Source organism: Artemia franciscana, chromosome 14 (assembly GCF_032884065.1).
Source record: "Artemia franciscana chromosome 14, ASM3288406v1, whole genome shotgun sequence".
NCBI classification, from domain to species: Eukaryota; Metazoa; Arthropoda; class Branchiopoda; order Anostraca; family Artemiidae; genus Artemia; species Artemia franciscana.
Window position 1 is genome coordinate 36,686,630 of NC_088876.1, and position 72,089 is coordinate 36,758,718.

A 72,089-nucleotide genomic window follows, 5' to 3' on the forward strand; every position below is an offset into this window, starting at 1 on the left:
AAGATTTCCGGTCCCCCACCAACTCCCCCCTATGACACTGGATCCGGTCTGGATTCAAAATAAAGCATCTGAGTTACGAGATCCTTCTAAATATGAAATTTCATTAAGATCCAATCACTCCTTCGTAAGTTAAAAATACCTCATTTTTTTCTAATTTTTCAGAATTACCCCCCCCCCACCCCCAAAGAGAGTGGATCCGTTCCGGTTGTATCAATCAGGTATCTAGGATTTGTGCTTTTTTTTCCCACCAAGTTTCATCCCGACCCCTCCACTCTAAGCGTTTTCCAAGATTTTAGGCTTCCCCCTCCAACTCCCCCCAATGTTACCGGATCCGGTCGCAATTTGAAATAAGTGCTCTGAGACACGATATCTTTACAAATATCAAATTTTATTAAGATCCGATCACCCGTTCGTAAGTTAAAAATACCTTATTTTTTCTAATTTTTCCCAATTAACCGCTCCCCCCTACACCCCCACCCCAAACGGTTCAATCGGAGACACGACTATTTCTAATTTAATCTGGTCTGGTCCCTGATACGCCTGCCAAATTTCATCGTCCTAGCTTATCTTGAAGTGCCTAAACTAGCAAAACCACTACAGACAGACAGACCAAAAAAATTTGCGATCGCTATAGTCACTTGGTAAATATCAAGTGCCATAAAAACGGGTAATAAACTAAAAAAAAAAAAAAACAACAAACTAAAAAATCAACAAGCTAACAAACTAAAAAAAAAACAGCAAAACATTAATTACTAAAAAAGAAAAAAAAATCCGAAAACGTCAACTCCACATGTTTTGCTGTTGTTTTTGTTTTTAGTTCGTCGTCTTTGCTTTATTTGAATTAAATAAAAAAATTTCTCTTAAATTGTCGTTGATTAAGAAAATAAAGTTAAAAACAAACAAATAAAATCAACAGACAGCTTATTTTACTATTTTTAATTACTAATTTACAAGAATCGTTTTCAAGAACCATACGTGAAAAAGGCTCTATTCCAACAAAAGGAGCGCTCTGTAGTGACTAAAAAAAACACATTTGTGCTTGTAATTTTTGGCAATTTTTTTTTTTCTAAGAAACCTGTTTATGCCCGATTAATGCTGAAAAATATAGACAATCGAATTAGAATTTTATCGGATCAAATGACAGAAATTAGCCAATTCTGATTCAGATATAAACAACCATATTGTCAAATCTGGCCTCATAGACCACTGCTTAAACTACTCATAGATTACTGCTTAAACATTTCAACCCAGTTTATTCTTTCATATTGAAATTTGGTTATAACATTCCCTCTCCCCCCCCCATTCAAATGTTTTATAAAAGGTTTAATAGATCACCATCTTACTCTATTCACATAGTTCAATAATACTTAATATTATTTTCATAATATTTAATAATTAATTAAATAATATTTAATATTATTGCAAATTCAATAATATTTTCAGCCTCCCTGTCCCTGAAAGGATAATCAATTTGAGAATCTGTTGACAATGACTATTTGATATGTCATTGACTATTTAAACTATTTTCATTGATACATAATCAATATATTTCTTCTTCGTAGTTGCATTGTAAACTGATGTCATTGACTAACTATCTTCATTGATAAAAAAAAGAAAAAAAGGAAAAAGAAAAAAAAAGGAAAAAGAAAAGAAAAGAAAGAAAAATCAAAAAGAAAAGAAACTTCCAACAACCACTTTGAACTGTGATGTGATAAAAACCCATGATAAAAAATTCTAAATGAATTAACACATTTGTAATAGCACTGCAATACAAATTTAAAAAGAATTACTTCCTCCTTGATGGTTCTGTAGCTGTCGGAGGGGGAGGTGGACCTCTAGCTTCAAGCTCTTCGAGATAGGACATAATCATTTCAGTTCTCTCTTCAGCAACTGGCTACAGGACATGATACCTTTTGTCTTTTTTAAGAATGTCGATTATATCTCGTAGGTGTTGCTCGGACTCTTTTACCGAAGTCATTGATTTGTGATTAATTATCTTTGATTCCTAAAAAAAAACTTTCTTCAAATCTCATTTTCCTACATGTCATTACTAAGAGCCTCACACGTTTTATTTATATCGTTTTTAGGAGGAGCCCTTGTTGAATTTTGAAGAATGAAACAATGTTAAAATCTATGTTTTTCGTAAAAAAAAAAAATACAGGTTGTAAAAATTAAAGTTATTGCAGCTGTGATTACTTAGAAGATGCACTTACATTGGGGCCTCCAAATCCCAAATTTATTGGAACCCCTTTTTTGAATTATGAATCAATTTTAGCATTCCCTCCCCCCAAAAAATATCAAGTGTCCGTGCCTGAGTAAGGATGAATAATTTGAATAAGGGCAAAACCGAAATGCCTATGATTATCATGGAACAGCTAGCACATCAATCAAAACGCTTAGCTTAATTTATAACACATTACACAACTTATTAAATTATATACTTAACTAAATATTTAACTAATAACTTATACTTATTAACTTATAACACAAAGCTTAATTTAAATTTTTCAACTTTTTATAATTTTACAATTGATTTAAATTTATGAGGTAAACCAAAATTTAATAATAAAAAACGATTACATTGTTGAAGTTTAACCAGTTAAATGATTTTAACCGTATGAAACTAGGTCGTACTGAAACTAGACCCCAGCAAAAAAAAAAAAAAAAAAAAAAAAAAAAAAAAAAAAAAAAAAAAAAAAAAAAAAAAAAAAAAAAAAAAAAGAAAAAAGAGAGAGAGAAACTGATATTCCAATATCAGGACAAAAAAAAAAAAAAAAAACGATATGAAAACCATGGAAAACACACAAAGTTGAAAGCCAAAGGAATCGGCAATATCATTTTCAAGTCTATATTGGCTTGTGTTAACTTGTCGTTCACACATAAGAAGTTATTAGTACGTTGAACTAATAATAGCCACCCCCCTACCACGTTCTAGTAAAAAAAAAAATAAATAAAATAAAATAAAATAAACGTAGTTGCAACAGGGTCACAACAGAGACTTAAAGAATTATAACTATTAACAAAACAGAAACAAAAAAAGTAGCAAATTTTTCGCAAGCCATGGCTAATTGGAGAAAAAGCCAAGAAAGATAGTCTGAGTGAGAGGAATGTAAAAATGATATCATTTTCACTTGTTGATAGGTACTCTATCATACATCCATCCATGCTAGGGCGGAACTAAGGTAGATAGTGATAGAACTAAGGGATAATCAAGATATTTGGGTTGACTCATGACGGACTTGTATGCAAAACGGGGGACTGAATTTGCCTGGACTCACAGGCGAACAAGTGACAAGCCTAATAGGCTTCCCTACTTGAATTCTTAGGCAGGCTAATCAAAATTTTCTAATTCTTTTCTGTTTCCAAGACCAGAAATACTAATGCCTCAAAATTTACAACCGTAGACAATGGATTATCGTGTTCTAAATTAAATTACACAGACAAAGAACTGCTTCTACTAATATTAAACAAAAAAAAACAACATTTTTTTTAACTGAAAGTAAAGAGCGACATTAAAACTTAGTCGCTCTAAAAGTTTGACTCTTTGTCACAGCTGTACTTTTTAAAACAATAAACAACTTTACCGTAAAGAGCGAGGCGTCGAGGAAGGGACAGCTTCTTTCGTATACGAAATGATTCCTGTTCCTTTTTAAGTTTTAATGTTGCTCCTTGCTTTCAGTTAAAACATAACTTTTATTTGTTTTATAAAAAAGAGAAGGAGACTTGTCATCATTTCAAGCTGGTTTTATAAACTCCTATACATTTGTCTCCGCAAAAAAACTTACTGCTAAGACGAACCGAATAATAATTCCTGAGTCAGCACAAAAACACAATTACGGCAAATTTTTCTTACGAGACAGTTTTTTTTGACATGTCGTTTAGCTTCTGGTAACCTCCGGTACCAAAAAATTCAAGCGTGTCTGGGCCCTGCGAATGAAAAGTTTTGCTAATTTCAAATATAGACAGAAAGATAATTTTTTGTTTTTCTTAGAAAAGGAGGTAGGAGGAACTGTTTTGCATTAAAGCAGCATAAAACAAAACACACATAAGAATTAACAAAAGATTAAAAACCATTTCATTCTATTCAACTGCTTCCCATTCTTTCTGCTAAAAAAATGACCCAAAAAGTGTCAATATTGGTGATATATCGCATTTTATAACGGCATTACCAAGACGAATTTTAGTAAAGCTCGTAGATAAAAAAAAAAACCCTTAAACAGCTCTCTATGGTGCTCCAGTGAAAAAAGGGGGACAAAACTCTTCTTCCCACGCAGAAAAGTGTTTTTCCTCTTAGTTCAAGCAGGGGGGGGGGCTGTAATTCTAAATAATTTGTAATTCTCAATAACTGTACTTCTCAATAAAATAAATTTTTTTGTGCAATAACTTTATTAAAAATATTAATCGAAACAATAGTTATAATACTTGAATCAGCTTTAACTGCTCAACCAGCTTCAATCAATACAATCTCAGTACAATCTTAATATACTCAGTACAATACAATAGTCAATCATACAATCTTGATAAGCTATGCAGAGAGACCCGCAATGTTTTTGTCAAAAAATGTACATAGCCTTTCTTTCCACTCTCCGGAAGCTGAAAGGCAGCTTTCACATTTTGTTCTTTGATGGCAAGGAAGTGAAGCAGACCTTTTGCCGACGATGAACTCCTTAAAGGTTATAAAACCTTTAGAATCCTGATCATAGGCTTTAAATATTTGCATAAGGCAAGGGCTATTGCCATGTATTTTCAAGTAAGAAGCCAAATCTTGAAGTCTAATAACCCCATCCTTTTTATTTGCAATCTTGGCGAAGCTATCTAGGTCTGCCTCCAGGTCTTTTCTATCAAATCCATATTTGGATCTTAAGTTGGCCACTCCTATCAAGCCCGATTCACTTGGCAATTCCAATTTGGTTGCTTTCATCATAAGTTGACAATCTTCAAAGGAATAATCGACAATGGGTACTTCAAGGCATTTGGCCATTTCAGAGCGTACATTAGAGGCAAACATTTTCGGTTCTCTTTTCTCTTCATCTGACGGAACATATGGAGGTAAAAATTCGATTTCAGCATAAGTAACAAACTGGGTCATAGTGTACAATACAGTCTTCCATGCTTCAGGTCCATCCCAAGTCCAAGTTGGAGTGTCAAGCCTATTAGGATACCTAATGCACACAGGTTGTACAGCAACTCCAGGATAAAATGCACCAGGCTTGAAAGTGATTAGAGATTTCCCGTTTGAACAGGTTCCCTCAGGAAATATCAAAGTCTGTTACCAGGAATCCTCAGATGTTGCTCGACGCACCATCTCTTGAATCGTTTTTAATCAAGAATTGGGATCTTCTCTATCCACATATATTGGCTGAGTAAAATTGACCAATTTTCCAAAAAACGGCAATTTCTTCACTTCTTCTTTTGCAACAATGGAAGGTGACCCTAGGAAGAAAACTACAAGCGAATCATAAACCGACGAATGTGGTGCCAGTACCAGAATGGGTGCTTCTCTTGCCATCGCTTGTCTCCCTTTTACTCTTACTCTGAAACCAGAACAATAAAAGAGCCCAACCATTATTTTAGATACAATGGCTCGCAGCGTTCGTCTCCATCCTTGCATAGGCTTTGATTTTAGTTCTTCCTCAGTTGTACCCAAAAGCCCAATAGAAGCAATCGAATAAGATGTAACTAGGCAAGTGGCAACACCAATCACTCTCAGAGGAATAAGGACAATAGACGAGATACACATCTTCATTTTATCATAGATAGAAAGATTTATTCTATGTCTAAAGGGGTTTGTATCAAGTTTGACCTGACCTACATCACATTTGCTTACGTTAACAGTACTGCATGAGGCTGCGGTCTTCAAAAAAGATTTTACGCTCTTGCAAATAGAGGCTGCACTCTTGCAAACAGGACCCAGATTTTTCCAGCATTTTTTCTCTTCGGGTTCTTCTTTACGTGTGTAACTATGGTCTTCGTTCTTTTCTATTTCGACAACAGTTGGATTTGGTTCACTCTCCTGGTTGCCTTCAGAGCTCTGTGCTTCTTCACCTTCTATTGAACATTCAGCTGTTTTGCATTCCATGTATTTTTTAATAGCCCAACAAGCTGATATTCCAGCAACTGAGACTGGAATCCCAATAACAATGGTTTTAAAAATGAACATGTTTTAAGTTAGCGATACTTTATTCAAATGATTGAGATTGTTGGTTCAGTTTTCCTTATATTAAGAAAATGACGTCATGGTGTCCAATTGTTATGATGTTTATAGAAAGCATGACGTCATGTTGTCTAAACTGCATTGACGCTTTTATAATTTGGAAAAGATTCCCAATAAATATGACGTCACACATACGGTGTTGATATAGTGCGTGCAAAAGAAGAAATAAGATTTACGATGTCAAAATATACTCGGGATATATTTTATAAAAAAAGACGAGCTTTTTTATTTTTTTTTTTTTATGTGCTCTCCAACTGAAGTAAATTGGAATCAAAATTGACTCTTTAGTCAATGAGCGTTTTCATCATTAAATGCAGGTGTTCAGAAGTACAGTCAGTTACTAGTTAACAAGAATCATCTTCAAGAACCATACGTGAAAAAGGCTCTTATCCAACAGAAGGAGTGCTCTGTAGTGACTAAAAAAAAAACAAAAAAAAAACACATTTGTGCTTGTAATTTTTGGCAATTGTAACTTTTAAAATGGGTGCTGACTTATATTTCTGGCTCCTAAAAGGAATTTCGTTTTAGTGAAAATTGGCCTATTAACAACTTTTTTTTGCTTAATGTCGTTAATGTAAATCATATACACATATAATGTAACCAACAAACTATGAGCTCCGCAAGAACCAGTTACAGTGCACACACTGGACTGCCGACAGGAAATGGCATGCGGAAAACCATAATACTCCTCCCAGGAAGACAAAAAATTCAAAAGAAATGAAAATTTTCGAGTTATTTGAAAAAATTGGATGCTTTTCTTGCACAAAAACAAACAGTTTTTCTATGATAGTTTATGTAACTGAAATTGACGAGGTTGGAAGAGCCAAGAGCTCATATGGTATGAGCTATTGCAAAATTCTAAGAATCTATAGATTGACTTAATAGGAAAATCAGAGGCTTAATGTCGGACGGGATTTAAAATAAGAGCTCTGAGGTACGCGGCCCTTCTAAATATCAAAATTCATTAAGATCCGATCACCCACTCTTAAGTAAAAAATACCTCTTTTTTCTAATTTTTCCTCTCCCTTCGGCCCCCTAGATGTTCGAATCGGGGAAAACGACTTTATCAAGTCAATTTGTGCAGGTCCCTGACACGCCTACCAATTTCCATCGTCCTAGCACGTCCAGAATCATCGAACTCGCCAAAGCACTGGACCCCCCTAACCCCCCCCCCCCCAAAGACGACGAATCCAGTCCGGTTACGTCAATCACGTATCTAAGATATTTGCTTATTCTACCCACCAAGTTTCATCCCGATCTCTCCACTCTAATCGTTTTCCGAGATTTCCTGTTTACCCCTCAACCCCCCCCCCTAATATCACCAGATCTGTCGGAATTGAAAATCAGAGCTCTGAGACATCAGTTCCTTCTAAATATCGAATTTCATTAAGATCCGGTTACCTGTTCTTAAGTTAAAAATACCTCAGTTTTTCAAATTTTTCTGAATTAACTTCCCCCAGCTCCCCCAAAGAGAGCGGATTCAGTCAATCGCGGGCTATGTCAATCACGTATCTAGGACTTGTGCTTATTCTTCCCACCAAGTTTAATCCCGATCTCGCCACTCTAAGCGTTTCCCAAGATTTCCAGTTTCCCAGTCCAACTCCCCTAATATCACCAGATACGGTCGGGATTTAAAATAAGAGCTCTGAGACACGAGGTTCTTCTAAATATCAATTTTCATTAAGATCCGATCACCTATTCGTAAGTTAAAAGTACCTCATTTTTTTCAATTCATCCTCTCCCTCCAGCCACCCCCCCAGATGGTTGAATCGGTGAAATTACTGTTATCATGTCAATTTGTGCAGGTCCCTGACACGCCTACCAATTTTCATCGTCCTAACACGTCCAGAAGCACCGAACTCACCAAAGCACTGGAAATCCTCCCCCTCAACTCCCCCAGATAGAGCGGATCCGTTCAAATTATGTCAATCACCTATTTAGAGCTTGTGCTTATTCTTCCCATCAAGTTTCATCCCGACCTTTCCGCTCTAAGCGTTTTCCAAGATTTTCGGTTTCCAAGATTTCTGTTTACCCCCTCCAGCCCCCTATGTCCCCGGATCCGATTCAAATTGCAAATGGAGCATCCGAGACATACGATTTTTCTATATATCAAGTTTCATTAAGATCCGATCACCCATTCGTAAGATAAGGATACCTCAATTTTCAACTTTTCCAAGATTTCCAATTTAACCCTCGAATTCCCCCCACTGTCACCGGATAGGGTCGAGATTTAAAATAATGGCACTGAAGCATAAGATCCTTCTAAATATCAAACTCATTAAAGTCGACCACCCGTTCGTAAGTTACAAATACCTCATTTTTCTAACTTTTCCGAATACCCCCCCCCCCCCAAACTCCCCAAAAGAGCACAGATCCATTCCGGTTATGTCAGTCACGTATCTTGGACTTGTACGTATTACTCCCACCGAGTTTCATCATGATCTCTTCACTCTAAGCGTTTTCCAAGATTTCCGGTCCCCCACCAACTCCCCCCTATGACACTGGATCCGGTCTGGATTCAAAATAAAGCATCTGAGTTACGAGATCCTTCTAAATATGAAATTTCATTAAGATCCAATCACTCCTTCGTAAGTTAAAAATACCTCATTTTTTTCTAATTTTTCAGAATTACCCCCCCAACCCCCCCCCCCCAAAGAGAGCGGATCCGTTCCGGTTGTATCAATCAGGTATCTAGGATTTGTACTTATTTTTCCCACAAAGTTTCATCCCGACCACTCCACTCTAAGCGTTTTCCAAGATTTTAGGCTTCCCCCTCCAACTCCCCCCAATGTTACCGGATCCGGTCGCAATTTGAAAAAAGTGCTCTGAGACACGATATCTTTACAAATATCAAATTTCATTAAGATCCGATCACCCGTTCGTAAGTTAAAAATACCTAATTTTTTCTAATTTTTCCCAATTAACCGCTCCCCCCCCACACCCCCACCCCAAACGATTCAATCGGAGACACGACTATTTCTAATTTAATCTGGTCTGGTCCCTGATACGCCTGCCAAATTTCATCGTCCTAGCTTATCTTGAAGTGCCTAAACTAGCAAAACCAGGACAGACAGACAAACTGACCGAAAAAATTTGCGATTGCTATATGTCACTTGGTAAATATCAAGTGCCATAAAAACGGGTAATAAACTAAAAAAAAAAACAAACAACAAACTAAAAAATCAACAAGCTAACAAACTAAAAAAAAAAAAAAAAAAAAACAGCAAAACATTAATTACTAAAAAAGAAAAAAAAAATCCGAAAACGTCAACTCCACATGTTTTGTTGTTGTTTTTGTTTTTAGTTCGTCGTCTTTGCTTTATTTGAATTGAATAAAAAAAATTCTCTTAAATTGTCGTTGATTAAGAAAATAAAGTTAATAACAAACAAATAAAATCAACAGACAGCTTATTTTACTATTTTTAATTACTAATTTACAAGAATCGTTTTCAAGAACCATACGTGAAAAAGGCTCTTATCCAACAAAAGGAGCGCTCTGTAGTGACTAAAAAAAAACACATTTGTGCTTGTAATTTTTGGCAATTGTAACTTTTAAAATGGGTGCTGACTTATATTTCTTGCTCCTAAAAGGAATTTCGTTTTGGTGACAATTGGCCTATTAACAACTTTTTTTTGCTAAATGTCGTTAATGTAATCATATACACATATAAAGTAATCAAACAACTATGAAACAAAATTGAGAAAACAAACTATGAAAAAATTGGATGCTTTTCTTGCGCAAAAACAAACGGTATGATGGTTTATGTAACTGAAATTGTCTCAATAAAGGACAACAATTGAAATATTAGAATCGTTTTATCGTTTCTTAGAACACCCTTCTTTGCCATTTACGAAAATTTATGAGTAACAAGAAGAACAAGTAACAACAGTAACAACAAAACATTTTACGAAAATTTATGAGTGACTAAAATGAAACAAGAGCTTATATGGTACTTGTGACGAGGTCGGAAGAGCCAAGAGCTCATATGGTATGAGCTCTTGCAAATTTCTAAGGATCAATAGATTGACTTAATAGGAAAATCAGAGGCTTAATGCCGGACGGGATTTTAAATAAGAGCTCTGAGGTACGAGGTCCTTCGAAATATCAAAATTCATTAAGATCAGATCACCCACTCTTAAGTTAAAAATACCTCGTTTTTTCTAATTTTTCCTCTCCCTTAGGCCCCCCAGATGGTCGAATCGGTGAAAACAACTTTATCAAGTCAATTTGTGCAGGTCCCTGACACGCCTACCAATTTTCATCGTCCTAGCACGTCCAGAAGCACCGAACTCACCAAAGCAATGGAAATCCTCCTCCCCCAAATAGAGCGGATCCGTTCAAATTATGTCAATCACGTATTTAGAGCTTGTGCTTATTCTTCCCATCAAGTTTCATCCCGATCTCTCCACTCTAAGCGTTTTCCAAGATTTTCAGTTCCCATGATTTTTGTTTCCCCCCTCAAACCCCCTATGTCCCCGGATCCCATTCAAACTGAAAATGGAGCATCCGAGACATATGATTTTTCTATATATCAAGTTTCATTAAGATCCGATCAGCCATTCGTAAGATAAAGATACCTCAATTTTCACGTTTTCCAAGATTTCCAATTTCCCCCTCCAATTCCCCCCACTGTCACCGGATCAGGTCGAGATTTAAAATAAGAGCGGTGAAGTACAAGATCCTTCTAAATATCAAATTTCATTAAGGTCTGACCACCCGTTCGTAAGTTACAAATACCTCATTTTTTCTATTTTTTCCGAATACCGCCCCCCCCAAACTTCAGAATTACCCCCCCCCCCCCAAAGAGAGCGGATCCGTTCCGGTTGTATCAATTACGGATCTAGGATTTGTGCTTATTTTTCCCACCAAGTTTCATCCCGACTCCTCCACTCTGAGCGTTTTCCAAGATTTTAGGCTTCCTCCTCCAACTCCCCCCAATGTTACCGGATCCGGTCGCAATTTGAAATAAGTGCTCTGAGACACGATGTCCTTATAAATGTCAAGTTTCATTAAGATCCGATCACCCGTTCGTAAGTTAAAAATACCTTATTTTTTCTAATTTTTCCCAATTAACCGCTCCCCCCCACTCCTCCACCCCAAATGGTTCAATCGGAGAAACGAATATTTCTAATTTAATCTGGTCTGGTCCCTGATACGCCTGCCAAATTTTATTGTCCTGGCTTATCTTGAAGTGCCTAAACTAGCAAAACTGAGACAGACAGACAGACAGACCGAAAGAATTTGCGATCGCTATGTGTCACTTGGTAAATACCAAGTGCCATAAAAACGGGTAATAAAATAAAAAAAAAGCAAAACATTAATTACTAAAAAAAACTGAAAACGTCAACTCCACATGTTTTGCTGTTGTTTTTGTTTTTAGTTCGTCGTCATTGCTTTATTTGAATTAAATACAAAATTTTCTCTTAAATTGTCGTTGATTAAGAAAATAAAGTTAATAACAAACAAATAAAATCAACTGACATCTTATATATATATATTTCGAAGACAAATATGCCATATTTTAAGACATGACTTTAGGGTATTTTTTTTATTTACTCTCTACCTCTCTTTATTTACTCTCTTGGCTACTCTACCCTTTTGTGTATATTTTAAGACATGACTTTAGGGTATTTTTTGTATTTATATTCAAAAAATGGTCTGCCAAGCTAATACCTAAAACAGACATTTTGACAGTTACTCTAGAAAACAATTAACAAATCTTCAGCCTTTCTAAGTGCCTATGTATCAGAGCAACACTTGATCGCTTTCACTACTTTGGTTTCCAATATTCTACGATCATAGTTCTCAGACTCATCTTCCTATCTTTTCTCCAACCTTTTTTTTTTACTACGAAAGAATATCTTGTACCCTGGCTACTCTACCCTTTTGTGTATATCCTCATTCAATCCACGATCTTTATGAGCAATTAAATAAATAAAAAAGTTTTTTTTAAAAGGAAGTAAGGAGCTACATTAAAACTCAAAACGAACAGAAATTACTCGGTATATGAAAGGGACTGTTCCCTCTTCAATACCTGCTCTTTGCGCTAAAGTTTGACTCTTTCTCTCAAATTTACTTTTTAAAACAGTAAAAAACTTTAGCGTAAAGAGCGAGGCATTGAGGAGGGAACAGCCCCTTTCATATACGGAGAAATTTCTATTACTCCGTATATGAAATTACTTTTTAATGTAACTCCTCCGTATTACTTTTAATGTAACTCGTTACTTTTAGTGAACAAAAAATTGTTTTTTTTTTATTTATTTCTGAACGTTTTTGAATTAATGCATGTTTTGATTCTGGCTCTCCGCACATGAATACTTAAAACGAAATTTGCATATTATTATTTCTTTTATTTAATGGCTTTCTCTTAGTTTTGATCGGATGAATTTGATAAAAAAAAAAGGTGGGAGAGGAGGCCTAGTTGCCCTGCAATCTTTTGGCTACTTAAAAAGGCAATTAGAACTTTTAATTTTTTTACGAACGTTTTTATTATTAAACTAACGTAACTAACGAATTAACTTACGCAACGAACTTCTATATTCGTATATTTTTATAACGTATATGAGGTGTTTTCTTTACATTAAAGCTTAAATTTCGTCTTGATTCTTTAAGAATGACCCCTGAATCACAAAGGCCGTAGAATAAATAGTTGAAATTACTAAAAATACTTTAGCGTAAAGAGCAGGTATTTCGGAGGAGATGAACACCACATATGCGCAATAATTTTTTTTCGTTTTAAGTTTTAATGCTGCTCCTTACTTTCAGTTGAATTTTATTTTCATATTTATTTTTTCATTGTTTTTTTTGTTTTAAATAATACTAGAAAATACTGCGCCCCCTTCAAGGAAATTTTCTTCTCCCATGACAAGTTCCTCCATGGAAAGATTCTTCCACGTAACTACCTCCCCAACCAAGAAAAAAAAATCCCCTTGAAAACATCTGTACACTTGCAGCCCCTTCCCCGGGGACTATGAGGGAGTGAGCCGTCCCCAAAGACATAGCTATTCGGTTTTTTGATTATGCCGAACAAAATGGCTATCTCAAAACTTTGATTCGTTGACTCTGGGAAAAAACTGAGCGTGGGAGGGGGCCTAGGTGCCTTCCAATTTGTTTGGTCACTTAAAAGGGGACTGGAACTCTTAATTTCCGTTATAACTAGCCCTCACACGACATTCTAGGACCACTAGGTCGATATGATCACTCCCGAGGAAAAAGAAATAAATAAATACAAAATAAATAAACACGCATCCGTGACGTGTTTTCTGGCAAAAAATACGAAATTCCACACTTTGTAGAAAGGAGATTGAAACTTCTACAGTAGGGTTCTCTGATACGCTGAATGCGATGGTGTGATTCTTGTTCAAGATACAATGACTTTTAGGGGGCGTTTTCCCCTATTTTCCAAAATAAGGCAAATTTTCTCAGGCTCGTAACTTTTGATACGTAAGACTAAATTTGATGAAACTTAAGACTAAATTTGATCAAACACTAATTTGTGTTGATGCATGAAACACTAATTTGCGTTAACGAATCAAACACTAATTTATGTCGATACATCAAACACTAATTAGTGTGAATGTATCAAATACTAATTTGTGTTGATGCATCAAACACTAATTTGCGTTAACGAATCAAACACTAATTTATGTCGATACATCAAACACTAATTAGTGTGAATGAATCAAATACTAATTTGTGTTGATGCATCAAACACTAATTTCCTCCCAACTGTTCGCACTATACTGCCATAAATTAAGCAAGCAAGTTCATAAACTAAGCAAGTTCAAGTTCCTTTTATTGCTAATATACTTCCATTTATAAACAAAAATATCCCAAAGGGCTCAATGGCCCTTTACTTGGGGAAAAAATATAAATAAATATTAAGTATATTCACACTTATATATTTAAGATATATTTGAATTCTACTCACCAATCCCCACCAGAGTAAGACATCAAGGAACCAAAATTCACAACATCTAATTTAAAAAATACATCTTTTTAAATATTTAATAAATATAAATATCTGATCAATGTTATAATTTTTTTTTATTTATTTTTTTCAATAAAACTTTCTTTAACAGTTTCTTGAAGGAGGATAGGGTACAGGACCGTCGAGTCCCAACAGGAATGGAGTTCCAGGCATCCCCGACAGAACCTATCATACCAAAGTCCGAGTCCGGGTATGACACTTTGCAAGCGTCATAGAGATTCCCAGCTCATAAAGTTTAGCCTCATAATTTCAGCAGAATAACGGTCGGAAGTTCAATGATTAAATTAAAGTCGTGATTAAGTGAACTGATGGAACTCGAAAATCCCATGTTAAAATTGAAAATTTATATTTAAAAAGTACTCAAGTATTCATTGGCGGAAGATAACGCTTTTAATATCTGGCCGTAGCTTCTTGAAGATGCTACAAAACGTTTGCTAGGAGTCTGCTTTATTTCCTCTAATTGCTTAGAAATCTTAGAAAATGTCTAGCTCTTTTTCACAAGTGAAAAAGAGCAATATCCCTATAAAGGATATTGCTTTTAGAACAAAATCGGTACTATCATGAGGGTCATACCCTCAAAAATTCTAAATGAATAAACACAATTGTAATAGTACTGCAATACAAATTTAAAAATAATTACTTCCTCCTTGATGGTTCTGTAGCTGTCGGAGGGGGAGGTGGACCTCTAGCTTCAAGCTCTTCGAGATAGGACATAATCATTTCAGTTCTCTCTTCAGCAACTGGCTCCAGGACATGATACCTTTGTCTTTTTCAAAAATGTCGATTATATCTCGTAGGTGTTGCTCGGACTCTTTTACCGAAGTCACTGATTTGTGATTAATCATCTTTGATTCCTAAAAAAAAAACTTTCTTCAAAATCTCATTTTCCTACATCTCATTACTAAGAGCCTCACACGTTTTATTTATCTCATTTCTAGGAGGAGCCCTTGTTGAATTTTGATGAATGAAACAATGTTTAAATCTATGTTTTTCGTTAAAAAGAAAAAAAAATACAGTTTGTAAAAATTAAAGTTATTGCAGCTGTGATTACTTAGAAGATGCACTTACATTGGGGCCTCCAAATCCCAAATTTATTGGCACCCCTTTTTTGAATTATGAATCAATTTTAGCATTCCCTCCCCCCAAAAAATATCAAGTGTCCGTGCCTGAGTAAGGAAATATTGAATAATTTGATTAAGGGCAAAACCGAAATGCCTATGATTATCATGGAACAGATAGCACATCAATCAAAACACTTAGCTTAATTTATAACACATTACACAACTTATTAACTTATATACTTAACTATATATTTAACTAAAGTAAAACAGTTCAAAATAGGGATGATACCTTTTTATTGACAGTGAAATATAAAATTATTTAACTGGATATTTCGAACACATATACAGTGTTCATCATCAGCAGTAAAACTAAAAGACATGAATAAAAATAAACAGAATTTATACCTAATAAACTAATTACATATAGTTTATTGCTCTTATTTTTTTCAATGCAACAGCCGAGGCAAATCTCTTTGACCTTTTCGGTTCCGGTTCATTAGATTTAACTGACGTATTACGTGGACAGAGGTCGAACAAGTAAATGGTTTACCTATGGGGGCCCCTTTAAGTCCTTTATTAGCAAATTGTTTTGTAGAAAATATTGAAACAATAGCGTTAGATTCATATTTTTTAAAACATAAATTTTGAAGGAGATATATGGATGACATAATTTCAGTATGGAATTATGGGGTGGAGGAATTAAAAAGTTTTTTAGAACATCTTAATTTTGGGGAGGGGATTTAAAATTTACAATAGAATTAGAAGAGGATAATAAACTTCCTTTTCTGGATGTCCTTCTTTTAAAAAATGAAAATAGTCTGGATTTTAAGATTTACAGAAAACCTACTAACAATAACAGATTTTTGTCATTTTCCTCCGGTCATGCCCGCCAAGTAAAAATTGGTTTAATCATATCTTTAACTGACCGCATTTTTAGAATTTGTTCTCCAAAATTCATTGAGGAGGAATTATTATTGCTAAAAGACATTTTAATAAGTAACCATTATCCGGGTTGGTTAGTTGACCAGACTTTTTCGAAAAGAAGGAAAAAATTTCTAGAATGTTCTGACGATATTCTGGAAACAACAGAAAAGAAAGATATTTTTTGTTCTCTACCATATGTTCCAGGTTTGAGTGAAAAACTTAAAAGAATTTTACAAAATAATGGCTTAAAGGTAGCTTTAAGAGGTAGTAATACTTTGGCAAGTTTTTTAAATTCTGGAAAGGATCGGACTTCCGTAGAGCAACAAAGTGGGGTTTATAAAATTCCATGTACTTGTGGAAGCTCTTATGTGGGACGTACTAACCAGAATTTAAGAACGAGATTGCTACAACATCATAATTCCATTTCATCGTCTTTAAAGCAAAATACCAAACCTGAAGATTTCACGTCGGCCCTCGCGGAGCATATCTTTAATTTTCCAAATCATTTTATTTTGTTTGAAAATGTTTCTTTGATTTCTAGGGACCAAGGTTTAAAGCAAACTTTCAGGGAAACAATCGAAATTAAAAAAAATTCTATTCAAGAATAATTCCATAAACAGAGATACAGGTGAATTTGGATTGAACTCAATTTATGATAATTTACTGAGGTCAAATAAAGTAAATATCACTTCACCTAAGAGCTATGACCTCTGTCCACGTAATACGTCAGTTAAATCTAATGAACCGGAACCGAAAAGGTCAAGGAGATTTGCCTCGGCTGTTGCATTGAAAAAAATAAGAGCAATAAACTATATGTAATTAGTTTATTAGGTATAAATTCTGTTTATTTTTATTCATGTCTTTTAGTTTTACTGCTGATGATGAACACTGTATATGTGTTCGAAATATCCAGTTAAATAATTTTATATTTCACTGTCAATAAAAAGGTATCATCCCTATTTTGAACTGTTTTACTTTCGTCATGGAAAGGCAGTGTGGTCTTCGAAGTTATCTATATATTTAACTAATAACTTATAATTATTAACTTGTAACACAAAGCTTAATTTAAATTTTTCAACTTTTTAAAATTTTAATTTGAATTACTAAGTATAGCATTATCAGGAAGAACTAGATTAATTCTAGACAAGCTTAATTTAAAATCATCAGTGCTGTATTATCCAGAAAAACAAGAATCAGATTCAATAGGAGCCTTAAATACTCTAAATTACAATTTAGAATATTGATTACAATTGATTTAAATTTATGAGGTAAATGGTAATAACACAAACCAAATTTTAATAATAAAAAACGATTACATTGTTGAAGTTTAACCAGTTAAATGATTTTAACCATACGAAACTAGATCGTACTGAAACTAGACCCCAGCAAAAAAAAAAAAAAGAGACTGATACTCCAATGTCACGACAAAAAAAAAAAAAAAAAAAAAAAAAAAAAAAGAAAAGACATCAAAACCATGGAAAACACACAAAGTTGAAAGCCAAAAGAACCTGCAATATCATTTTCAAGTCTATATTGGCTTGTGTTAACTTGTCGTTCACACATAAGAAGTTATTAGTAAGTTGAACTAATAATAGCCACCCCCCTACCACGTTCTAGCGAAAAAAAAAAAAAAAAAAAAAAAAAAAACGTAGTTGCAACAGGGTCACAACAGAGACTTAAAGAATTATAACTATTAACAAAACAGAAACAAAAAAACGTAGCAAATTTTTCGCAAGCCATGGCTTATTGGAGAAAAAGCCAAGAAAGGTAGTCTGAGTGAGAGGAATGTAAAAATGATATCATTTTCACTTGTTGATAGGTACTCTATCATACATCCATCCATCCTAGGGCGGAACTAAGTTAGATAGTGATAGAAATAAGGGATTATCAAGATATTTGGGTTGACTCATGACGGACTTGTATGCAAAACGGGGGACTGAATTTGCCTGGACTCACAGGCGAACAAGTGACAAGCCTAATAGGCTTCCCCACTTGAATTCTTAGGCAGGCTATCATGTTTTAGGATTGAATCATGAAAGACAGGTACCCTGGAATCAGAGGCGATAACAGTAAAAAAAACTTACTTGTAAGAGCATTGTGAAGTCTTCCGTGGCTTGCGCCAATTTGTCTTTCATGTATTCATTGAATTCTTTCTCACATTTGCGTTCACTGCTGGAAAATTTCAGATATCATGGATCCTCTTTGATAAGCCTTTTGGCATCTTTCCAATCCGTATTTAAGTCTATTTCAGGAGTCTCGTCCAGCATTTCTCTAAATAATAACAGGTCAGTTAAGCCAGAAAACATTGTCAACCCTTTCGGCACGGTGGCGTAAATTCGCAAAATTTAGGGGGAGGGGGACGTGTTTTTTTCAGTATCTAGAAACTAGAAATAAATACTAGAAACAAGTGTCAAGGTCCTCTTCAATAACTTATAGCCCCCCCCCCCTTCCGAATACAAAAGTTACTAGGCCAGAAAAGAAAATGATGGCTAAGGTTTGATTTTTATCAAAATTGTTTAATTCTTTTCTGTTTCCAAGACCAGAAATACTAATGCCTCATAATCATAAAATCCGAAATTTAAACGAGAATTTCCCGAAACCATTCAGGTGATCTGGGGAAGGTAAACAGGAAGGGTGTGCGAAAGCAAAGGATGGATGGCCCCCAACCCCCCATTGCACTTCCTGGCTGAAGGGCCAAGAAACGGAGATCAGCACCGCCGGTACGGACTATAAAGTCTAATGCCGTATCCTTTACCTTTTACCTATTCAGGTGATCATGCGCTATTTCCACTCACTAGGTCGAAATTATAAAAGATTCACAAGAGTCCGAGGTTTAAAGTAGTTAATGTTTAACCCCTGTTATTATAGAGAGTTAACGCTACAAGTTGATTGTAGCATGACTCCAGTAAACGCGATAGTGATGACAACATTGTTGTTGTGCCCCTGATAGTGCTAGGGAAAGGTAAAGCCTATTACTGCAAATTTCAGTCACTAGTGTCCTCTCTAGTTTTGGAAACATTGGACGAAATGAATTCAGTAATTACTATGAAAATCAGGCCGGAGGAAAGTCAATTTTTTTGGTCGGCACGGATCATGGTGCAAGAAAAGATACCTTGAGGGGCAACCTCAAGTGGAAGCAACCCCCTCGTAACGACAATTTATAAGCAGCTAGCCACCGATAAAAAACACATCGAAATGTAAAAAAAAAATTGACGGTATAAAGCCGGTACAACCGGCGCGGTGGCAAACCACCGGTCAGTCTATATTTAGCCTCATGTATTTGCAGTGATTTGTTGATTGTTGTGTAAAAATAAGCTAACGTGCTAAGGAGCTTCGTGAAAGTCTAATAATATTGAGTTTTAACCAGAAAATATGTAAAATTCTATCTATACAATATATAAAATTAATTAAGTTCAATTTTATCTATTAAAGCTACGAGCATGAGAAAATGTTCTTGATTTTCAAAAAAGGAGCGAAAGACCCCAAAAAAGCAAAGTTACCTTAAATTAATATTGCGCCCTCGAATTTAGCATATCAGAGAACCCAACTGTAGAGTCAAGCTCCCATCTGTAAAAATCTGGAGATTTTGTATTGTTTTTTCGCGTGTCTGTTTTTTTTTTCCAAGAGGTAACCTTTAAGAACCAATGGGTCTAAAAGATTTAGAGAGGGCTCATTCAAACCGATATTAACAGTTCTTGTGTTCTTTTTAAGTGACCAAAGAAAAAAGAGGTACTAGTCCCTCTTACACGCTCTTTTACCCCCAAAGTCATCAGATAAAAATTTTGAGATAGCCATTTTGTTCAGTATAGTTGAAAGATCCAACAACCATGCCTCTGGGGGATGACATGATCCCCCAGCCTCTCGAGAATGGGCCGTAAGTTATAATTATCCCATTGTTTGCAAATTGCAAATTCTCCCATTGTTTGCGCATAGTTTTGTTATGGTGATGTATACAGAGGTTTTAAAGAAGACGGTGATATTTTCTTTAGGGGGAGGGTTTTCCATAGGGATAGTTTTTCTTGGGAAGGAGAGTTTTCGAGGCTGAACTTTCCATGAGAATTTCAAACGGAAGGAGTTTGTCATAACTCCTATAGGAAATTCTTTTACTTGTCTTAATTTCTCTTTGATGACGCGATTTTATATTTGAAGATGTTGCGGGGAAAATTTTTAATGTAGTTTGAATGTCTGGTTTTCTTTCCGTGGGGGGAAGAATTTTCAGCGAGTGAATTGTCTCCAGGGGAGCCTTTCCATGGGGGAATGGTGGTTTTCGAAAACAATTCTGCAGAGGGAAGGACTTCTGAGTTTTTTTTCAGAGAAAAGTCGGCTAGGAAAAATGTTCCTGGGAAAACTTCCCAGGGGTAATTTTTAGCGAGGATAAAATTGTCTGTAGGAATTTCCCAGGAGGGATTTTAGATGGAATGAACTATCCATGAAGAAATTTTTCGCAAGAGAGGTGGAATTTTCCATGGGGGGGTTTGATTTATCGACATCATTTCAAAAATGATCAGAACTTAAATAAGAACAAGTTTTATCAACTGAAAGTAAGGAGCAATATTAAAACTTAAAGCGAAATTAATAATTTCTTATACGAGGGGGATATAAGGTAATTTTTAACGCGGAATTTTATTTCAGATGCCAGGTGAGGCGTAAAACGCCCAGTCCCGCAGCAAGAAGAAGGTTGTATTTAGAAGGAAAGGGTAATATTTAACGCCAAATTTTATTTCAGATGCCAAGTGAGGCTCAAAACGCCCAGTCCCGCAGCAAGAAGAAGAAGGTTGTATTTAAAAGGAAAAGGTAATTTTAAACGCGAAATTTTATTTCATATGCCAGGTGAGGCTTAAAACGCCCAGTCCCGCAGCAAGAAGAAGGTTGTATTTACAAGGAAAGGGTAATTTTTAACGCCAAATTTTATTTCAGATGCCAGGTGAGGCTTAAAACGCCCAGTCCCGCAGCAAGAAGAAGAAGGTTCTATTTAAAAGGAAAAGGTAATTTTTATCGGAAAACTGATTTTTAGGTATCAAAACATTGTAAAGCACGATTAAAATATTATTTAAAGACTAGGGTTCTAATGGTTGTGTTATCCAAGGTACACTAGGAAACACCTGCATCTAAAGGATCTCAAATTATAGCCGCAGAAGTTTAAGTTTAGTGTAAAAAAAGGGGGCGAATGAGGGGTGTTAGGCACCTCATACTTATAAGAACTCTGAAAACGACGTTAAAAATAATACAAACTGGATATAAAAAGGTTATTCAAATGGAAGTACGTTAAGTACATTAAGTACATTGGAATTACAACGGAATCTACATTAAAAGTACTAAGTACTGAGCTAGTATTCAAGTAGATGCAAGTGCAGCATATATTCAGCTAGGTGAGACTGTCTACTGATTTAACTTATAGATATTATCAAATAATTACATATTTAATATTTTAAAAAATTAAACTGGAAAATCCTATTGTTTAAAACAACTATAAATTTCTCGTTTCTAATTTTAAATATGTAAAGAGGAATTTCTTCCTTTTTTAAAGAAAAAAATAATACATGCACCTTTGCTTAGAGCAATAGAGATATAGTAAAAACAAAAAGCAAATTTAAATCTTTTATTTCAAAAGATACCATTTTATCTTCTGACATAGTACAAAAGAACTATTCAATGTCGGACAGTGCATTAGAAAGCACAATAGAAAGCGGGTGAGGTAAGGCAAATAGGTAAGACATAATTATTTCTCCAATGCTATCCGGCTGATGGAAAGAAGGACACAAATATACTGCTTAAGATGTCCATAGTCATAAAAATGGTGGTTTATCTCCCCACCCCCCAAAAAACAAGAATTTTAAATATTTACACAATCAAAATGCCAAAAACATTTAATACTTTATGTCCATCATAATTTCATCCATCAACACAGGTATTTTCGAGACAAAGCCGTGTCTCGCTCTTGGGTGAGTCTGGGATACAGTAGGCTAATACAAGTAGCAGCAACCATTTTTTTTTATTATAATTTTTTTTTGCCAGGTTAATGCAAAAGAATGACATAAAAAATGAATTTTTTTTTTCTAAGAAACCTGTTTATGCCCGATTAATGCTGACAAATATAGACAATCGAATTAGAATTTTATCGGATCAAATGACAGAAATTAGCCAATTCTGATTCAGATATAAACAACCATATTGTCGAATCTGGCCTCATAGACCACTGCTTAAACTACTCATAGATTACTGCTTAAACATTTCAACCCAGTTTATTCTTTCATATTGAAATTTGGTTATAACATTCCCTCTCCCCCCCCCCCCATTCAAATGTTTTATAACAGGTTTAATAGATCACCATCTTACTCTATTCACATAGTTCAATAATACTTAATATTATTTTCATAATATTTAATAATTAATTAAAAAATATTTAATATTATTGCAAATTCAATAATATTTTCAGCCTCCCTGTCCCTGAAAGGATAATCAATTTGAGAATCTGTTGACAATGACTATTTGATATGTCATTGACTATTTAAACTATTTTCATTGATACATAATCAATATATTTCTTCTTCGTAGTTGCATTGTAAACTGATGTCATTGACTAACTATCTTCATTGATAAAAAAAAGAAAAAAAGGAAAAAGAAAAAAAAAAGGAAAAAGAAAAGAAAAGAAAGAAAAATCAAAAAGAAAAGAAACTTCCAACAACCACTTTGAACTGTGATGTGATGTGATAAAAACCCATGATAAAAATTCTAAATGAATAAACACATTTGTAATAGCACTGCAATACAAATTTAAAAAGAATTACTTCCTCCTTGATGGTTCTGTAGCTGTCGGAGGGGGAGGTGGACCTCTAGCTTCAAGCTCTTCGAGATAGGACATAATCATTTCAGTTCTCTCTTCAGCAACTGGCTACAGGACATGATACCTTTTGTCTTTTTTAAGAATGTCGATTATATCTCGTAGGTGTTGCTCGGACTCTTTTACCGAAGTCATTGATTTGTGATTAATTATCTTTGATTCCTAAAAAAAAACTTTCTTCAAATCTCATTTTCCTACATGTCATTACTAAGAGCCTCACACGTTTTATTTATATCGTTTTTAGGAGGAGCCCTTGTTCAATTTTAAAGAATGAAACAATGTTTAAATCTATGTTTTTCGTAAAAGAAAAAAAAAAAAAAAAAAACAGGTTGTAAAAATTAAAGTTATTGCAGCTGTGATTACTTAGAAGATGCACTTACATTGGGGCCTCCAAATCCCAAATTTATTGGAACCCCTTTTTTGAATTATGAATCAATTTTAGCATTCCCTCCCCCCAAAAAATATCAAGTGTCCGTGCCTGAGTAAGGATGAATAATTTGAATAAGGGCAAAACCGAAATGCCTATGATTATCATGGAACAGCTAGCACATCAATCAAAACGCTTAGCTTAATTTATAACACATTACACAACTTATTAACTTATATACTTAACTAAATATTTAACTAATAACTTATACTTATTAACTTACTAGCTGTTGGGGTGGCGCTTCGCGCCACCCCAACACCAAGTTGGTGGGGGCGCTTCGCGCCCCCCCCAAGCCCACCCGCGCGCGTAAGTCGTTACGCGCCATAATAGTTACGCGCCATTGTAGTTGTGTCCCTATGTCCCACCTGTGAATATAGATAGATATATATATATATATATATATATATATATATATATATATATATGGTTTTAACTACGTAAAACTTGCGAATATACAACATTCTTTGCTGTCCCATTGTCTTTGCATATAAATAGATTGTCAGGTTTACCGACTCTTGAACATGCAACATATAATGGTCCATGGGAAAACAATCTGTATTCAGATCTATACCTCATGATTCTAATGATTGCCCTTGAGCTTTGTTGATGGTGATTGCTAATCGACCATTCCCTGTCCCGGTGTCCCGGTCGTCATTTACATCCTCCTGTTTCCCCCGGTGTCCCCGTTGTAGTTGTGTCCCTGTGTCCCGGTCGTCATTTATATTCCCTGTGTCCCGGTCGTCATTTGTATCCCGGTGTCCCGGTCTGTATATACATTCGTTTTTTAGTTTTGTTTTTCTCCTTTATTTTTTTCCTTTTTTTTTCTTTTTTAGCTTATTTAGATTTTTAGATTTTTTAGTTTTTTTATTAGTTTTTAGTTTTTTTTCTTTTTAGTTTTTTTGTCCCGGTCGTCATTTATATCCCCCTGTTTCCCCCGGTGTCCCCGTTGTAGTTGTGTCCCTGTGTCCCGGTCGTCATTTATATTCCCTGTGTCCCGGTCGTCATTTGTATCCCGGTGTACCGGTCTGTATATACATTCGTTTTTTAGTTTTGTTTTTCTCCTTTATTTTTTTCCTTTTTTTTTCTTTTTTAGTTTATTTAGATTTTTAGATTTTTTAGTTTTTTTATTAGTTTTTAGTTTTTTTTTCTTTTTAGTTTTTTTGTAGTTTTTAACTTCTTTTTAGTTTTGTTAATTTTTTTTTTTACTTATGTCCTGGTCGTCATTTATACTCCCTGTGTCCCGGTGCTTTGTTGATTGCTAATCGAACATTCCTTTTGTCCTGGTCGCTTTCTCTTTGAGTGTCGTCATTTATTTTTTTCTTTTTTAGTTCTTTTAGTTTTTACCTTTTTTAGTTTTTTTTTAGTTTTTTAGATGAAAATTTTTTCTAGTTTTTTCCTTTTTTTCTTTTTAGTTTTTTATTGGTTTTTACCTTTATGTTAGCTTATTTTTCAGTTTTTTCCTTTTTTTTTAGTTTTTTTTTATTTTTTATTTTTTTTAGTTTTTTACCTTTTTTTAGTTTTTTTAGTTTTTTTAGTTTTTTTAGTTTTTTAGCTTTTTTACTTTTTTTATTAGTTTTTAGTTTTTTTGTAGTTTTTGCCTTTTTTTAGTTTTTTCAGTTTTTTTTTTAGTTTTTTATTGGTTTTTACCTTTATTTTAGCTTATTTTTCAGTTTTTTCCTTTTTTTTAGTTTTTTTTAGTTTTTTTAGTTTTTTACCTTTTTTTAGTTTTTTTAGTTTTTAGTTTTTTAGCTTTTTTATTTTTTTTATTAGTTTTTAGTTTTTTTTGTAGTTTTTGCCTTTTTTCAGTTTTTTTAGTTTTTTAGCTTTTTTATTAGTTTTTAGTTTTTTTTGTAGTTTTTGCCTTTTTTTAGTTTTTTTAGTTTTTTAGCTTTTTTATTTTTTTTATTAGTTTTTAGTTTTTTTTGTAGTTTTTGCCTTTTTTTAGTTTTTTCAGTTTTGACGTCACCTGATCCAGTTTTTTCAGGTGACGTCACCTGATCCACGATCCACAGATCCACAGACAACTTATTTTTATATATATAGATAGTTTTTTATTTTTTATTTATGTCCTGGTCGTCATTTATACTCCCTGTGTCCCGGTGCTTTGTTGATTGCTAATCGAACATTCCTTTTGTCCTGGTCGCTTTCTCTTTGAGTTTCGTCATTTATTTTTTTCTTTTTTAGTTCTTTTAGTTTTTACCTTTTTTAGTTTTTTTAGTTTTTTAGATGAAAATTTTTTTTAGTTTTTTCCTTTTTTTCTTTTTAGTTTTTTATTGGTTTTTACCTTTATTTTAGCTTATTTTTCAGTTTTTTTCCTTTTTTTAGTTTTTTTTTATTTTTTATTTTTTTTAGTTTTTTACCTTTTTTTAGTTTTTTTAGTTTTTTTAGTTTTTTAGCTTTTTTACTTTTTTTATTAGTTTTTAGTTTTTTTTGTAGTTTTTGCCTTTTTTTAGTTTTTTCAGTTTTTTTTTAGTTTTTTATTGGTTTTTACCTTTATTTTAGCTTATTTTTCAGTTTTTTCCTTTTTTTTAGTTTTTTTAGTTTTTTTCATTTTTTACCTTTTTTTAGTTTTTTTAGTTTTTTTAGTTTTTTAGCTTTTTTATTTTTTTTATTAGTTTTTAGTTTTTTTTTGTAGTTTTTGCCTTTTTTTAGTTTTTTTAGTTTTTTAGCTTTTTTATTAGTTTTTAGTTTTTTTTGTAGTTTTTGCCTTTTTTTAGTTTTTTTAGTTTTTTAGCTTTTTATTTTTTTTATTAGTTTTTAGTTTTTTTTGTAGTTTTTGCCTTTTTTAGTTTTTTCAGTTTTGACGTCACCTGATCCAGTTTTTTCAGGTGACGTCACCTGATCCGTCCACAGACAGACAACTTATTTTTATATAGATAGATAGATAACACAAAGCTTAATTTAAATTTTTCAACTTTTTATAATTTTACAATTGATTTAAATTTATGAGGTAAACCAAAATTTAATAATAAAAAACGATTACATTGTTGAAGTTTAACCAGTTAAATGATTTTAACCATATGAAACTAGGTCGTACTGAAACTAGACCCCAGCAAAAAAAAAAAAAAAAAAAAAAAATATAAAAAAAAAAAAAAAAAAAAAAAAAAAAAAAAAAAAAAAAAGAGAGAGAGAGAGAGAGAGACTGATATTCCAATATCAGGACAAAAAAAAAAAAAAAAAAAAAACGATATGAAAACCATGGAAAACACACAAAGTTGAAAGCCAAAGGAATCTGCAATATCATTTTCAAGTCTATATTGGCTTGTGTTAACTTGTCGTTCACACATAAGAAGTTATTAGTAAGTTGAACTAATAATAGCCACCCCCCTACCACGTTCTAGTAAAAAAAAAATAAATAAAATAAAATAAAATAAACGTAGTTGCAACAGGGTCACAACAGAGACTTAAAGAATTATAACTATTAACAAAACAGAAACAAAAAAAAGTAGCAAATTTTTCGCAAGCCATGGCTAATTGGAGAAAAAGCCAAGAAAGATAGTCTGAGTGAGAGGAATGTAAAAATGACATCATTTTCATTTGTTGATAGGTACTCTATCATACATCCATCCATCCTAGGGCAGAACTAAGGTAGATAGTGGTAGAACTAAGGGATAATCAAGATATTTGGGTTGACTCATGACGGACTTGTATGCAAAACGGGGGACTGAATTTGCCTGGACTCACAGGCGAACAAGTGACAAGCCTAATAGGCTTCCCTACTTGAATTCTTAGGCAGGCTAATCAAAATTTTCTAATTCTTTTCTGTTTCCAAGACCAGAATTTCTAATGCCTCAAAATTTACAACCGTAGACAATGGATTATCGTGTTCTAAATTAAATTACACAGACAAAGAACTGCTTCTACTAATATTAAACAAAAAAAAAACATTTTTTTTTAACTGAAAGTAAAGAGCGACATTAAAACTTAGTCGCTCTAAAAGTTTGACTCTTTGTCACAGCTGTACTTTTTAAAACAATAAACAACTTTACCGTAAAGAGCGAGGCGTCGAGGAAGGGACAGCTTCTTTCGTATACGAAATGATTCCTGTTCCTTTTTAAGTTTTAATGTTGCTCCTTGCTTTCAGTTAAAGCATAACTTTTATTTGTTTTATAAAAAAGAGAAGGAGACTTGTCATCATTTCAAGCTGGTTTTATAAACTCCTATAGATTTGTCTCCGCAAAAAAACTTACTGCTAAGATGAACCGAATAATAATTCCTGAGTCAGCACAAAAACACAATTACGGCAAATTTTTCTTACGAGACAGTTTTTTTTGACATGTCGTTTAGCTTCTGGTAACCTCCGGTACCAAAAAATTCAAGCGTGTCTGGGCCCTGCGAATGAAAAGTTTTGCTAATTTCAAATATAGACAGAAAGATAATTTTTTGTTTTTCTTAGAAAAGGAGGTAGGAGGAACTGTTTTGCATTAAAGCAGCATAAAACAAAACACACATAAGAATTAACCAAAGATTAAAAACCATTTCATTCTATAGCAGCATAAAACAAAACACACATAAGAATTAACCAAAGATTAAAAACCATTTCATTCTATTCAACTGCTTCCCATTCTTTCTGCTAAAAAAATGACCCAAAAAGTGTCAATATTGGTGATATATCGCATTTTATAACGGCATTACCAAGACGAATTTTAGTAAAGCTCGTAGATAAAAAAAAAACCCTTAAACAGCTCTCTATAAAGAGAGCTATGATGTGATGAGAGATTTAAATTGTAAAGAGAGATAGCAGGATCTGTAAAGATAGATATGACGGCATTACCAAGACGAATTTTGGAAACACTCGTAGATGAAAAAAAATCAATTAGACCCTTAAACAGCTCTCTATAAAGAGAGCTATGATGTGATGAGAGATTTAAATTGTAAAGAGAGATAGCAGGATCTGTAAAGATAGATATGACGGCATTACCAAGACGAATTTTGGAAACACTCGTAGATGAAAAAAAAATCAATTAGACCCTTAAACAGCTCTCTATAAAGAGAGCTATGATGTGATGAGAGATTTAAATTGTAAAGAGAGATAGCAGGATCTGTAAAGATAGATATGACGGCATTACCAAGACGAATTTTGGAAACACTCGTAGATGAAAAAAAAAATCAATTATAGACCCTTAAACAGCTCTCTATGGTGCTCCAGTGAAAAAAGGGGGACAAAACTCTTCTTCCCACGCAGAAAAGTGTTTTTCCTCTTAGTTCAAGCAGGGGGGGGGGGCTGTAATTCTAAATAATTTGTAATTCTCAATAACTGTACTTCTCAATAAAATAATTTTTTTGTGTGCAATAACTTTATTAAAAAATATTCATCGAAACAATAGTTATAATACTTGAATCAGCTTTAATTGCTCAACCAGCTTCAATTAATACAATCTCAGTACAATCTTGATATACTCAGTACAATACAATAGTCAATCATACAATCTTGATAAGCTATGCAGAGAGACCAGCAATGTTTTTGTCAATAAATGTACATAGCATTTCTTTCCACTCTCCGGAAGCTGAAAGGCAGCTTTCACATTTTGTTCTTTGATGGCAAAGAAGTGAAGCAGACCTTTTGCCGACGATGAACTCCTTAAAGGTTATAAAACCTTTAGAATCCTGATCATAGGCTTTAAATATTTGCATAAGGCAAGGGTTATTGCCATGTATTTTCAAGTAAGAAGCCAAATCTTGAAGTCTAATAACCCCATCCTTTTTATTTGCAATCTTGGCGAAGCTATCTAGGTCTGCCTCCAGGTCTTTTCTATCAAATCCATATTTGGATCTTAAGTTGGCCACTCCTATCAAGCCCGATTCACTTGGCAATTCCAATTTGGTTGCTTTCATCATAAGTTGACAATCTTCAAAGGAATAATCGACAATGGGTACTTCAAGGCATTTGGCCATTTCAGAGCGTACATTAGAGGCAAACATTTTCGGTTCTCTTTTCTCTTCATCTGACGGAACATATGGAGGTAAAAATTCGATTTCAGCATAAGTAACAAACTGGGTCATAGTGTAGAATACAGTCTTCCATGCTTCAGGTCCATCCCAAGTCCAAGTTGGAGTGTCAAGCCTATTAGGATACCTAATGCACACAGGTTGTACAGCAACTCCAGGATAAAATGCACCAGGCTTGAAAGTGATTAGAGATTTCCCGTTTGAACAGGTTCCCTCAGGAAATATCAAAGTCTGTTGCCAGGAATCCTCAGATGTTGCTCGACGCACCATCTCTTGAATCGTTTTTAATCGAGAATTGGGATCTTCTCTATCCACATATATTGGCTGAGTAAAATTGACCAATTTTCCAAAAAACGGCAATTTCTTCACTTCTTCTTTTGCAACAATGGAAGGTGACCCTAGGAAGAAAACTACAAGCGAATCATAAACCGACGAATGTGGTGCCAGTACCAGAATGGGTGCTTCTCTTGCCATCGCTTGTCTCCCTTTTACTCTTACTCTGAAACCAGAACAATAAAAGAGCCCAACCATTATTTTAGATACAATGGCTCGCAGCGTTCGTCTCCATCCTTGCATAGGCTTTGATTTTAGTTCTTCCTCAGTTGTACCCAAAAGCCCAATAGAAGCAATCGAATAAGATGTAACTAGGCAAGTGGCAACACCAATCACTCTCAGAGGAAGAAGGACAATAGACGAGATACACATCTTCATTTTATCATAGATAGAAAGATTTATTCTATGTCTAAAGGGGTTTGTTTGAAGTTTGACCTGACCTACATCATATTTGCTTCCGTTAACAGTACTGCATGAGGCTGCGGTCTTCAAAAAAGATTTTACGCTCTTGCAAATAGAGGCTGCACTCTTGCAAACAGGACCCAGATTTTTCCAGCATTTTTCCTCTTCGGGTTCTTCTTTACGTGTGTAACTATGGTCTTCGTTCTTTTCTATTTCGACAACAGTTGGATTTGGTTCACTCTCCTTGTTGCCTTCAGAGCTCTGTGCTTCTTCACCTTCTATTGAACATTCAGCTGTTTTGCATTCCATGTATTTTTTAATAGCCCAACAAGCTGATATTCCAGCAACTGAGACTGGAATCCCAATAACAATGGTTTTAAAAATGAACATGTTTTAAGTAAGAGATACTTTATTCAAATGATTGAGAATGTTGGTTCAGTTTTCCTTATATTAAGAAAATGACGTCATGGTGTCCAAGTGTTATGATGTTTATAGAAAGCATGACGTCATGTTGTCTAAACTGCATTGACGCTTTTATAATTTGGAAAAGATTCCCAATAAATATGACGTCACACAAACGGTGATGATTTAGTGCGTGCACTATATCAAAATATACTCGGGATATGTTTAATCAAAAAAGACGAGTTTTTTTTTTTTTTTTTTTTTATTTGCTCTCCAACTGAAGTAAACTGGAATCAAAATTGACTCTTTAGTCAATGAGCTTTCTCATCATTAAATGCAGGTGTTCAGAAGTACAGTCAGTTACTAGTTAACAAGAATCATCTTCAAGAACCATACGTGAAAAAGGCTCTTATCCAACAAAAGGAGTGCTCTATAGTGACTAAAAAAAAAAAAAAAAAAAAAAAAAAAAAAAAACACATTTGTGCTTGTAATTTTTGGCAATTGTAATTTTTAAAATGGGTGCTGACTTATATTTCTGGCTCCTAAAAAGAATTTCGTTTTGGTGAAAATTGGCCTATTAACAACTTTTTTTTCCTAAATGTCGTTAAAGCAATCATATACACATATAATGTAATCAACAAACTATGAGCTCCGCAAGAACCAGTTACAGTGCACACACTGGACTGCCGACAGGAAATGGCTTGCGGAAAATCATACTACTCCTCCCAGGAAGACAAAAAACTCAAAAGAAATGAAAAATTTCGGGTTATTTGAAAAAATTGGATGCTTTTCTTGCACAAAAACAAACGGATTTTCTATGATGGCTGATTTAATTGAAATTGTCTCAATAATACCTCTTTTTTTCTAATTTTTCCTCTCCCTTCAGCCCCCCAGATGGTCGAATCGGGGAAAAGGACTTTATCAAATCAATTTGTGCAGGTCCCTGACACGCCTACCAATTTTCATCGTCCTAGCACGTCCAGAATCATCGAACTCGCCAAAGAACTGGACCCCTCTATCGTCCCGAAAGAGGACGGATCCAGTCCGGTTACGTCAATCACGTATGTACGATATTTGCTTATTCTATCCACCAAGTTTCATCCCGATCTTTCCACTCTAATCGTTTTCCAAGATTTCCGGTTTCCTCCTCCAATCCCCCCCTATTAACAAAACAAATAAAAACAAGAGCCAAGAGCTCATGTTGTATGAACTCTAAAAAAAATTCTAAGAACCAATAGATTGACTTAAAAGGAAAATCTGAGGCTTAATGCCGGTCAGGATTTTAAATAAGAGCTTCGAGTCACGATGTCCTTTTAAATATCAAAATTAATTAAGATCCAATCACCCACTCGTAAGTTATAAATACCTCATTTTTTTCTAATTTTTCCTCTCCCTTTAGCCCCGCAGATGGTCGAACCTGGGAAAACGACTTTATCAAGTCAATTTGTGCAGGTCCCTGACACGCCTACCAATTTTCATCGTCCTAGCACGTCCAAAAGCACCAAACTCACCAAATCACTGAACGCCTCCCCCAACTCCCCAAAAGAGAGCGAATGCAGTACGGTTACGTCAATCACGTATCAAGGACATTTGCTTATTCTATCCACCAAGCTTCATCCCGATTCCTCCACTCCAAGTGTTTTCCAAGATTTCCTCCTACAACTCACCCCAAAGTCAAAAGATCTGGTCGGGATTTGAAATAAGGCCTTTGAGACATGAATTCCTTCTAAATATCAAATTTCATTAAGATCCGATCACCTATTCGTAAGATAAAAATACCCCAATTTTCACGTTTTCCAAGAATTCCGGTTTCCACCTCCAACTCCCCCAACGTCACAGGATCTGGTCGGAATTTCAAATTAGAGCTTTAAAGCACAAGATCCTTCTAATATCCAATTTCATTAAGATCTGGTCACCCTTTCGTACGGTACAAATACCTCATTTTTCCAAAGTACCCCTCCAACTACCCCAAAGAGAGCGGATCCGTTCCGGTTATGTCAATCATGTGTCTATGACTTGTGCTTATTTTTTCCGCCAAGCTTCGTCCCCATCCCTCCACTCTAAGTGTTTTCCAAGATTTTAGGTTTCTCCCTCCCAACTCCCCCCCAGTGTCACCAGATCCGGTCGAGATTTAAAATAACAGCTCTTCATCGTCCTAGCTTACCTGGAAGTGACCGACAGACCAACAGAATTTGCGATTGCTATATGTCACTTGGTTAAGACCAACTGTCATAAAAATTAACAAGCTAACAAATCAAAAAAAAAAAAAAAAAAAAAAAAAGAAAAGAAAGAAAAAAAAAACAAGAGCTAATAGCTCATATGGCACTTGTGACGAGGCGAGAAGAGCTAAGAGCCAAGAGATATAGTATGAGCTCTAACAGTAAACTAAAAGAGGTAGAGAGTAAATAAAAAAATACCCTAAAGTCATGTCTTAAAATATACACAAAAGGGTAGAGTAGCCAAGAGAGTAAGTAAAGAGAGGTAGAGAGTACATAAAAAAAAACCCAAAAGTCATGTCTTAAAATATACACAAAAGGGTAGAGTAGCCAAGAGAGTTAATAAAAAAAATACCCTAAAGTCATGTCTTAAAATATACACAAAAGGGAGAGTAAATAAAGAGAGGTAGAGAGTAAATAAAAAAAATACCCTAAAGCCATGTCTTAAAATATACACAAAAGGGTAGAGTAGCCAAGAGAGTAAGTAAAGAGAGGTAGAGAGTAAATAAAAAAAAATACCATAAAGTCATGTCTTAAAATATACACAAAAGGGTAGAATGGCCAAGAGAGTAAATAAAGAGAGATAGAGAGTAACTAAAAAACACCCTAAAGTCATGTCTTAAAATATACACAAAAGGGTAGAGTAGCCAAGAGAGTAAATAAAGAGAGGTAGGGAGTAAAGAAAAAAATACCCTAAAGTCATGTCTTAAAATATACACAAAAGGGTAAAGTAACCAAGAGAGTAAATAAAGAGAGGTAGAGAGTAAATAAAAAAATACCCTAAAGCCATGTCTTAAAACATACACAAAAGGGTAGAGAAGCCAAGAGAGTAAATAAAGAGAGGTAGAGAGTAAATAAAAAAATACCCTAAAGTCATGTCTTAAAACGTGGCATATCTGTCTTCGAAATGTATATGTAAGCTGTCTGTTGATTTTATTTGTTTATTATTAACTTTATATTCTTATCAACGACAATTTAAGAGAAATATTTTATTTAATTCAAATAAAGCAATGACAACGAACTAAAACAACAAGAGATAAGAGCTCATATGGCACTTGCGACGAGGCCAGAAGAGCTAAGAGCCAAGAGCTCATATGGTATGTGCTCTAATAAAATTCTAAGAATCAATAGATTGATTTAAAAGGAAAATCAGAGGCTTAATGCCGGTCGGGATTTAAAATAAGAGCTCTGAGTCACCATGTCCTTCTAAATATAAAAATTCATTAAGATCCGATCACCCACTTGTAATTTATAAATACCTCATTTTTTCTAATTTTTCCTCTCACTTTAGCCCCCCCCCCCTATGGTGGAATCTGGGAAGACGACTTGGAAGACGGTCCCTGACACGCCTACCAACTTTCATCGTCCTAGCACGTCCAGAAGCACCAAACTCGCCAAAGCACTGAGCCCCTCCCCCTAACTCTCCCAAAGTGATCGAATCCAGAACGGTTTCGTCAATCTCGTATCTACAACATTTGATTATTCTACCCATCATGCTTCATCCCGATTCCTCCACTCGAATATATTCGAAATATATTCGATTATTCGATATATTCGATTCCTCCAATATATTGCGAAATATATTTCACAATATATATTAAATCCAGTGATATACTTGTCGATCAGATATGTAAAATAATATTTTAGTCTATTTCTTCAAAAAATACCGCAAAAGACCCTACAATCTCAGAAAGCTTAGGCTGCAGGCAAGCACGTATGCAAAACTTTTTGGTGCGAGGAAAGGGGACAATTCTAAAAATTCAAAATAGCATAAATATAAGAAACATCTTAGAGGATTGTCCTGTGGTGGCGCAGTGGATTTGACCTTAGCTTGGTAATATGGGACCCAGAGATCGAATCACGCAGGAATGCACTGCAGAGCCAACGCAGGGACCATAGTAGTCAAGAAGCGTCGTTGATTCTTAAATAAACAATAAACATCTCAGGGGATTGTTGTTGAGATTTGCTGGGAGCCTAGTCCCAAAAGGTTTCCCTTCGTGCAATTAATTAAACACTGATTAAAAAAGAAAATTATGAGCATTAGAGTTGATAGACAAAATTCCTTTGACAGTTGGTATAAGACGATTTAGAAGTCCGTGCCTTCCTCTCTTAACGAATTGATAACCATTTGAAACACGGCTACGAATACTCACGCCATCCCAATCTATCCAAAGTCCCTCTCTTTACACCTTTCGTAGATGTTCTCATTTTCTCCTAAATCAGAAAACCCTCCCATCCTGTTCAGAGACAACCTGCTTTTCGTTTTAGTATTCAGCTGAATAAAAAAAGTTTAATGGTATTCTATTTACTTTAGCGCTATTCTCTTTATTTCGCAAAAACAAGGATACTTGATAAAATGATGAGACAAGCAACCACCGAAGAGATTTTGCATACAATAAAGCAACACTGATTTCATTCTTTGGCTCTAAGATGTTTTTTTAGTCAAGACATTTCAAATGTCTTGCGTCCATTCATGTCTTGTTTGCGTCCATTCAAATGCTGCATGACTGATTCTTGCTTTAGCTAAGCTTGCTGAACTTAGAAAGAGAATCCAAAGGGCTGGACAGACATAGCGTTTTAAGAGAATGCACGTGCGGTAGTGTTACACAGCAGAGAAGGGAACCCAAAGCTAGGAAAGAGAATCTAAAGGTCCGGACAGATGTAGCGTTTTAAGAGTGAGTACGCGCCAAACACTAGCAATGGAAATAACCAGGCTAAAGACTAAAATGGGGTCAAAATTCTAGCAAAAGGACATGATATCAAGTTATTGTCATTCGACATTACTAAAGCTTTTGACGGAGAATGTATAGTAGCCTACTGAAAAACTTCACGGTACGTTGTTAGAGGACGTCTGTTAAAGGTGATCGTGAGCTTTCTTTCTGATCTGAAGAATAACCCCTGAATCACAAAGGCCGTAGAATAAATAGTTGAAATTACTAAAAATACTTTAGCGTAAAGAGCAGGTATTTAGGAGGAGATGAACACCACATATGCGCAATAATTTTTTTTCGTTTTAAGTTTTAATGCTGCTCCTTACTTTCAGTTGAATTTTTTTTTCATATTTATTTTTTCATTGTTTTTTTGTTTTAAATAATACTAGAAAATACTGCGCCCCCTTCAAGGAAATTTTCTTCTCCCATGACAAGTTCCTCCATGGAAAGATTCTTCCACGTAACTACCTCCCCAACCAAGAAAAAAAAAATCCCCTTGAAAACATCTGTACACTTGCAGCCCCTTCCCCGGGGACTATGAGGGAGTGAGCCGTCCCCAAAGACATAGCTATTCGGTTTTTTGATTATGCCGAACAAAATGGCTATCTCAAAACTTTGATTCGTTGACTCTGGGAAAAAACTGAGCGTGGGAGGGGGCCTAGATGCCTTCCAATTTGTTTGGTCACTTAAAAGGGGACTGGAACTCTTAATTTCCGTTATAACTAGCCCTCACACGACATTCTAGGACCACTAGGTCGATATGATCACTCCCGAGGAAAAAGAAATAAATAAATACAAAATAAATAAACACGCATCCGTGACGTGTTTTCTGGCAAAAAATACGAAATTCCAAACTTTGTAGAAAGGAGCTTGAAACTTCTACAGTAAGGTTATCTGATACGCTGAATGCGATGGTGTGATTCTTGTTCAAGATACTATGACTTTAGGGGGCGTTTTCCCCTATTTTCCAAAATAAGGCAAATTTTCTCAGGCTCGTAACTTTTGATACGTAAGACTAAATTTGATGAAACTTAAGACTAAATTTGATCAAATACTAATTTGTGTTGATGCATGAAACGCTAATTTGCGTTAACGAATCGAACACTAATTTATGTTGATACATCAAACACTAATTTCCTCCCAACTGTTCGCACTATACTGCCATAAATTCTGGCAGCATCTATACTGCCTAAGCAAGTTCAAGTTCCTTTTATTGCCAATATACTTCCATTTATAAACAAAAATATCTCAAAGGGTTCAATGGCCCTTTATTTGGGGAAAAAATATAAAAAAATATTAAGTATATTCACACTTAAGATATATTTAAATTCTACTCACCAATCCCCACCAGAGTAAGACATCAAGGAACCAAAATTCACAACATCTAATTTTAAAAAAATACATCTTTTTAAATATTTAATAAATATAAATAACTGATCAATGTTATAATTTTTTTTATTTATTTTTTCAATAAAAATTTCTTTAACAGTTTCTTGAAGGAGGATAGGGTACAGGACCGTCGAGTCCCAACAGGAATGGAGTTCCAGGCATCCCCGACAGAACCTATCATACCAAAGTCCGAGTCCGGGTATGACACTCTGCAAGCGTCATAGAGATTCCCAGCTCATAAAGTTTAGCCTCATAATTTCAGCAGAATAACGGTCGGAAGTTCAATGATTAAATTAAAGTCGTGATTAAGTGAACTGATGGAACTCGAAAATCCCATGTTAAAATTGAAAATTTATATTTAAAAAGTACTCAAGTATTCATTGGCGGAAGATAACGCTTTTAATATCAGGCCGTAGCTTCTTGAAGATGCTACAAAACGTTTGCTAGGAGTCTGCTTTATTTCCTCTAATTGCTTAGAAATCTTAGAAAATGTCTAGCTCTTTTTCACAAGTGAAAAAGAGCAATATCCCTATAAAGGACATTGCTTTTAGAACAAAATCGGTACTATCATGAGGGTCATACCCTCAAAAATTCTAAATGAATAAACACAATTGTAATAGTACTGCAATACAAATTTAAAAATAATTACTTCCTCCTTGATGGTTCTGTAGCTGTCGGAGGGGGAGGTGGACCTCTAGCTTCAAGCTCTTCGAGATAGGACATAATCATTTCAGTTCTCTCTTCAGCAACTGGCTCCAGGACATGATACCTTTGTCTTTTTCAAAAATGTCGATTATATCTCGTAGGTGTTGCTCGGACTCTTTTACCGAAGTCACTGATTTGTGATTAATCATCTTTGATTCCTAAAAAAAAACTTTCTTCAAAATCTCATTTTCCTACATCTCATTACTAAGAGCCTCACACGTTTTATTTATCTCATTTCTAGGAGGAGCCCTTGTTGAATTTTGATGAATGAAACAATGTTTAAATCTATGTTTTTCGTTAAAAAGAAAAAAAAAATACAGTTTGTAAAAATTAAAGTTATTGCAGCTGTGATTACTTAGAAGATGCACTTACATTGGGGCCTCCAAATCCCAAATTTATTGGCACCCCTTTTTTGAATTATGAAACAATTTTAGCATTCCTTCCCCCCAAAAATATCAAGTGTCCGTGCCTGAGTAAGGAAATATTGAATAATTTGAATAAGGGCAAAACCGGAATGCCTATGATTATCATGGAACAGATAGCACATCAATCAAAACACTTAGCTTAATTTATAACACATTACACAACTTATTAACTTAACTATATATTTAACTAAAGTAAAACAGTTCAAAATAGGGATGATACCTTTTTATTGACAGTGAAATATAAAATTATTTAACTGGATATTTCGAACACATATACAGTGTTCATCATCAGCAGTAAAACTAAAAGACATGAATAAAAATAAACAGAATTTATACCTAATAAACTAATTACATATAGTTTATTGCTCTTATTTTTTTCAATGCAACAGCCGAGGCAAATCTCCTTGACCTTTTCGGTTCCGGTTCATTAGATTTAACTGACGTATTACGTGGACAGAGGTCGAACAAGTAAATGGTTTACCTATGGGGGCCCCTTTAAGTCCTTTATTAGCAAATTGTTTTGTAGAAAATATTGAAACAATAGCGTTAGATTCATATTTTTTAAAACATAAATTTTGAAGGAGATATATGGATGACATAATTTCAGTATGGAATTATGGGGTGGAGGAATTAAAAAGTTTTTTAGAACATCTTAATTTTGGGGAGGGGATTTAAAATTTACAATAGAATTAGAAGAGGATAATAAACTTCCTTTTCTGGATGTCCTTCTTTTAAAAAATGAAAATAGTCTGGATTTTAAGATTTACAGAAAACCTACTAACAATAACAGATTTTTGTCATTTTCCTCCGGTCATGCCCGCCAAGTAAAAATTGGTTTAATCATATCTTTAACTGACCGCATTTTTAGAATTTGTTCTCCAAAATTCATTGAGGAGGAATTATTATTGCTAAAAGACATTTTAATAAGTAACCATTATCCGGGTTGGTTAGTTGACCAGACTTTTTCGAAAAGAAGGAAAAAATTTCTAGAATGTTCTGACGATATTCTGGAAACAACAGAAAAGAAAGATATTTTTTGTTCTCTACCATATGTTCCAGGTTTGAGTGAAAAACTTAAAAGAATTTTACAAAATAATGGCTTAAAGGTAGCTTTAAGAGGTAGTAATACTTTGGCAAGTTTTTTAAATTCTGGAAAGGATCGGACTTCCGTAGAGCAACAAAGTGGGGTTTATAAAATTCCATGTACTTGTGGAAGCTCTTATGTGGGACGTACTAACCAGAATTTAAGAACGAGATTGCTACAACATCATAATTCCATTTCATCGTCTTTAAAGCAAAATACCAAACCTGAAGATTTCACGTCGGCCCTCGCGGAGCATATCTTTAATTTTCCAAATCATTTTATTTTGTTTGAAAATGTTTCTTTGATTTCTAGGGACCAAGGTTTAAAGCAAACTTTCAGGGAAACAATCGAAATTAAAAAAAATTCTATTCAAGAATAATTCCATAAACAGAGATACAGGTGAATTTGGATTGAACTCAATTTATGATAATTTACTGAGGTCAAATAAAGTAAATATCACTTCACCTAAGAGCTATGACCTCTGTCCACGTAATACGTCAGTTAAATCTAATGAACCGGAACCGAAAAGGTCAAGGAGATTTGCCTCGGCTGTTGCATTGAAAAAAATAAGAGCAATAAACTATATGTAATTAGTTTATTAGGTATAAATTCTGTTTATTTTTATTCATGTCTTTTAGTTTTACTGCTGATGATGAACACTGTATATGTGTTCGAAATATCCAGTTAAATAATTTTATATTTCACTGTCAATAAAAAGGTATCATCCCTATTTTGAACTGTTTTACTTTCGTCATGGAAAGGCAGTGTGGTCTTCGAAGTTATCTATATATTTAACTAATAACTTATAATTATTAACTTGTAACACAAAGCTTAATTTAAATTTTTCAACTTTTTAAAATTTTAATTTGAATTACTAAGTATAGCATTATCAGGAAGAACTAGATTAATTCTAGACAAGCTTAATTTAAAATCATCAGTGCTGTATTATCCAAAAAAACAAGAATCAGATTCAATAGGAGCCTTAAATACTCTAAATTACAATTTAGAGTATTGATTACAATTGATTTAAATTTATGAGGTAAATGGTAATAACACAAACCAAATTTTAATAATAAAAAACGATTACATTGTTGAAGTTTAACCAGTTAAATGATTTTAACCATACGAAACTAGATCGTACTGAAACTAGACCCCAGCAAAAAAAAAAAAAAGAGACTGATACTCCAATGTCACGACAAAAAAAAAAAAGAAAAAAAAAAAAAAGAAAAGACATCAAAACCATGGAAAACACACAAAGTTGAAAGCCAAAAGAACCTGCAATATCATTTTCAAGTCTATATTGGCTTGTGTTAACTTGTCGTTCACACATAAGAAGTTATTAGTAAGTTGAACTAATAATAGCCACCCCCCTACCACGTTCTAGCAAAAAAAAAAAAAAAAAAAAAAAAAAAAAAAAAACGTAGTTGCAACAGGGTCACAACAGAGACTTAAAGAATTATAACTATTAACAAAACAGAAACAAAAGAAGTAGCAAATTTTTCGCAAGCCATGGCTTATTGGAGAAAAAGCCAAGAAAGGTAGTCTGAGTGAGAGGAATGTAAAAATGATATCATTTTCACTTGTTGATAGGTACTCTATCATACATCCATCCATCCTAGGGCGGAACTAAGTTAGATAGTGATAGAAATAAGGGATTATCAAGATATTTGGGTTGACTCATGACGGACTTGTATGCAAAACGGGGGACTGAATTTGCCTGGACTCACAGGCGAACAAGTGACAAGCCTAATAGGCTTCCCCACTTGAATTCTTAGGCAGGCTATCATGTTTTAGGATTGAATCATGAAAGACAGGTACCCTGGAATCAGAGGCGATAACAGTAAAAAAAACTTACTTGTAAGAGCATTGTGAAGTCTTCCGTGGCTTGCTCCAATTTGTCTTTCATGTATTCATTGAATTCTTTCTCACATTTGCGTTCACTGCTGGAAAATTTCAGATATCATGGATCCTCTTTGATAAGCCTTTTGGCATCTTTCCAATCCGTATTTAAGTCTATTTCAGGAGTCTCGTCCAGCATTTCTCTAAATAATAACAGGTCAGTTAAGCCAGAAAACATTGTCAACCCTTTCGGCACGGTGGCGTAAATTCACAAAATTTAGGGGGAGGGGGACGTGTTTTTTTCAGTATCTAGAAACTAGAAATAAAGACTAGAAACAAGTGTCAAGGTCCTCTTCAATAACTTATAGCCCCCCCCCCCCTTCCGAATACAAAAGTTACTAGGCCAGAAAAGAAAATGATGGCTAAGGTTTGATTTTTATCAAAATTGTTTAATTCTTTTCTGTTTCCAAGAACAGAAATACTAGTGCCTCATAATCATAAAATCCGAAATTTAAACGAGAATTTCCCGAAACCATTCAGGTGATCTGGGGAAGGTAAACAGGAAGGGTGTGCGAAAGCAAAGGATGGATGGCCCCCAACCCCCCATTGCACTTCCTGGCTGAAGGGCCAAGAAACGGAGATCAGCACCGCCTGTATGGACTGTAAAGTCTAATGCCGTATCCTTTACCTTTTACCTATTCAGGTGATCATGCGCTATTTCCACTCACTAGGTCGAAATTATAAAAGATTCACAAGAGTCCGAGGTTTAAATTAGTTAATGTTTACCCCCTGTTATTATAGAGAGTTAACGCTACAAGTTGATTGTAGCATGACTCCAGTAAACGCGATAGTGATGACAACATTATTGTTGTGCCCCTGATAGTGCTAGGGTAAGGTAAAGCCTATTACTGCAAATTTCAGTCACTAGTGTCCTCTCTAGTTTTGGAAACATTGGACGAAATGAATTCAGTAATTACTATGAAAATCAGGCCGGAGGAAAGTCAATTTTTTTGGTCGGCACGGATCATGGTGCAAGAAAAGATACCTTGAGGGGCAACCTCAAGTGGAAGCAACCCCCTCGTAACGACAATTTATAAGCAAAAAGCCACCGATAAAAAACACATCGAAATGTAAAAAAAAAATTGACGGTATAAAGCCGGTACAACCGGCGCGGTGGCAAACCACCGGTCAGTCTATATTTAGCCTCATGTATTTGCAGTGATTTATTGATTGTTGTGTAAAAATAAGCTAACGTGCTAAGGAGCTTCGTGAAAGTCTAATAATATTGAGTTTTAACCAGAAAATATGTAAAATTCTATCTATACAATATATAAAATTAATTAAATTCAATTTTATCTATTAAAGCTACGAGCATGAGAAAATGTTCGTGATTTTCAAAAAAGGAGCGAAAGACCCCAAAAAAGCAAAGTTACCTTAAATTAATGTTGCGCCCTCGAATTTAGCATATCAGAGAACCCAACTGTAGAGTCAAGCTCCCATCTGTAAAAATCTGGAGATTTTGTATTGTTTTTTTGCGTGTCTGTTTTTTTTTTCCAAGAGGTAACCTTTAAGAACCAATGGGTCTAAAAGATTTAGAGAGGGCTCATTCAAACCGATATTAACAGTTCTTGTGTTCTTTTTAAGTGACCAAAGAAAAAAGAGGTACTAGTCCCTCTTACACGCTCTTTTACCCCCAAAGTCATCAGATAAAAATTTTGAGATAGCCATTTTGTTCAGTATAGTTGAAAGATCCAACAACCATGCCTCTGGGGGATGACATGATCCCCCAGCCTCTCGAGAATGGGCCGTAAGTTATAATTATCCCATTGTTTGCAAATTGCAAATTCTCCCATTGTTTGCGCATAGTTTTGTTATGGTGATGTATACAGAGGTTTTAAAGAAGACGGTGATATTTTCTTTAGGGGGAGGGTTTTCCATAGGGATAGTTTTTCTTGGGAAGGAGAGTTTTCGAGGCTGAACTTTCCATGAGAATTTTAAACGGAAGGTGTTTGTCATAACTCCTATAGGAAATTCTTTTACTTGTCTTAATTTCTCTTTGATGACGCGATTTTATATTTGAAGATGTTGCGGGGAAAATTTTTAATGTAGTTTGAATGTCTGGTTTTCTTTCCGTGGGGGGAAGAATTTCAGCGAGTGAATTGTCTCCAGGGGAGCCTTTCCATTGGGGAATGGTGGTTTTCGAAAAAAATTCTGCAGAGGGAAGGACTTCTGAGTTTTTTTTTCAGAGAAAAGTCGGCTAGGAAAAATGTTCCTGGGAAAACTTCCCAGGGGTAATTTTTAGCGAGGATAAAATTGTCTGTAGGAATTTCCCAGGAGGGATTTTAGATGGAATGAACTATCCATGAAGAAATTTTTCGCAAGAGAGGTGGAATTTTCCATGGGGGGGTTTGATTTATCGACATCATTTCAAAAATGATCAGAACTTAAATAAGAACAAGTTTTATCAACTGAAAGTAAGGAGCAATATTAAAACTTAAAGCGAAATTAATAATTTCTTATACGAGGGGGATATAAGGTAATTTTTAACGCGGAATTTTATTTCAGATGCCAGGTGAGGCGTAAAACGCCCAGTCCCGCAGCAAGAAGAAGGTTGTATTTAGAAGGAAAGGGTAATATTTAACGCCAAATTTTATTTCAGATGCCAAGTGAGGCTTAAAACGCCCAGTCCCGCAGCAAGAAGAAGAAGGTTGTATTTAAAAGGAAAAGGTAATTTTTAACGCGAAATTTTATTTCATATGCCAGGTGAGGCTTAAAACGCCCAGTCCCGCAGCAAGAAGAAGGTTGTATTTACAAGGAAAGGGTAATTTTTAACGCCAAATTTTATTTCAGATGCCAGGTGAGGCTTAAAACGCCCAGTCCCGCAGCAAGAAGAAGAAGGTTCTATTTAAAAGGAAAAGGTAATTTTTATCGGAAAACTGATTTTTAGGTATCAAAACATTGTAAAGCACGATTAAAATATTATTTAAAGACTAGGGTTCTAATGGTTGTGTTATCCAAGGTACACTAGGAAACACCTGCATCTAAAGGATCTCAAATTATAGCCGCAGAAGTTTAAGTTTTGTGTAAAAAAGGGGGCGAATGAGGGGTGCTAGGCAACTCATACTTATAAGAACTCTGAAAACGACGTTAAAAATAATACAAACTGGATATAAAAAGGTTATTCAAATGGAAGTACGTTAAGTACATTAAGTACATTGGAAGTACAATGGAATCTACATTAAAAGTACTAAGTACTGATCTAGTATTCAAGTAGATGCAAGTGCAGCATATATTCAGCTAGGTGAGACTGTCTACTGATTTAACTTATAGATATTCTCAAATAATTACATATTTAATATTTTAAAAAATTAAACTGGAAAATCCTATTGTTTAAAACAACTATGAATTTCTGGTTTCTAATTTTAAATATGTAAAGAGGAATTTCTTCCTTTTTTAAAGAAAAAAATAATACATGCACCTTTGCTTAGAGCAATAGAGATATAGTAAAAACAAAAAGCAAATTTAAATCTTTTATTTCAAAAGATACCATTTTATCTTCTGACATAGTACAAAAGAACTATTCAATGTCGGACAGTGCATTAGAAAGCACAATAGAAAGCGGGTGAGGTAAGGCAAATAGGTAAGACATAATTATTTCTCCAATGCTATCCGGCTGATGGAAAGAAGGACAGTAATAAATACACGTCTATTCCACAGATATACTGCTTAAGATGTCCATAGTCATAAAAATGGTGGTTTATCTCCCCACCCCCCAAAAAACAAGAATTTTAAATATTTACACAATAAAAATGCCAAAAACATTTAATACTTTATGTCCATCATAATTTCATCCATCAACACAGGCATTTTCAAGACAAAGCCGTGTCTCGCTCTTGGGTGAGTCTGGGATACAGTAGGCTAATACAAGTAGCAGCAACCATTTTTTTTTATTATAATTTTTTTTGCCAGGTTAATGCAAAAGAATGACATAAAAATGAATTTTTTTTTCTAAGAAACCTGTTTATGCCCGATTAATGCTGAAAAATATAGACAATCGAATTAGAATTTTATCGGATCAAATGACAGAAATTAGCCAATTCTGATTCAGATATAAACAACCATATTGTCGAATCTGGCCTCATAGACCACTGCTTAAACTACTCATAGATTACTGCTTAAACATTTCAACCCAGTTTATTCTTTCATATTGAAATTTGGTTATAACATTCCCTCTCCCCCCCCCCATTCAAATGTTTTATAAAAGGTTTAATAGATCACCATCTTACTCTATTCACATAGTTCAATAATACTTAATATTATTTTCATAATATTTAATAATTAATTAAATAATATTTAATATTATTGCAAATTCAATAATATTTTCAGCCTCCCTGTCCCTGAAAGGATAATCAATTTGAGAATCTGTTGACAATGACTATTTGATATGTCATTGACTATTTAAACTATTTTCATTGATACATAATCAATATATTTCTTCTTCGTAGTTGCATTGTAAACTGATGTCATTGACTAACTATCTTCATTGATAAAAAAAAGAAAAAAAGGAAAAAGAAAAAAAAAAAGGAAAAAGAAAAGAAAAGAAATAAAAATCAAAAAGAAAAGAAACTTCCAACAACCACTTTCAACTGTGATGTGATGTGATAAAAACCCATGATAAAAAATTCTAAATGAATAAACACATTTGTAATAGCACTGCAATACAAATTTAAAAAGAATTACTTCCTCCTTGATGGTTCTGTAGCTGTCGGAGGGGGAGGTGGACCTCTAGCTTCAAGCTCTTCGAGATAGGACATAATCATTTCAGTTCTCTCTTCAGCAACTGGCTACAGGACATGATACCTTTTGTCTTTTTTAAGAATGTCGATTATATCTCGTAGGTGTTGCTCGGACTCTTTTACCGAAGTCATTGATTTGTGATTAATTATCTTTGATTCCTAAAAAAAAAACTTTCTTCAAATCTCATTTTCCTACATGTCATTACTAAGAGCCTCACACGTTTTATTTATATCGTTTTTAGGAGGAGCCCTTGTTCAATTTTAAAGAATGAAACAATGTTTAAATCTATGTTTTTCGTAAAAGAAAAAAAAAAAAAAAATACAGGTTGTAAAAATTAAAGTTATTGCAGCTGTGATTACTTAGAAGATGCACTTACATTGGGGCCTCCAAATCCCAAATTTATTGGAACCCCTTTTTTGAATTATGAATCAATTTTAGCATTCCCTCCCCCCAAAAAATATCAAGTGTCCGTGCCTGAGTAAGGATGAATAATTTGAATAAGGGCAAAACCGAAATGCCTATGATTATCATGGAACAGCTAGCACATCAATCAAAACGCTTAGCTTAATTTATAACACATTACACAACTTATTAACTTGAATACTTAACTAAATATTTAACTAATAACTTATACTTATTAACTTATAACACAAAGCTTAATTTAAATTTTTCAACTTTTTATAATTTTACAATTGATTTAAATTTATGAGGTAAACCAAAATTTAATAATAAAAAACGATTACATTGTTGAAGTTTAACCAGTTAAATGATTTTAACCATATGAAACTAGGTCGTACTGAAACTAGACCCCAGCAAAAAAAAAAAAAAAAAAAAAAAAAAAAAAAAAAAAAAAAAAAAAAAAAAAAAAAAAAAAAAAAAAAAAAAAAGAGAGAGAGAGAGACTGATATTCCAATATCAGGACAAAAAAAAAAAAAAAAAAAAAAAAAACGATATGAAAACCATGGAAAACACACAAAGTTGAAAGCCAAAGGAATCTGCAATATCATTTTCAAGTCTATATTGGCTTGTGTTAACTTGTCGTTCACTCATAAGAAGTTATTAGTAAGTTGAACTAATAATAGCCACCCCCCTACCACGTTCTAGTAAAAAAAAAATAAATAAAATAAAATAAAATAAACGTAGTTGCAACAGGGTCACAACAGAGACTTAAAGAATTATAACTATTAACAAAACAGAAACAAAAAAAAGTAGCAAATTTTTCGCAAGCCATGGCTCATTGGAGAAAAAGCCAAGAAAGATAGTCTGAGTGAGAGGAATGTAAAAATGATATCATTTTCATTTGTTGATAGGTACTCTATCATACATCCATCCATCCTAGGGCAGAACTAAGGTAGATAGTGGTAGAACTAAGGGATAATCAAGATATTTGGGTTGACTCATGACGGACTTGTATGCAAAACGGGGGACTGAATTTGCCTGGACTCACAGGCGAACAAGTGACAAGCCTAATAGGCTTCCCTACTTGAATTCTTAGGCAGGCTAATCAAAATTTTCTAATTCTTTTCTGTTTCCAAGACCAGAAATACTAATGCCTCAAAATTTACAACCGTAGACAATGGATTATCGTGTTCTAAATTAAATTACACAGACAAAGAACTGCTTCTACTAATATTAAACAAAAAAAAAAACATTTTTTTTAACTGAAAGTAAAGAGCGATATTAAAACTTAGTCGCTCTAAAAGTTTGACTCTTTGTCACAGCTGTACTTTTTAAAACAATAAACATCTTTACCGTAAAGAGCGAGGCATCGAGGAAGGGACAGCTTCTTTCGTATACGAAATGATTCCTGTTCCTTTTTAAGTTTTAATGTTGCTCCTTGCTTTCAGTTAAAGCATAACTTTTATTTGTTTTATAAAAAAGAGAAGGAGACTTGTCATCATTTCAAGCTGGTTTTATAAACTCCTATAGATTTGTCTCCGCAAAAAAACTTACTGCTAAGATGAACCGAATAATAATTCCTGAGTCAGCACAAAAACACAATTACGGCAAATTTTTCTTACGAGACAGTTTTTTTTGACATGTCGTTTAGCTTCTGGTAACCTCCGGTACCAAAAAATTCAAGCGTGTCTGGGCCCTGCGAATGAAAAGTTTTGCTAATTTCAAATATAGACAGAAAGATAATTTTTTGTTTTTCATAGAAAAGGAGGTAGGAGGAACTGTTTTGCATTAAAGCAGCATAAAACAAAACAAACATAAGAATTAACCAAAGATTATAAACCATTTCATTCTATTCAACTGCTTCCCATTCTTTCTGCTAAAAAAATGACCCAAAAAGTGTCAATATTGGTGATATATCGCATTTTATAACGGCATTACCAAGACGAATTTTTTAAAGCTCGTAGATAAAAAAAAACCCCTTAAACAGCTCTCTATAAAGAGAGCTATGATGTGATGAGAGATTTAAATTGTAAAGAGAGATAGCAGGATCTGTAAAGATAGATATGACGGCATTACCAAGACGAATTTTGGAAACACTCGTAGATGAAAAAAAAAATCAATTAACCCCTTAAACAGCTCTCTATGATGCTCCAGTGAAAAAAGGGGGGCAAAACTCTGCTTCCCACGCAGAAAAGTGTTTTTCCTCTTAGTTCAAGCAGGGGGGCTGTAATTCTAAATAATTTGTAATTCTCAATAACTGTACTTCTCAATACAATATTTTTTTTTGTGCAATAACTTTATTAAAAATATTAATCGAAACAATAGTTATAATACTTGAATCAGCTTTAACTGCTCAACCAGCTTCAATCAATACAATCTCAGTACAATCTTGATATACTCAGTACAATACAATAGTCAATCATACAATCTTGATAAGCTATGCAGAGAGACCAGCAATGTTTTTGTCAGTAAATGTACATAGCATTTCTTTCCACTCTCCGGAAGCTGAAAGGCAGCTTTCACATTTTGTTCTTTGATGGCAAAGAAGTGAAGCAGACCTTTTGCCGACGACAAACTCCTTAAAGGTTATAAAACCTTTATAATCCTGATCATAGGCTCTAAATATTTGCATAAGGCAAGGGTTATTGCCATGTATTTTCAAGTAAGAAGCCAAATCTTGAAGTCTAATAACCCCATCCTTTTTATTTGCAATCTTGGCGAAGCTATCTAGGTCTGCCTCCAGGTCTTTTCTATCAAATCCATATTTGGATCTTAAGTTGGCCACTCCTATCAAGCCCGATTCACTTGGCAATTCCAATTTGGTTGCTTTCATCATAAGTTGACAATCTTCAAAGGAATAATCGACAATGGGTACTTCAAGGCATTTGGCCATTTCAGAGCGTACATTAGAGGCAAATATTTTCGGTTCTCTTTTCTCTTCATCTGACGGAACATATGGAGGTAAAAATTCGATTTCAGCATAAGTAACAAACTGGGTCATAGTGTACAATACAGTCTTCCATGCTTCAGGTCCATCCCAAGTCCAAGTTGGAGTGTCAAGCCTATTAGGATACCTAATGCACACAGGTTGTACAGCAACTCCAGGATAAAATGCACCAGGCTTGAAAGTGATTAGAGATTTCCCGTTTGAACATGTTCCCTCAGGAAATATCAAAGTCTGTTGCCAGGAATCCTCAGATGTTGCTCGACGCACCATCTCTTGAATCGTTTTTAATCGAGAATTGGGATCTTCTCTATCCACATATATTGGCTGAGTAAAATTGACCAATTTTCCAAAAAACGGCAATTTCTTCACTTCTTCTTTTGCAACAATGGAAGGTGACCCTAGGAAGAAAACTACAAGCGAATCATAAACCGACGAATGTGGTGCCAGTACCAGAATGGGTGCTTCTCTTGCCATCGCTTGTCTCCCTTTTACTCTGACTCTGAAACCAGAACAATAAAAGAGCCCAACCATTATTTTAGATACAATGGCTCGCAGCGTTCGTCTCCATCCTTGCATAGGCTTTGATTTTAGTTCTTCCTCAGTTGTACCCAAAAGCCCAATAGAAGCAATCGAATAAGATGTAACTAGGCAAGTGGCAACACCAATCACTCTCAGAGGAAGAAGGACAATAGACGAGATACACATCTTCATTTTATCATAGATAGAAAGATTTATTCTATGTCTAAAGGGGTTAGTTTCAAGTTTGACCTTACCTACATCACATTTGCTTACGTTAACAGTACTGCATGAGGCTGCGGTCTTCAAAAAAGATTTTACGCTCTTGCAAATAGAGGCTGCACTCTTGCAAACAGGACCCAGATTTTTCCAGCATTTTTTCTCTTCGGGTTCTTCTTTACGTATGTAACTATGGTCTTCGTTCTTTTCTATTTCGACAACAGTTGGATTTGGTTCACTCTCCTTGTTGCCTTCAGAGCTCTGTTCTTCTTCACCTTCTATTGAACATTCAGCTGTTTTGCATTCCATGTATTTTTTAATAGCCCAACAAGCTGATATTCCAGCAACTGAGACTGGAATCCCAATAACAATGGTTTTAAAAATGAACATGTTTTAAGTAAGAGATACTTTATGCAAATGATTGAGATTGTTGGTTCAGTTTTCCTTATATTAAGAAAATGACGTCATGGTTGCCAAGTGTTATGATGTTTATAGAGAACATGACGTCATGTTCTCTAAACTGCATTGATGCTTTTATAATTTGGAAAAGATTCCCAATAAATATGACGTCACACAAACAGTGTTGATATAGTGCGTGCAAAAGAAGATATAAGATTTACGATGTCAAAATATACTCGGGATATATTTAATCAAAAAAGACGAGCTTTTTTATTTTATTTTTTTTATGTGCTCTCCAACTGAAGTAAATTGGAATCAAAATTGACTCTTTAGTCAATGAGCGTTTTCATCATTGAATGCAGGTGTTCAGAAGTACAGTCAGTTACTAGTTAACAAGAATCATCTTCAAGAATCATACGTGAAAAAGGCTCTTATCCAACAAAAGGAGTGCTCTGTAGTGACTAAAAAAAAACAAAAAAAAAAAAACACATTTGTGCTTGTAATTTTTGGCAATTGTAACTTTTAAAATGGGTGCTGACTTATATTTCTGGATCCTAAAAGGAATTTCGTTTTAGTGAAAATTGGCCTATTAAAAACTTTTTTTTTTGCTAAATGTCGTTAATGTAATCATATACACAAATAATGTAATCAACAAACTATGAGCTCCGCAAGAACCAGTTACAGTGCACACACTGGACTGCCGACAGGAAATGGCATGCGGAAAACCATAATACTCCTCCCAGGAAGACAAAAAATTCAAAAGAAATGAAAATTTTCGAGTTATTTGAAAAAATTGGATGCTTTTCTTGCACAAAAACAAACGGTTTTTCTATGATAGTTTACGTAACTGAAATTGACGAGGTTGGAAGAGCCAAGAGCTCATATGGTATGAGCTCTTGCAAAATTCTAAGAATCAATAGATTGACTTAATAGGAAAATCAGAGGCTTAATGTCGGACGGGATTTAAAATAAGAGCTCTGAGGTAAGCGGTCCTTCTAAATATCAAAATTCATTAAGATCCGATCACCCACTCTTAAGTAAAAAATACCTCTTTTTTCTAATTTTTCCTCTCCCTTCGGCCCCCCAGATGTTCGAATCGGGGAAAACGACTTTATCAAGTCAATTTGTGCAGGTCCCTGACACGCCTACCAATTTCCATCGTCCTAGCACGTCCAGAATCATCGAACTCGCCAAAGCACTGGACCCCCTTAACCCCCCCCCCCCCAAAGAGGACGAATCCAGTCCGGTTACGTCAATCACGTATCTAAAGATATTTGCTTATTCTACCCACCAAGTTTCATCCCGATCTCTCCACTCTAATCGTTTTCCAAGATTTCCTGTTTACCCCTCAACCTCCCCCCCCTAATGTCACCAGATCTGTCGGAATTGAAAATCAGAGCTCTGAGACATCAGTTCCTTCTAAATATCGAATTTCATTAAAATCCGGTTACCTGTTCTTAAGTTAAAAATACCTCAGTTTTTCAAATTTTTCTGAATTAACATCCCCCAGCTCCCCCAAAGAGAGCGGATTCAGTCAATCGCGGGCTATGTCAATCACGTATCTAGGACTTGTGCTTATTCTTCCCACCAAGTTTAATCCCGATCTCGCCACTCTAAGCGTTTCCCAAGATTTCCAGTTTCCCAGTCCAACTCTCCCAATATCACCAGATACGGTCGGGATTTAAAATAAGAGCTTTGAGACACGAGGTCCTTCTAAATATCAATTTTCATTAAGATCCGATCACCTATTCGTAAGTTAAAAGTACCTCATTTTTTTCAATTCATCCTCTCCCTCCAGCCCCCCCCCCCCCCCCAGATGGTTGAATCGGTGAAATTACTGTTATCAAGTCAATTTGGGCAGGTCCCTGACACGCCTACCAATTTTCATCGTCCTAGCACGTCCAGAAGCACCGAACTCACCAAAGCACTGGAAATCCTCCCCCCAACTCCCCCAGATAGAGCGGATCCGTTCAAATTATGTCAATCACCTATTTAGAGCTTGTGCTTATTCTTCCCATCAAGTTTCATCCCGACCTTTCCGCTCTAAGCGTTTTCCAAGATTTTCGGTTTCCAAGATTTCTGTTTACCCCCTCCAGCCCTCTATGTCCCCGGATCCGATTCAAATTGAAAATGGAGCATCCGAGACATATGACTTTTCTATATATCAAGTTTCATTAAGATCCGATCACCCATTCGTAAGATAAAGATACCTCAATTTTCAAGTTTTCCAAGATTTCCAATTTAACCCTCGAATTCCCCCCACTGTCACCGGATAGGGTCGAGATTTAAAATAAGAGCGCTGAAGTACAAGATCCTTCTAAATATCAAATTTCATTAAAGTCGACCACCCGTTCGTAAGTTACAAATACCTCATTTTTCTAACTTTTCCGAATACCTCCCCCCCCAAACTCCCCAAAAGAGCACAGATCCATTCCGGTTATGTCAGTCACGTATCTTGGACTTGTACGTATTACTCCCACCGAGTTTCATCATGATCTCTTCACTCTAAGCGTTTTCCAAGATTTCCGGTCCCCCACCAACTCCCCCCTATGACACTGGATCCGGTCTGGATTCAAAATAAAGCATCTGAGTTACGAGATCCTTCTAAATATGAAATTTCATTAAGATCCAATCACTCCTTCGTAAGTTAAAAATACCTCATTTTTTTCTAGTTTTTCAGAATTACCCCCCCCCCCCCCCCAAAGAGAGCGGATCCGTTCCGGTTGTATCAATCAGGTATCTAGGATTTGTGCTTATTTTTCCCACCAAGTTTCATCCCGACTCCTCCACTCTAAGCGTTTTCCAAGATTTTAGGCTTCCTCCTCCAACTCCCCCCAATGTTACCGGATCCAGTCGCAATTTGAAAAAAGTGCTCTGACACACGATGCCCTTATAAATGTCAAATTTCATTAAGATCCAATCACCCGTTCGTAAGTTAAAAATACCTTATTTTTTCTAATTTTTCCCAATTAACCGCTCCCCCCCCACTCCTCCACCCCAAATGGTTCAATCGGAGAAACGACTATTTCTAATTTAATTTGGTCTGGTCCCTGATACGCCTGCCAAATTTCATTGTCCTAGCTTATCTGGAAGTGCCTAAACTAGCAAAACCAAGACAGACAGACAGACCGAAAGAATTTGCGATCGCTATATGTCACTTAGTAAATATCAAGTGCCATAAAAACGGGTAATAAACTAAAAAAAAAAGAAAAAAAAAGCATTAATTACTAAAAAAAAACCGAAAACGTCAACTCCACATGTTTTGCTGTTGTTTTTGTTTTTAGTTCGTCGTCATTGCTTTATTTGAATTAAATACAAAAATTTCTCTTAAATTGTCGTTGATTAAGAAAATAAAGTTAATAACAAACAAATAAAATCAACTGACATCTTATATATATATTTCGAAGACAAATATGCCATATTTTAAGACATGACTTTAGGGTATTTTTTTTATTTACTCTCTATCTCACTTTATTTACTCTCTTGGCTTCTCTACCCTTTTGTGTATATTTTAAGACATGACTTTAGGGTATTTTTTTTATTTACTTTCTACCTCTCTTTATTTACTCTCTTGGCTACTCTACCCTTTTGTGTGTATCCTCATTCAATCCACGATCTTTATGAGCAATTAAATAAATAAAAAAGTTTTTTTTTAAAAGGAAGTAAGGAGCTACATTAAAACTCAAAACGAACAGAAATTACTCGGTATATGAAAGGGACTGTTCCCTCTTCAATACCTGCTCTTTGCGCTAAAGTTTGACTCTTTCTCTCAAATTTACTTTTTAAAACAGTAAAAAACTTTAGCGTAAAGAGCGAGGCATTGAGGAGGGAACAGCCCCTTTCGTATACGGAGAAATTTCTATTACTCCGTATATGAAATTACTTTTTAATGTAACTCCTCCGTATTACTTTTAATGTAACTCGTTACTTTTAGTGAAAAAAAAATTGTTTTTTTTTATTTATTTCTGAACGTTTTTGAATTAATGCATGTTTTGATTCTGGCTCTCCGCACATGAATACTTAAAACGAAATTTGCATATTATTATTTCTTTTATTTAATGGCTTTCTCTTAGTTTTGATCGGATGAATTTGATAAAAAAAAAGGTGGGAGAGGAGGCCTAGTTGCCCTGCAATCTTTTGGCTACTTAAAAAGGCAATTAGAACTTTTAATTTTTTTACGAACGTTTTTATTATTAAACTAACGTAACTAACGAATTAACTTACGTAACGAACTTCTATATTCGTATATTTTTATAACGTATATGAGGTGTTTTCTTTACATTAAAGCTTAAATTTCGTCTTGATTCTTTAAGAATGACCCCTGAATCACAAAGGCCGTAGAATAAATAGTTGAAATTACTAAAAATACTTTAGCGTAAAGAGCAGGTATTTAGGAGGAGATGAACACCACATATGCGCAATAATTTTTTTTCGTTTTTAGTTTTAATGCTGCTCCTTACTTTCAGTTGAATTTTTTTTTCATATTTATTTTGTCATTGTTTTTTTGTTTTAAATAATACTAGAAAATACTGCGCCCCCTTCAAGGAAATTTTCTTCTCCCATGACAAATTCCTCCATGGAAAGATTCTTCCACGTAACTACCTCCCCAACCAAGAAAAAAAAATCTCCTTGAAAACATCTGTACACTTGCAGCCTCTTCCCCGGGGACTATGAGAGAGTGAGCCGTCCCCAAAGACATAGCTATTCGGTTTTTTGATTATGCCGAACAAAATGGCTATCTCAAAACTTTGATTCGTTGACTCTGGGAAAAAACTGAGCGTGGGAGGGGGCCTAGGTGCCCTCCAATTTGTTTGGTCACTTAAAAGGGGACTGGAACTCTTAATTTCCGTTATAACTAGCCCTCACACGACATTCTAGGACCACTAGGTCGATATGATCACTCCCGAGGAAAAAGAAATAAATAAATACAAAATAAATAAACACGCATCCGTGACGTGTTTTCTGGCAAAAAATACGAAATTCCACACTTTGTAGAAAGGAGATTGAAACTTCTACAGTAGGGTTCTCTGATACGCTGAATGCGATGGTGTGATTCTTGTTCAAGATACAATGACTTTTAGGGGGCGTTTTCCCCTATTTTCCAAAATAAGGCAAATTTTCTCAGGCTCGTAACTTTTGATACGTAAGACTAAATTTGATGAAACTTAAGACTAAATTTGATCAAACACTAATTTGTGTTGATGCATGAAACACTAATTTGCGTTAACGAATCAAACACTAATTTATGTCGATACATCAAACACTAATTAGTGTGAATGAATCAAATACTAATTTGTGTTGATGCATCAAACACTAATTTCCTCCCAACTGTTCGCACTATACTGCCATAAATTAAGCAAGCAAGTTCATAAACTAAGCAAGTTCAAGTTCCTTTTATTGCTAATATACTTCCATTTATAAACAAAAATATCCCAAAGGGCTCAATGGCCCTTTACTTGGGGAAAAAATATAAATAAATATTAAGTATATTCACACTTATATATTTAAGATATATTTGAATTCTACTCACCAATCCCCACCAGAGTAAGACATCAAGGAACCAAAATTCACAACATCTAATTTAAAAAATACATCTTTTTAAATATTTAATAAATATAAATATCTGATCAATGTTATAATTTTTTTTTATTTATTTTTTTCAATAAAACTTTCTTTAACAGTTTCTTGAAGGAGGATAGGGTACAGGACCGTCGAGTCCCAACAGGAATGGAGTTCCAGGCATCCCCGACAGAACCTATCATACCAAAGTCCGAGTCCGGGTATGACACTTTGCAAGCGTCATAGAGATTCCAAGCTCATAAAGTTTAGCCTCATAATTTCAGCAGAATAACGGTCGGAAGTTCAATGATTAAATTAAAGTCGTGATTAAGTGAACTGATGGAACTCGAAAATCCCATGTTAAAATTGAAAATTTATATTTAAAAAGTACTCAAGTATTCATTGGCGGAAGATAACGCTTTTAATATCAGGCCGTAGCTTCTTGAAGATGCTACAAAACGTTTGCTAGGAGTCTGCTTTATTTCCTCTAATTGCTTAGAAATCTTAGAAAATGTCTAGCTCTTTTTCACAAGTGAAAAAGAGCAATATCCCTATAAAGGATATTGCTTTTAGAACAAAATCGGTACTATCATGAGGGTCATACCCTCAAAAATTCTAAATGAATAAACACAATTGTAATAGTGCTGCAATACAAATTTAAAAATAATTACTTCCTCCTTGATGGTTCTGTAGCTGTCGGAGGGGGAGGTGGACCTCTAGCTTCAAGCTCTTCGAGATAGGACATAATCATTTCAGTTCTCACTTCAGCAACTGGCTCCAGGACATGATACCTTTGTCTATTTCAAAAATGTCGATTATATCTCGTAGGTGTTGCTCGGACTCTTTTACCTAAGTCACTGATTTGTGATTAATCATATTTGATGCCTAAAAAAACACTTTCTTCAAAATCTCATTTTCCTACATCTCATTACTAAGAGCCTCACACGTTTTATTTATCTCATTTCTAGGAGGAGCCCTTGTTGAATTTTGATGAATGAAACAATGTTTAAATCTAAGTTTTTCGTTAAAAAGAAAAAAAAATACAGTTTGTAAAAATTAAAGTTATTGCAGCTGTGATTACTTAGAAGATGCACTTACATTGGGGCCTCCAAATCCCAAATTTATTGGCACCCCTTTTTTGAATTATGAATCAATTTTAGCATTCCCTCCCCCCAAAAAATATCAAGTGTCCGTGCCTGAGTAAGGAAATATTGAATAATTTGAATAAGGGCAAAACCGAAATGCCTATGATTATCATGGAACAGATAGCACATCAATCAAAACACTTAGCTTAATTTATAACACATTACACAACTTATTAACTTATATACTTAACTATATATTTAACTAAAGTAAAACAGTTCAAAATAGGGATGATACCTTTTTATTGACAGTGAAATATAAAATTATTTAACTGGATATTTCGAACACATATACAGTGTTCATCATCAGCAGTAAAACTAAAAGACATGAATAAAAATAAACAGAATTTATACCTAATAAACTAATTACATATAGTTTATTGCTCTTATTTTTTTCAATGCAACAGCCGAGGCAAATCTCCTTGACCTTTTCGGTTCCGGTTCATTAGATTTAACTGACGTATTACGTGGACAGAGGTCGAACAAGTAAATGGTTTACCTATGGGGGCCCCTTTAAGTCCTTTATTAGCAAATTGTTTTGTAGAAAATATTGAAACAATAGCGTTAGATTCATATTTTTTAAAACATAAATTTTGAAGGAGATATATGGATGACATAATTTCAGTATGGAATTATGGGGTGGAGGAATTAAAAAGTTTTTTAGAACATCTTAATTTTGGGGAGGGGATTTAAAATTTACAATAGAATTAGAAGAGGATAATAAACTTCCTTTTCTGGATGTCCTTCTTTTAAAAAATGAAAATAGTCTGGATTTTAAGATTTACAGAAAACCTACTAACAATAACAGATTTTTGTCATTTTCCTCCGGTCATGCCCGCCAAGTAAAAATTGGTTTAATCATATCTTTAACTGACCGCATTTTTAGAATTTGTTCTCCAAAATTCATTGAGGAGGAATTATTATTGCTAAAAGACATTTTAATAAGTAACTATTATCCGGGTTGGTTAGTTGACCAGACTTTTTCGAAAACAAGGAAAAAATTTCTAGAATGTTCTGACGATATTCTGGAAACAACAGAAAAGAAAGATATTTTTTGTTCTCTACCATATGTTCCAGGTTTGAGTGAAAAACTTAAAAGAATTTTACAAAATAATGGCTTAAAGGTAGCTTTAAGAGGTAGTAATACTTTGGCAAGTTTTTTAAATTCTGGAAAGGATCGGACTTCCGTAGAGCAACAAAGTGGGGTTTATAAAATTCCATGTACTTGTGGAAGCTCTTATGTGGGACGTACTAACCAGAATTTAAGAACGAGATTGCTACAACATCATAATTCCATTTCATCGTCTTTAAAGCAAAATACCAAACCTGAAGATTTCACGTCGGCCCTCGCGGAGCATATCTTTAATTTTCCAAATCATTTTATTTTGTTTGAAAATGTTTCTTTGATTTCTAGGGACCAAGGTTTAAAGCAAACTTTCAGGGAAACAATCGAAATTAAAAAAAATTCTATTCAAGAATAATTCCATAAACAGAGATACAGGTGAATTTGGATTGAACTCAATTTATGATAATTTACTGAGGTCAAATAAAGTAAATATCACTTCACCTAAGAGCTATGACCTCTGTCCACGTAATACGTCAGTTAAATCTAATGAACCGGAACCGAAAAGGTCAAGGAGATTTGCCTCGGCTGTTGCATTGAAAAAAATAAGAGCAATAAACTATATGTAATTAGTTTATTAGGTATAAATTCTGTTTATTTTTATTCATGTCTTTTAGTTTTACTGCTGATGATGAACACTGTATATGTGTTCGAAATATCCAGTTAAATAATTTTATATTTCACTGTCAATAAAAAGGTATCATCCCTATTTTGAACTGTTTTACTTTCGTCATGGAAAGGCAGTGTGGTCTTCGAAGTTATCTATATATTTAACTAATAACTTATAATTATTAACTTGTAACACAAAGCTTAATTTAAATTTTTCAACTTTTTAAAATTTTAATTTGAATTACTAAGTATAGCATTATCAGGAAGAACTAGATTAATTCTAGACAAGCTTAATTTAAAATCATCAGTGCTGTATTATCCAAAAAAACAAGAATCAGATTCAATAGGAGCCTTAAATACTCTAAATTACAATTTAGAGTATTGATTACAATTGATTTAAATTTATGAGGTAAATGGTAATAACACAAACCAAATTTTAATAATAAAAAACGATTACATTGTTGAAGTTTAACCAGTTAAATGATTTTAACCATACGAAACTAGATCGTACTGAAACTAGACCCCAGCAAAAAAAAAAAAAAGAGACTGATACTCCAATGTCACGACAAAAAAAAAAAAGAAAAAAAAAAAAAAGAAAAGACATCAAAACCATGGAAAACACACAAAGTTGAAAGCCAAAAGAACCTGCAATATCATTTTCAAGTCTATATTGGCTTGTGTTAACTTGTCGTTCACACATAAGAAGTTATTAGTAAGTTGAACTAATAATAGCCACCCCCCTACCACGTTCTAGCAAAAAAAAAAAAAAAAAAAAAAAAAAAAAAACGTAGTTGCAACAGGGTCACAACAGAGACTTAAAGAATTATAACTATTAACAAAACAGAAACAAAAGAACGTAGCAAATTTTTCGCAAGCCATGGCTTATTGGAGAAAAAGCCAAGAAAGGTAGTCTGAGTGAGAGGAATGTAAAAATGATATCATTTTCACTTGTTGATAGGTACTCTATCATACATCCATCCATCCTAGGGCGGAACTAAGTTAGATAGTGATAGAAATAAGGGATTATCAAGATATATGGGTTGACTCATGACGGACTTGTATGCAAAACGGGGGACTGAATTTGCCTGGACTCACAGGCGAACAAGTGACAAGCCTAATAGGCTTCCCCACTTGAATTCTTAGGCAGGCTATCATGTTTTAGGATTGAATCATGAAAGACAGGTACCCTGGAATCAGAGGCGATAACAGTAAAAAAAACTTACTTGTAAGAGCATTGTGAAGTCTTCCGTGGCTTGCGCCAATTTGTCTTTCATGTATTCATTGAATTCTTTCTCACATTTGCGTTCACTGCTGGAAAATTTCAGATATCATGGATCCTCTTTGATAAGCCTTTTGGCATCTTTCCAATCCGTATTTAAGTCTATTTCAGGAGTCTCGTCCAGCATTTCTCTAAATAATAACAGGTCAGTTAAGCCAGAAAACATTGTCAACCCTTTCGGCACGGTGGCGTAAATTCACAAAATTTAGGGGGAGGGGGACGTGTTTTTTTCAGTATCTAGAAACTAGAAATAAAGACTAGAAACAAGTGTCAAGGTCCTCTTCAATAACTTATAGCCCCCCCCCTTCCGAATACAAAAGTTACTAGGCCAGAAAAGAAAATGATGGCTAAGGTTTGATTTTTATCAAAATTGTTTAATTCTTTTCTGTTTCCAAGACCAGAAATACTAATGCCTCATAATCATAAAATCCGAAATTTAAACGAGAATTTCCCGAAACAATTCAGGTGATCTGGGGAAGGTAAACAGGAAGGGTGTGCGAAAGCAAAGGATGGATGGCCCCCAACCCCCCATTGCAATTCCTGGCTGAAGGGCCAAGAAACGGAGATCAGCACCGCCGGTACGGACTGTAAAGTCTAATGCCGTATCCTTTACCTTTTACCTATTCAGGTGATCATGCGCTATTTCCACTCACTAGGTCGAAATTATAAAAGATTCACAAGAGTCCGAGGTTTAAAGTAGTTAATGTTTACCCCCTGTTATTATAGAGAGTTAACGCTACAAGTTGATTGTAGCATGACTCCAGTAAACGCGATAGTGACGACAACATTGTTGTTGTGCCCCTGATAGTGCTAGGGAAAGGTAAAGCCTATTACTGCAAATTTCAGTCACTAGTGTCCTCTCTAGTTTTGGAAACATTGGACGAAATGAATTCAGTAATTACTATGAAAATCAGGCCGGAGGAAAGTCAATTTTTTTGGTCGGCACGGATCATGGTGCAAGAAAAGATACCTTGAGGGGCAACCTCAAGTGGAAGCAAAACCCCTCGTAACGACAATTTATCAGCAGCTAGCCACCGATAAAAAACACATCGAAATGTAAAAAAAAATTGACGGTATAAAGCCGGTACAACCGGCGCGGTGGCAAACCACCGGTCAGTCTATATTTAGCCTCATGTATTTGCAGTGATTTGTTGATTGTTGTGTAAAAATAAGCTAACGTGCTAAGGAGCTTCGTGAAAGTCTAATAATATTGAGTTTTAACCAGAAAATATGTAAAATTCTATCTATACAATATATAAAATTAATTAAGTTCAATTTTATCTATTAAAGCTACGAGCATGAGAAAATGTTCTTGATTTTCAAAAAAGGAGCGAAAGACCCCAAAAAAGCAAAGTTACCTTAAATTAATATTGCGCCCTCGAATTTAGCATATCAGAGAACCCAACTGTAGAGTCAAGCTCCCATCTGTAAAAATCTGGAGATTTTGTATTGTTTTTTTGCGTGTCTGTTTTTTATTCCAAGAGGTAACCTTTAAGAACCAATGGGTCTAAAAGATTTAGAGAGGGCTCATTCAAACCGATATTAACAGTTCTTGTGTTCTTTTTAAGTGACCAAAGAAAAAAGAGGTACTAGTCCCTCTTACACGCTCTTTTACCCCCAAAGTCATCAGATAAAAATTTTGAGATAGCCATTTTGTTCAGTATAGTTGAAAGATCCAACAACCATGCCTCTGGGGGATGACATGATCCCCCAGCCTCTCGAGAATGGGCCGTAAGTTATAATTATCCCATTGTTTGCAAATTGCAAATTCTCCCATTGTTTGTGCATAGTTTTGTTATGGTGATGTATACAGAGGTTTTAAAGAAGACGGTGATATTTTCTTTAGGGGGAGGGTTTTCCATAGGGATAGTTTTTCTTGGGAAGGAGAGTTTTCGAGGCTGAACTTTCCATGAGAATTTCAAACGGAAGGAGTTTGTCATAACTCCTATAGGAAATTCTTTTACTTGTCTTAATTTCTCTTTGATGACGCGATTTTATATTTGAAGATGTTGCGGGGAAGATTTTTAATGTAGTTTGAATGTCTGGTTTTCTTTCCGTGGGGGGAAGAATTTTCAGCGAGTGAATTTTCTCCAGGGGAGCCTTTCCATTGGGGAATGGTGGTTTTCGAAAAAAATTCTGCAGAGGGAAGGACTTCGGAGTTTTTTTTCAGAGAAAAGTCGGCTAGGAAAAATGTTCCTGGGAAAACTTCCCAGGGGTAATTTTTAGCGAGGATAAAATTGTCTGTAGGAATTTCCCAGGAGGGATTTTAGATGGAATGAACTATCCATGAAGACATTTTTCGCAAGAGAGGTGGAATTTTCCATGGGGGGGGTTTGATTTATCGACATCATTTCAAAAATGATCAGAACTTAAATAAGAACAAGTTTTATCAACTGAAAGTGAGGAGCAATATTAAAACTTAAAGCGAAATAAATAATTTCTTATACGAGGGGGATATAAGGTAATTTTTAACGCGGAATTTTATTTCAGATGCCAGGTGAGGCGTAAAACGCCCAGTCCCGCAGCAAGAAGAAGGTTGTATTTAGAAGGAAAGGGTAATATTTAACGCCGAATTTTATTTCAGATGCCAAGTGAGGCTTAAAACGCCCAGTCCCGCAGCAAGAAGAAGAAGGTTGTATTTAAAAGGAAAAGGTAACTTTTAACGCGAAATTTTATTTCATATGCCAGGTGAGGCTTAAAACGCCCAGTCCCTCAGCAAGAAGAAGGTTGTATTTAGAAAAAAAGGGTAATTTTTAACGCCAAATTTTATTTCAGATGCCAGGTGAGGCTTAAAACGCCCAGTCCCGCAGCAAGAAGAAGAAGGTTCTATTTAAAAGGAAAAGGTAATTCTTATCGGAAAACTGATTTTTAGGTATCAAAACATTGTAATGCACGATTAAAATAAAATTTAAAGACTAGGGTTCTAATGGTTGTGTTATCCAAGGTACACTAGGAAACACCTGCATTTAAAGGATCTCAAATTATAGCCGCAGAAGTTTAAGTTTAGTGTAAAAAAAGGGGGCGAATGAGGGGTGTTAGGCACCTCATACTTATAAGAACTCTGAAAACGACGTTAAAAATAATATAAACTGGATATAAAAAGGTTATTCAAATGGAAATACGTTAAGTACATTAAGTACATTGGAAGTACAATGGAATCTACATTAAAAGTACTAAGTACTGAGCTAGTATTCAAGTAGATGCAAGTGCAGCATATATTCAGCTAGGTGAGACTGTCTACTGATTTAACTTATAGATATTATCAAATAATTACATATTTAATATTTTAAAAAATTAAACTGGAAAATCCTATTGTTTAAAACAACTATAAATTTCTGGTTTCTAATTTTAAATATGTAAAGAGGAATTTCTTCCTTTGTTAAAGAAAAAAAAATAATACATGCACCTTTGCTTAGAGCAATAGAGATATAGTAAAAACAAAAAGCAAATTTAAATCTTTTATTTCAAAAGATACCATTTTATCTTCTGACATAGTACAAAAGAACTATTCAATGTCGGACAGTGCATTAGAAAGCACAATAGAAAGCGGGTGAGGTAAGGCAAATAGGTAAGACATAATTATTTCTCCAATGCTATCCGGCTGATGGAAAGAAGGACAGTAATAAATACACGTCTATTACACAAATATACTGCTTAAGATGTCCATAGTCATAAAAATGGTGGTTTATCTCCCCACCCCCAAAAAACAAGAATTTTAAATATTTACACAATCAAAATGCCAAAAACATTTAATACTTTATGTCCATCATAATTTCATCCATCAACACAGGCATTTTCAAGACAAAGCCCTGTCTCGCTCTTGGGTGAGTCTGGGATACAGTAGGCTAATACAAGTAGCAGCAACCACTTTTTTTTATTATAATTTTTTTTTGCCAGGTTAATGCAAAAGAATGACATAAAAAATGAATTTTTTTTTCTAAGAAAACTGTTTATGCCCGATTAATGCTGAAAAATATAGACAATCGAATTAGAATTTTATCGGATCAAATGACAGAAATTAGCCAATTCTGATTCAGATATAAACAACCATATTGTCGAATCTGGCCTCATAGACCATACTTGTATAAAATCAAAGAGCTGTGAAAAAGGGCAGAATATGTGCATAAATGGCATAAAATGGGCAGAAAACAGATTCTTCCAGAGCCAACCGTGGTTTTATCTATTTTCCCTGTTATTAGCATTAAATTACTATTTAAATTTATCCTGAACGAATATAATATGTAAAAGCACTGCAATTTCACCGAAAAACGCAAGAATTAGAGATTATAAAAAAAAACTTCAATGGAATATTCCGCTAACAGTTATTAACAGCCATTACTGCTTAACCATTTCAACCCAGTTTATTCTTTCATATTGAAATTTGGTTAAAGCATTCCCTCTCCCCCCCCCATTCAAATATTTTATAAAAGGTTTAATAGATCACCATCTTACTCTATTCATATAGTTAACTAATACTTAATTTTATTTTCATAATATTTAATAATTAATTAAATAATATTTAATATTATTGCAAATTCAATAATATTTTCAGCCTCCCTGTCCCCGAAAGGATAATCAATTTGAGAATCTGTTGATAATGACTATTTGATATGTCATTGACTATTTAAACTATTTTCATTGATACATAATCAATATATTTCTTCTTCGTAGTTGCATAGTAAACTGATGTCATTGACTAACTATCTTCATTGATAAAAAAAAGAAAAAAAGGAAAAAGAAAAAAAAAGGAAAAAGAAAAGAAAAGAAAGAAAAATCAAAAAGAAAAGAAACTTCCAACAACCACTTTCAACTGTGATGTGATGTGATAAAAACCCATGATAAAAAATTCTAAATGAATAAACACATTTTTAATAGCACTGCAATACAAATTTAAAAAGAATTACTTCCTCCTTGATGGTTCTGTAGCTGTCGGAGGGGGAGGTGGACCTCTAGCTTCAAGCTCTTCGAGAAAGGACATAATCATTTCAGTTCTCTCTTCAGCAACTGGCTCCAGGACATGATACCTTTTGTCTTTTTTAAGAATGTCGATTATATCTCGTAGGTGTTGCTCGGACTCTTTTACCGAAGTCATTGATTTGTGATTAATTATCTTTGATTCCTAAAAAAAAAACTTTCTTCAAATCTCATTTTCCTACATCTCATTACTAAGAGCCTCACACGTTTTATTTATATCGTTTTTAGGAGGAGCCCTTGTTCAATTTTAAAGAATGAAACAATGTTTAAATCTATGTTTTTCGTAAAAAAAAAAAAAAAAAAAAAAAAAAAAAAAAAAAAAAAAAAAAAAAAAAAAAAAAAAAAAAAAAAAAAAAAAAAAAAAAAAAAAATACAGGTTGTAAAAATTAAAGTTATTGCAGCTGTGATTACTTAGAAGATGCACTTACATTGGGGCCTCCAAATCCCAAATTTATTGGAACCCCTCTTTTGAATTATGAATCAATTTTAGCATTCCCTCCCCCCAAAAAATATCAAGTGTCCGTGCCTGAGTAAGGATGAATAATTTGAATAAGGGCAAAACCGAAATGCCTATGATTATCATGGAACAGCTAGCACATCAATCAAAACGCTTAGCTTAATTTATAACACATTACACAACTTATTAATTTATATACTTAACTAAATATTTAACTAATAACTTATACTTATTAACTTATAACACAAAGCTTAATTTAAATTTTTCAACTTTTTATAATTTTACAATTGATTTAAATTTATGAGGTAAATGGTAATAACACAAACCAAAATTTAATAATAAAAAACGATTACATTGTTGAAGTTTAACCAGTTAAATGATTTTAACCATATGAAACTAGGTCGTACTGAAACTAGAACCCAGCAAAAAAAAAAAAAAAAAAAAAAAAAAAAAAAAAAAAAAAAAAAAAAAAAAAAAAAAAAAAAAAAAAAAAAAAAAAAAAGAGAGAGAGAGAGAGACTGATATTCCAATATCAGGACAAAAAAAAAAACGATATGAAAACCATGGAAAACACACAAAGTTGAAAGCCAAAGGAATCTGCAATATCATTTTCAAGTCTGTATTGGCTTGTGTTAACTTGTCGTTCACACATAAGAAGTTATTAGTAAGTTGAACTAATAATAGCCACCCCCCTACCACGTTCTAGTAAAAAAAAAAAAAAATAAAATAAAATAAACGTAGTTGCAACAGGGTCACAATAGAGACTTAAAGAATTATAACTATTAACAAAACAGAAACAAAAAAGTAGCAAATTTTTCGCAAGCCATGGCTAATTGGAGAAAAAGCCAAGAAAGATAGTCTGAGTGAGAGGAATGTAAAAATGATATCATTTTCATTTGTTGATAGGTACTCTATCATACATCCATCCATCCTAGGGCAGAACTAAGGTAGATAGTGGTAGAACTAAGGGATTATCAAGATATTTGGGTTGACTCATGACGGACTTGTATGCAAAACGGGGGACTGAATTTGCCTGGACTCACAGGCGAACAAGTGACAAGCCTAATAGGCTTCCCCACTTGAATTCTTAGGCAGGCTAATCAAAATTTTCTAATTCTCTTCTGTTTCCAAGACCAGAAATACTAATGCCTAAAAATTTACAACCGTAGACAATGGATTATCGTGTTCTAAATTAAATTACACAGACAAAGAACTGCTTCTACTAATATTAAACAAAAAAAAACAACATTTTTTTTACCTGAAAGTAAAGAGCGACATTAAAACTTAGTCGCTCTAAAAGTTTGACTCTTTGTCACAGCTGTACTTTTTAAAACAATAAACAACTTTACCGTAAAGAGCGAGGCGTCGAGGAAGGGACAGCTTCTTTCGTATACGAAATGATTCCTGTTCTATTTTAAGTTTTAATGTTGCTCCTTGCTTTCAGTTAAAACATAACTTTTATTTGTTTTATAAAAAAGAGAAGGAGACTTGTCATCATTTCAAGCTGGTTTTATAAACTCCTATAGATTTGTGTCCGCAAAAAAACTTACTGCTAAGATAAACCGAAATAATAATTCCTAAATCATAATTCCTGAGTCAGCGCAAAAACACAATTACGGCAAATTTTTCTTACGAGACAATTTTTTTTTTGACATGTCGTTTAGCTTCTGGTAACCTCCGGTACCAAAAATTCAAGCGTGTCTGGGCCCTGCGAATGAAAAGTTTTGCTAATTTCAAATATAGACAGAAAGATAATTTTTTGTTTTTCTTAGAAAAGGAGGTAGGAGGAACTGTTTTGCATTAAAGCAGCATAAAACACACATTTGAATTAACAAAAGATTAAAAACCTTTTCATTCTTTCCGCTAAAAAAAATGACCCAAAAAGTTTCAAGATTGGTGATATATCGCATTTTATAACGGCATTACCAAGACGAATTTTAGTAAAGCTCGTAGATAAAAAAAAAATATCAATTAACCCCTTAAACAGCTCTCTATAAAGAGAGCTATGATGTGATGAGAGATTTAAATTGTAAAGAGAGATAGTAGGATCTGTAAAGATAGATGTGACGGCATTACCAAGACGAATTTTGGAAATACTTGTAGATGAAAAAAAAATCAATTAACCCCTTAAACAGCTCTCTATGATGCTCCAGTGAAAAAAGGGGGACAAAACTCTGCTTCCCACGCAGAAAAGTGTTTTTCCTCTTAGTTCAAGCAGGGGGGCTGTAATTCTAAATAATTTGTAATTCTCAATTACTGTACTTCTCAATAAAATAATTTTTTTTGTGCAATAACTTTATTAAAAAATATTAATCAAAACAACAGTTATAATACTTGAATCAGCTTTAACTGCTCAACCAGCTTCAATCAATACAATCTCAGTACAATCTTAATATACTCAGTACAATACAATAGTCAATCATACAATCTTGATAAGCTATGCAGAGAGACCAGCAATGTTTTTGTCAATAAATGTACATAGCATTTCTTTCCACGCTCCGGAAGCTGAAAGGCAGCTTTCACATTTTGTTCTTTGATGGCAAAGAAGTGAAGCAGACCTTTTGCCGACGATGAACTCCTTAAAGGTTATAAAACCTTTAGAATCCTGATCATAGGCTCTAAATATTTGCATAAGGCAAGGGTTATTGCCATGTATTTTCAAGTAAGAAGCCAAATCTTGAAGTCTAATAACCCCATCCTTTTTATTTGCAATCTTGGCGAAGCTATCTAGGTCTGCCTCCAGGTCTTTTCTATCAAATCTATATTTGGATCTTAAGTTGGCCACTCCTATCAAGCCCGATTCACTTGGCAATTCCAATTTGGTTGCTTTCGTCATAAGTTGACAATCTTCAAAGGAATAATCGACAATGGGTACTTCAAGGCATTTGGCCATTTCAGAGCGTACATTAGAGGCAAACATTTTCGGTTCTCTTTTCTCTTCATCTGACGGAACATATGGAGGTAAAAATTCGATTTCAGCATAAGTAACAAACTGGGTCATAGTGTAGAATACAGTCTTCCATGCTTCAGGTCCATCCCAAGTCCAAGTTGGAGTGTCAAGCCTATTAGGATACCTAATGCACACAGGTTGTACAGCAACTCCAGGATAAAATGCACCAGGCTTGAAAGTGATTAGAGATTTCCCGTTTGAACAGGTTCCCTCAGGAAATATCAAAGTCTGTTGCCAGGAATCCTCAGATGTTGCTCGACGCACCATCTCTTGAATCGTTTTTAATCGAGAATTGGGATCTTCTCTATCCACATATATTGGCTGAGTAAAATTGACCAATTTTCCAAAAAACGGCAATTTCTTCACTTCTTCTTTTGCAACAATGGAAGGTGACCCTAGGAAGAAAACTACAAGCGAATCATAAACCGACGAATGTGGTGCCAGTACCAGAATGGGTGCTTCTCTTGCCATCGCTTGTCTCCCTTTTACTCTTACTCTGAAACCAGAACAATAAAAGAGCCCAACCATTATTTTAGATACAATGGCTCGCAGCGTTCGTCTCCATCCTTGCATAGGCTTTGATTTTAGTTCTTCCTCAGTTGTACCCAAAAGCCCAATAGAAGCAATCGAATAAGATGTAACTAGGCAAGTGGCAACACCAATCACTCTCAGAGGAAGAAGGACAATAGACGAGATACACATCTTCATTTTATCAATGATAGAAAGATTTATTCTATGTCTAAAGGGGTTTGTTTGAAGTTTGACCTGACCTACATCACATTTGCTTCCGTTAACAGTACTGCATGAGGCTGCGGTCTTCAAAAAAGATTTTACGCTCTTGCAAATAGAGGCTGCACTCTTGCAAACAGGACCCAGATTTTTCCAGCATTTTTTCTCTTCGGGTTCTTCTTTACGTGTGTAACTATGGTCTTCGTTCTTTTCTATTTCGACAACAGTTGGATTTGGTTCACTCTCCTTGTTGCCTTCAGAGCTCTGTGCTTCTTCACCTTCTATTGAACATTCAGCTGTTTTGCATTCCATGTATTTTTTAATAGCCCAACAAGCTGATATTCCAGCAACTGAGACTGGAATCCCAATCACAATGGTTTTAAAAATGAACATGTTTTAAGTAAGAGATACTTTATTCAAATGATTGAGAATGTTGGTTCAGTTTTCCTTATATTAAGAAAATGACGTCATGGTGTCCAAGTGTTATGATGTTTATAGAAAACATGACGTCATGTTGTATAAACTGCATTGACGCTTTTATAATTTGGAAAAGATTCCCAATAAATATGACGTCACACAAACAGTGTTGATATAGTGCGTGCAAAAGAAGAAATAAGATTTACGATGTCAAAATATACTCGGGATATATTTTATCGAAAAAGACGAGCTTTTTTATTTTATTTTTTTTATTTGCTCTCCAACTGAAGTAAATTGGAATCAAAATTGACTCTTTAGTCAATGAGCTTTTTCATCATTAAATGCAGGTGTTCAGAAGTACAGTCAGTTACTAGTTAACAAGAATCATCTTCAAGAACCATACGTGAAAAAGGCTCTTATCCAACAAAAGGAGTGCTCTGTAGTGACTAAAAAAAACAAAAAAAAACACATTTGTGCTTGTAATTTTTGGCAATTGTAACTTTTAAAATGGGTGCTGACTTATATTTCTGGCTCCTAAAAGGAATTTCGTTTTGGTGAAAATTGGCCTATTAACAACTTTTTTTTTGCTAAATGTCGTTAATGTAATCATATACACATATAATGTAATCAACAAACTATGAGCTCCGCAAGAACCAGTTACAGTGCACACACTGGACTGCCGACAGGAAATGGCATGCGGAAAACCATAATACTCCTCCCAGGAAGACAAAAAATTGAAAAGAAATGAAAAATTTCGGGTTATTTGAAAAAATTGGATGTTTTCTTTGCACAAAAACAAACGGATTTTCTATGATGGCTGATGTAATTGAAATTGTCTCAATAATACCTCGTTTTTTCTAATTTTTCCTCTCCCTTCAGCCCCCCAGATGGTCGAATCGGGGAAAAGGACTTTATCAAGTCAATTTGTGCAGGTCCCTGACACGCCTACCAATTTTCATCGTCCTAACATGTCCAGAAACATCGAACTCACCAAAGCACTGGACCACTCTATCCTCCCCAAAGAGGACGGATCCAGTCCGGTTGCGTCAATCACGTATCTACGACATTTGCTTATTCTATCCACCAAGTTTCATCCCGATCTCTCCACTCTAGTCGTTTTCCAAGATTTCTGGTTTCCCCCTCCAACCCCCCCTAATAACAAAACAAATAAAAACAAGAGCCAAGAGCTCATATGGTATGAATTCTAAAAAAATTTATAAGAACCAATAGACTGATTTAAAAGGAAAATCTGAGGCTTAATGCCGGTCAGGATTTTAAATAAGAGCTCCGAATCACGATGTCCTTCTAAATATCAAAATTAATTAAGATCCAATCACCCACTCGTGGGTGATTGGTTAATAGCAAGTACCATAAAAAAAAAACAAAAAAAATTAATTACTAAAAAAAAAATCCGAAAACGTCAGCTCCACATGTTTTGTTGTTGTTTTTATGGCATTAACCATGTGACATATAGCAATCGAAAATTCTGTTGGTCTGTCTGTCTGTCGGTCCCGGTTTTGCTACTTTAGGCACTTCCAGGTAAGTTAGAACGATGAAATTTGGCAGGCGTATCAGAGACCGGACCAGACTAAATTGGAAATAGTCGTTTTCCCAATTTGACCATCTGGGGGGAGTGGGGGGCCGGTTAATTCGAAAAAAAAAGAAAAAATGAATTATTCTTAACTTACGAACGGTTGATCAGATCTTAATAAAATTTGATATTTGGAAGGATATCGCGTCTCAAAGCTCTTATTTTAAATCTCGACCGGATCTGGTGACTTTGGGGGAGTTGGGAGGGGGAAACCTAAAATCTTGGAAAAAACTTAGAGTGGAGTGATCGAGATGAAACTTGGTGGGAAAAATAAGCACAAGTCCTAGTTACATCATTGACATAACCGGAACGGATCTGCTCTCTTTGGGGTAGTTGGAGGGGAGGGTTAATTCTGAAAAATTAGAAAAAATGAGGGATTTTTAACTTAGGAACGGGTGATCGGATCTCAATGAAAATTGATATTTAGAGGATATCGTGTCTCAAAGCTTTTTTTAAAAATCTCGACCGGATCTGGTGACATTGGGGGGGGAGTATGGGGGGATTAAAATCATGGAAAACACTTAGAGTGGAGGGATCGGGATGAAACTTGGTGGGAAAACAAGAAGAAGTCTTAGATACGTGATTGACATAATCGGAACGAATCCGCTCTATTTGGGGGAGTTGGGGGAGGGGGTTAATTCAGAGTTTACAGAAATGGCGCAACAGTAACTGGTTGAATAGAGGAACATTGAGGGTCTACCCGCCCTTTTTTAGGAATGGGTCTAAGGTCAGCAATACAAAATGTAGATGGAACCTTGCACTGAGTGAAAATCATTTGCATTAAAAGTGTGATATGCTGGACAAGAAGAGAGCCATCATGCTTTAGATGCATAGCACTAACATAATTACTACCATTAAATGATTCCTGCTCCAGTTCATAAATAGCTTTTTCAACAGACTTATTAGTAAAGACAAAATGGGCGTGCTGGGAAGCAGCCGACATTACTTTGAGCTTCGCTTCGTAAAGTTGCTCAAGCTCAGAATCCGGTGAAGAAAATTCGGATCCATAGTACGAATACAATTCATCATCTGAAATATCAGAGGCATAAGCAGAAGAAGCATCGACCGC

The 72,089-nt window shown here is 34.6% G+C and overlaps 3 protein-coding genes across 5 annotated transcripts in view; all 3 read right to left on the minus strand.

The window, feature by feature from the left end:
- Nucleotides 1-1,739: 1,739 nt before the first annotated feature.
- LOC136035658 (lysophosphatidylcholine acyltransferase-like) lies at nt 1,740-30,994 on the minus strand. Of its 2 annotated transcripts, XM_065717565.1 has the most exons (5): nt 27,649-30,994; nt 22,979-23,193; nt 18,275-18,461; nt 14,846-15,059; nt 1,740-2,005 (listed from the first exon to the last, which is right to left on the minus strand). In XM_065717565.1, exon 1 carries the CDS (start codon nt 30,530-30,532, stop codon nt 28,898-28,900), a length of 1,635 nt encoding a protein of 544 aa, XP_065573637.1. In that variant the 5' UTR covers nt 30,533-30,994; the 3' UTR covers nt 1,740-2,005; nt 14,846-15,059; nt 18,275-18,461; nt 22,979-23,193; nt 27,649-28,897. The 2 variants fall into 2 exon arrangements, with proteins under 2 accessions (XP_065573637.1, XP_065573638.1); XM_065717566.1 differs by lacking the exon at nt 18,275-18,461.
- A 1,744-nt stretch (nt 30,995-32,738) lies between these two features.
- LOC136035660 (transcription elongation regulator 1-like) overlaps nt 32,739-72,089 on the minus strand; it is a 64,458-nt gene continuing 25,107 nt past the window's right edge. Inside the window, exons 5-10 of one of the 2 annotated variants that reach the window (XM_065717570.1) lie at nt 64,807-65,021; nt 59,847-60,033; nt 56,421-56,634; nt 45,654-45,868; nt 40,930-41,116; nt 32,739-37,723 (exon numbers count right to left, since the gene is read on the minus strand). In XM_065717570.1, coding sequence (XP_065573642.1) covers nt 59,952-60,033; nt 64,807-65,021 — 297 coding nt within the window. In that variant the 3' untranslated portion in view covers nt 32,739-37,723; nt 40,930-41,116; nt 45,654-45,868; nt 56,421-56,634; nt 59,847-59,951. Of the gene's footprint in view, nt 37,724-40,929; nt 41,117-44,430; nt 45,869-56,420; nt 56,635-59,846; nt 60,034-64,806; nt 65,022-72,089 lie in introns of those variants that run through there. The other variant, XM_065717571.1, reaches the window with a different exon arrangement.
- Nucleotides 48,547-50,181, minus strand: LOC136035794 (lysophosphatidylcholine acyltransferase-like). Its single transcript, XM_065717766.1, has one exon. The coding sequence runs from the start codon at nt 50,179-50,181 to the stop codon at nt 48,547-48,549; it is 1,635 nt and encodes a 544-aa protein (XP_065573838.1).

Excerpts from the sequence above, each read along its gene's own strand:
- LOC136035658 (XM_065717566.1), bottom strand. The coding sequence starts at position 30,532 with ATGTTCATTTTTAAAACCATTGTTATTGGGATTCCAGTCTCAGTTGCT.
- LOC136035794 (XM_065717766.1), bottom strand. The coding sequence starts at position 50,181 with ATGTTCATTTTTAAAACCATTGTTATTGGGATTCCAGTCTCAGTTGCT.